At 40.7% G+C, this 72,089-nt stretch overlaps 3 protein-coding genes across 3 annotated transcripts; all 3 read right to left on the bottom strand.

Moving 5' to 3' along the window:
* Positions 1-2,568: 2,568 nt before the first annotated feature.
* Positions 2,569-4,557, bottom strand: LOC128735398 (ell-associated factor Eaf-like). The gene is made up of 2 exons (XM_053829883.1): positions 4,135-4,557; positions 2,569-3,990 (listed from the first exon to the last, which is right to left on the bottom strand). The coding sequence occupies exons 1-2, from the start codon at positions 4,555-4,557 to the stop codon at positions 2,569-2,571; spliced, it is 1,845 nt and encodes a 614-aa protein (XP_053685858.1).
* A 14,734-nt stretch (positions 4,558-19,291) lies between these two features.
* Positions 19,292-21,843, bottom strand: LOC128737272 (splicing factor YJU2). Its single transcript, XM_053831876.1, has 3 exons — positions 21,705-21,843; positions 21,064-21,632; positions 19,292-19,872 (listed from the first exon to the last, which is right to left on the bottom strand). Exons 1-3 carry the CDS (start codon positions 21,726-21,728, stop codon positions 19,356-19,358), a joined length of 1,110 nt encoding a protein of 369 aa, XP_053687851.1. The 5' UTR covers positions 21,729-21,843; the 3' UTR covers positions 19,292-19,355.
* Positions 21,844-31,452: 9,609 nt separating this feature from the next.
* On the bottom strand, positions 31,453-71,672 carry LOC128733635 (muscle LIM protein Mlp84B). The gene is made up of 9 exons (XM_053827361.1): positions 71,569-71,672; positions 54,642-54,870; positions 45,582-45,750; positions 42,004-42,115; positions 34,051-34,147; positions 33,887-33,974; positions 33,260-33,556; positions 32,874-33,197; positions 31,453-32,816 (listed from the first exon to the last, which is right to left on the bottom strand). Exons 2-9 carry the CDS (start codon positions 54,754-54,756, stop codon positions 32,540-32,542), a joined length of 1,479 nt encoding a protein of 492 aa, XP_053683336.1. The 5' UTR covers positions 54,757-54,870; positions 71,569-71,672; the 3' UTR covers positions 31,453-32,539.
* Between the last annotated feature and the right edge of the window lie 417 nt (positions 71,673-72,089).

Raw genomic sequence — 72,089 nt, 5'->3', positions numbered from 1 at the left:
AAATCAATCTATTAGGGTGACACAAATTTTTGTTTTTTTGAATGCGTCCAAAAAAGTACAGTGTCTCTACAAAAGTTGTAGAATACATTAAAATAAGCAACTTTACTGTACATAGTAACTATCTATCTCTTACTGTTTGCGAAATGTAACGATTTTTGACGCAGGACTACGTCTTACGGCAAGTTTTGAGATAGAGTGTCATTCCAAAAAATCGAAAAATGCGAGCGTTACGAAAAATGATAGGTTTTGAGCGCTAATAGCTTAGCGGTTTTCCGATCGATTTTCAATATTCTTACACCAATCGATCGGAAAATCTTCTAAGAATTGACCCAAATGAAGAAAAGTATGGATTCTTGATGTTGAATTATTGAAAAATTGAAAATAATGAACCTATGTTTTACCAGAAGCCTCACTTCGTGATTGGTTGTTGGAAATGACGTCATCTAAGTAGAAACGCGTTTTCACGCATCGGCTTATAATTCAGTCAATTTTCAACAGATTTACAAGATATTTACTCCAATTGATCGGAAAATCGATTTGGAAAATATTGAAAATATAGAAAACTATTGATTTTCAATGCGCGTCATTGAAAAATTGAAAATAACTCTAACTCGGTCGTACTAGAAATTGTCGCTTTGTGATTGTGATTGTGATAATTTCCAATTATTGTCGAACAAGTCTTGGTACAATTCAGGAATCACCGAGAAAGTTGATGGAAAGTTCCATTTAATTCTACTATAACAAAGTTACAAGAGAATTTAATAAAATCCTACCCTTTCTCATTGATTGCTACTTGGCTTGAAAATTCCTTATTGAGATGTACCACCAACGGCAATACGAGCGGTGACGCAGTCGTGCACGTCTGCAGTTCCCGGTCGGTCGTATTCATCGGCTGCTGAGGAAAGGAAAGTATGCTGAGCGTGCGTTGGAGCTGGAGCACTAGTTTCGCTGCCGTGATGGAATATCTGGTTACTGAAGTTCTGGAATTGGCAGGAAATATGCTGCACGCGACAAAAAAACGACCGGAAGCATCCTACGTCACTTGCAGCTGGCCACTTGAAGTGGTATTTCATCGTGATTCAAGACCTTACACAAACGGTTTCGTTGATCGTAGGACCACGTATGTCTTTTTGTAGCGATAGTAGGATACATCCTACTGATTTTTTTAAAAAGGCAACGAAAATTGAAAAATTGCGATATCGAAAAGCGGCCAAAGCGGCCACGTCACAATTTAGATAATTCATTTTACACGTCGACAAAAAAATTCAGCCAAATCGGTCCTATAGATACTGAGATACACACACGGCTTCAAAAATAGTGAGACGAAACCTGAAGACACAGCATAATAGTTACTTCATAAAAGTTTCTTCATTCAAAAAGCACTTTCTAGTGGTGAAAAAATATTCGGACATTAGGGTGATTAGGGATCAGATACAAAAAATATTTTCTCTATTTTAAGTCAAAAATGATTGCTACCTACAGAAAAGTTGTAGCTTAACTATTTTCGAGAAACTTTATTGAATACTGAAGATTTCTTTCTCTTACATGAAAGAAGTTATGGAGCCAAACTCTTAGGGACACCCTTCAAAACAGTTTTTTCGATCTAGCTCTTTAATGACGCTTCGCATGCTTCTCAAATGTTCTAAGAAATTACTAATCACATTAAATTGCACATTTTTGGCGAATACAGTAGAGCTCTATCTTTTTTCCTTTAGCAGCTATCACTGGTTTTTTTTTTTGAATTTTTACATGTATTCTTTAAGAGGGTGTAACTCGAGGGTGTAACTAAAATATTAGGGAATAACTAGTTTTGCATTGTGTGTCATGAAAATGCTGATATTTTTAATAATTTGTGTTGGATAGGACGGAAATAGGCAATTACGACGATGTAGCAACATACCCTACCTGTAATTCATGAAATTAAATAAAAAGAAAACTTATCCAATTTAATTTTGCTATGTATATTTTTTCGCGATCGATACGTATTTCACCTACGACAATACTTATGGTTGACATTTGCTTCAATTATTGTTTTAAAACCAAATTCTTTTGTTCCCCCGTAGGACTTGGAATCAGTATCGCATTATGTGGCAACCTATCAAATTGCCGATTTCGAACATCCACCCACCCACTGCTGAAATCATTGTTACCTGCACTACGCGTGTTGAAGTCTAGAAAAACATTTATTTAACGGCTTGCTAGGATCTAGCGTTACAGTCAGACCCAAGGAAACTATATATAGTAATAATAAATTTCAACTCAAATCGGCTTTTCCCATTCAAAGCATTTAATATTCATTTATGGATGTTTATCTATGTGTCAGATGAAGTAAAGCAATAAATAAATAAATTACCGATTAGCCAACGATTTTTAGGTAAAGGAATGAAAAACGTTTGGTTAGTTTGACTTATTTATTCGACTGTCAAGGGGAGCTTATTCTCATATCGTTTATATAAAAATACTTTTTTTATCAAATGAGGAAAGATATACTACACTATAATTATAAAATACATCAGTTGTGTATGACAAAACAAAATCACTTATTTTTCCGTCCATGATTGTCCGCCCTTAATCCGAATCCGTATCGGACTCGGATAGACATAGATCCTTCGCCAGCTGATTCTCAATAGCCATACTAGCATGGCTTACGATCTCTGACCAGCTTTGGTCTTTCATAGGAGAACTTTTTGCATCAGACGAGCTACTATCGGAACTGCTATCGGAGTCGGAACTGCTATCGGAGTCAGAACTGCTATCGGAGTCGGAACTACTATCGGAGTCAGAGCTGCTCTCGCTGTCACTGTCATCACTCGATTCCGACGAACTTATAGTACCTGTGACGAAAGTATTCCGCTGCGCAGAAGCTTGTACCATGGGTAAATTAACTGCTACGGCAGGCTCTGCATGGCGTATGGCTGTGGTCGAGCTGCTGTGCATTTGCGCCTGTGCCGTTGAGACTGACGACGAATCCTTATTCGGAATACTCGGCAATGTCTGTTGATGATGATAGACACTCCAGGCCGGGGCCTCCGAACTCTTGCTTGGGTGTTGCTGCATTTGAGTTTGTCTCGTTGGAACAGACAAAGATGGCACAGTCATAGAATCATTTCCGTCATTTATATCGATAAATGGAACACTCGGCAATGACGGTTGAGCATTGTTAGTCCCAAACGAGGCCTGTGGACTCTTGTTGGGATGGTAAGAGGGCGAGTTTGGTAATGGTGAAAGCATTGGAATGAGATTGACGGGACTGTTTTTGCGTGAACCTGTTGTGACCTTAGTTTTGGAGCTTCGCCGCAAAGTAGGATTCCCGATCGGGTCGTGTGAACTCTTATTAGGGTGGCAAGAAGAAGAGTTTGGCAGCGGTGAATGTTTTGGATCGAGATTCGTGGGACTGTTCTTGCGTGAATCTGTTGTGACCTTAGTCTTGGAGCTTCGCTGCGAAGTAGGATGCCCGACCGGGGCCTGTGAACTCTCGCTGTCACTGTCATCACTCGATTCCGACAAATTTATTGTACTAGTGACGAAAGTATTCCGCTGCGTAGAAGCTTGTACCATGGGTAACTTAACTGCTACGGCAGGCGCTGCATGGTTGTTGTTTGATTTGTGTCTCTTGTTTCCGTGGCGTATGGCTGTGGTCGAGCTGCTGTGCATTTGCGCCAGTGCCGTTGGGACTGACACAGAATCCTTATTCGGAATACTCGGCAATGTCTGTTGATGATTATAGACACTCCAGGCCGGGGCCTCCGAGGTCTTGTTTGGGTGTTGCTGCATTTGAGTTTGTCTCGGTGGTACAGACAAAGATGGCACAGTCATAGAATTTCCGTCATTTATATCGATAAATGGAACACTCGGCAATGACGGTTGAGCATTGTTAGTCCCGAACGAGGCCTGTGGACTCTTGTTGGGATGGTAGGTGGGCGAGTTTGGTAATGGTGAAAGCATTGGAATGAGATTGACGGGACTGTTCTTGCGTGAACCTGTTGTGAGCTTAGTTTTGGAACTTCGCCGCGAAGTAGGATTCCCGATCGGGTCGTGTGAACTCTTATTAGGGTGGCAGGAAGAAGAGTTTGGCAGCAGTGACTGTTTTGGACCGAGATTCGTGGGACTGTTCTTGCGTGAATCTGTTGTGACCTTAGTCTTGGAGCTTCGCCGCGAAGTAGACTTGTTCATCTTTGTCGAAGATGGTAGCACTGGGGGCTGAGCGACTTTGCATTCAGTTCTAATCTTTTTGACTTGCACGTTGCTGCACAGCCTTTCGAGCGTAATTTCCCCCGTAACATGGTCGATAATAAGCACACAATCCTTCATGCTGTCATCTCGTTGGTTTCCCTTGAACACCGTGTTGGAAACTCCGGAACTATCTATATGTGGTACGGTAACTGTTACTTCTTTGTTGGTTCCAACTTCTAGCGTTGCTGGCTTGTTGACGTCCACACTGGCTGGTTTGCAGTCATACTTTAAAGTATGATACGCGGTCTGAGCAGATGGATTGGTAAACGTGACTCCCAATTTCAACTCGCGGATCTCCGGTCCCAAGTTTAAGCGGCAGGCCATTTTCTAACTTCTTGAAATAGTACACCAATTATTTAAACTAAACGGCTGGCAATTTAACTATATTGCGATTACTGGTTTCAACACTTAAAATTTTAAGGCTTTAATGCGTGAAGCACAACCGAATACTAAATTCACCGAACAGCAATTCTAGAATATATATACAAATGGAGATGTAATTACCTACGAATGATCCAGATAGGTAAACAGTAACAGAAGTAAACTACCTTCACATGAGGTAGGTAGTAGCCTGCTTACCTACCGTGAAAGTACCTAATTCCGATCACCTAAGGCATGATTCATCTTTGAATCTTCACTAAAAATTAAAGCTTTGACATTTATTTACATGGTATGTGTCTTTAGCAAGGTCATTTTTCAAAGTTTTAAAACTGTATAATGATTTATCCTCGGAATGGCCATTCTGGAACAAGTTCCCATGGAACCTCCTGTGGTCACAGAACTGTTTGGATTGCAACACTGGCAATATGGCATGAAATTACTGCGACAGTTCGTTTTTCATTGTTTTGACTCTATTTGACGATTTTATCCCGGCGTGGCCATTCCGGAACATATTCCCATGGGGCTTCACAGTGGTCCACACCTAGCAGTAGCAACTCCCTTGGAATAAGGGATGGCGTTAGTAGTATCGTCCTTTGCTGTGTATATGCGAACCTTCTACTATGCCTAGTCTTGAGTTCTGGAGTCTTCGATTATACTTACGTTTCATCCGACAAAAAAACGTGACTATTTATAAATTTACTAAATCCAAGATCACTAATGTTGAGCTCGATTAAATTTTCTAGCTTTAAGTTATGCAAAAAAAATTGCTGGAGTATTCCGCATCGAAAACTAACGGAAAACGCAGCTTTGGCCATAACCGTCAGAACAGAAACTTTCAACGAACTAACTTGGGATACTAGCGACTAGAGAAAAATAGAGATTTTATAATGAGTTTATATATAGTTTCCTTGGGTCTGACTGTAACGCTAGATCCTAGCAAGCCGTTAAATAAATTTTTTTATAGACTTCAACACGCGTAGTGAAGGTAACAATGATTTCAGCAGTGGGTGGGTGGGTGTGGGTGAAATCGGCAATTTGATAGGTTGCCACATAATGCGATACTGATTCCAAGTCCTACGGGGGAACAAAAGAATTTGGTTTTAAAACAATAATTGAAGCAAATGTGAACCGTTTGAGAGTGATGAAGCATTCCTAACGTGTGATTTGGCAAATGTGATAATAAGGATAGCCTGCGATTTAATCAAGCTATAATTGATAATAAGAAGCTACCAAAGTGTAGCGCATACTCAATATAAAGCGCGAAGGCGCATACCCCTTGAGTATATTTATAACTACATTTACTTCTTTCGTAGTTCTTTTCGGAATGGTAGCTAAAACCCTTCCCGAGTCAGGTGTGGGATGATATCTGAATCACACAGAGGTGACGTAGCGTGTTTTCTTAAACAGTCAGATGTTTTATTAAGGACACATTCAAACTTTGGTTGTAAAAAAAACTAGAATTCATCAAAATGTGGTTTATGTGAAACGTGTTGTTCCATGATTTAGTTGCAAAGCTGATATACAAACTCGACCTGAAATATCGCAATATAAAGTAACATAAGTATTGAAGTCTGCAATATATGGTTTTATCAGTGTCTTAGGCTAGACACTTAGCCAAAGCAATTTTATAGTTTTTATAGGAGCTTAAGATTACGTAACCTATGGGTATTCAAAAATTAGTGTGGGTAAATCATTAATGTTTTATTTTTCTAGAAACAACGGTAAAAGCTCAGGATGCACAGTTGTTCTGCTGAAGTTCGATACATACATACCTCCCTATTTTTCGAGCGCAGAAAAATCGATGGTTGCTCCCGAAAAAAGTGAGTATAATCCACCGAACGTCAAACTTCGATTTAATGGCTTGTGATGTGTGAAACTTTTGTTAAAAATAGTTTCTTTTCATATCGAATTCCAGCGAAGTGGAAAATTCAATTTTACGCATTGCTAGCCAAAGGAAGCTATAGCTAGGAAGTTTGGGCTATGTGGCTTATGTTGTTGGGGTTTCGTCACTAGTTATTGACTTTTCGGTATTTTCGATTAGATGCAGCATTCTTCTTCAGTTTCAGAGTGCATAATTGTGGTGGGATAAAGCTTAACAAGTCGAGTTTAAAATTTGTTTATGGAAACTCAACGGTGCGCAAGATGCATGTGGTAAAGGTTTTTAACATACAATTTAGCAAGCATTTTATACCTTTGAGCATGTCTATGGGTAGGTTGACGACCTGTTTATCTCATTACATAAACCAGTTGCTTTCTGACGAACATATTTCAACACGATTGGTTATGCTGTGCCACGCCGAGACTGTTGTTGTGTTCATACGTACCTCTAAACTTAGGTACAAACTCAAACAATTGAATTTCGTCCTTTCAGCATCCACTCTGCAGACTGAGGGAAAATTGCCAACAGCAATACCCCCTATAACCACAAGCTAAAGTAGTTTCAACCATCAATCCAATCTGGCAATAACGTTTACTTTCTGCTGTGCTGCTGTGTTGTGGCAGTGCAGACGTAGCGACTAGAGAGGCCATCCCGGTCCGGTCGTTGGACGGCATCGTTTATTCTACCGAGTGCAAACCTAATCGGAACGGACTGTGTTAGGTCTGCATGCCTTCTAGCGCGTCGCTTCTTCGTGATACACACTCAGTAGGGCGGTTAATATTGCTATTTCGAAAAAAATAAAAAAAATCTTCCAAGCAAATTCTTAGCTAAATTTAACGGGCTTCTCTGTACAATGAATATATTTCAAATTTTGTGGTTATTTTTTAAAATTCGAAATGTCACTTTTACAATCCTTCTAACTTTATGCTAAACCTATGCTTATGCTTATGCCTCTGGGTGAGCCCGCACGGTCAGGTTTCTGATGTTCAGTGATCGTTCGTACAATTCACGTGTTGCACTTTCAACCTCCGAAGGTAGTGACGGGAGGATGGGTGATGGCGCAGGAAACGACGAACGTTATGAGGTATGAATATCCACAGGAGGTTAACCGTCGACCACAGGCTCGTATTTTACTATCAGGAAAACAGTCCGGAGTTGAACGACGGTAGTGGCATGATTACTGGGCCAAATAATAACATTCAGCTTTGGCTGGCCTGGAAGGATGGCTGCAGCATTTAGTGCAATGTGTGTTCCAGTGGATTACGACAGGCACTGGTGCAATGGAACAATGTTAACACGATTGATCACAGGGGAAAGCTGAAAGCCACCGATATAAATACCATGTTGGTAAATTATCCATGAATGAAATTTGTCCGTAAAATGTTTAACGTTCATTTCGGACAATTAAAACGTAACATTAAATCAAAACTGAAACCGTAATTCCACAGAAGGTAACTAGGCATAAAAATACTTCAGTGTAAACCCATTATCATTCAAAACAATAGCAGTCAGAGCGGAAATGGCAAAAATCCTAATACTTTCTTGTTTCTCTAGCAGGATCACAAATACGGAATGAAAGTTTCCTTCCGCATGAGATACTTACGTATTTAATCAGCCAGTGAGTGAAGTTTCTTTCTTGCGCTGCGCTGGTAAGATTACATTGCCCAGGGGGCAAAATCGGTTTCCCGAAGAAAACTTTTCCAATAAACAATGATGCTGAAACTAATCGACGCCTGGGATTTCGATTTGAAGCGAAAAAAGTGAATAAATATTTTATCGAAAATAAATGAAGATTAATCCTACAAGTAGCAAAGCGGTTTGGGATTTCGAAAATTTACCGAAACTTATAGTTATACTAGACAATTATGATAAAAACGGTATAATTGCTATCCCAATCGATTACACATGTTAAGGAGAACTTAATTTGTAATTATCTAATTGTTTGATTATATTTTGGTTTTAAAAAGCATCGAGGTTTATTTTGCTCCACTAATAACTTATGGAACCGACACGAAATTGCTCTACCAAACACGTGGCTTTATCTTTGTAACCTTGAACGTTAAACCAGAACAAATATGTGATACCACAATACGCAACCACAACAGTTCAACCACAGTTCGACCACACTATGATGTATTAATAGAATTTACAATTACCACCACTGCAATTAGTTTGAAATGTTTGCCAATCGCGAGACCAAACCACTAATTATGTTGCTATGCTAAATGGGGATGTTGCGATTACGTGCATACATGTAACCATATGAGTGGAAAATTTTGTTTTTGAAATATTTAAAAAAGATACAAAAGAATTCTGTGGGGAGTATAGAGACAGTCTTTCTCTGTGAAACTGTGAAGCTTAATAGATTATAATTGGATATTAAGCCCTCAGGCCACATCATCCCACCACACCAGGAACAGTTGTTAAAAACGCATAAAATTATTCAACCGTATATTGATTGTTTATTGTGAACTGAACTGCCAATTATATAATGCGATTCCAATTATTCCGTTGCACAACGTGCTTCCTGAATAATAGAGTTATTGTCAAATAAAAGGTATTGTACATGAATATTAATATTTCTGGACTGACTTAAATCTAGTGGTGCTGTCATATAATTCAGATATATTTTTCTTAAATAATGGAACATGAAAAAGCACTTCTAAACTGTTTTTCTTCTAATGTAATTTTATTGCCAATAAAACGCACTAGACTGACCTCAACAAAACTAAAACTTATTTTTCCTGGGAGAATATTACATTATTAGTATGTGTTGAATAAATGGCACTTTTCTTGTTCATTTTATCATCCATAAGATAATGTAAAAAACAAGATTTTGATATCTCCCACCCATCCAGCGAGGATTATTATCGCAAGGGACGCAACGAAAGCGAGTGATGGGATATTTTATTGCCCTCATCAAACGTTGCCCATTCATCAGTGGCGTTCAAGCGAATAGCACATAAAAAAATAAGGACGAGGTCACTCACTGTTATCACAATCAAGCGGTCAACAACATACAGCGGAAAGTGAATGAAGCGAGAAAAAGTCTTTCCGCGTCTCATCGCTGTATCCATGGCACGCGTGAAAGATAGCACAAACGCCAAAGTAGATATGCTACTGGGCGGCATTAATCTATCGGAATGTCATAATACAGTCAAATATTTACACCGTGGTTAAGGTGACCCAAGTAACAATTCTAAAGCCACTTGGTTTTACTTGAATTTCATAGAAGTTTTATTGCGGTGTTAATCATTACCTCTGGGTTTATTGTGGTATTGCGCAATACCAAGAGGATACGAGTCCATACACACTTATAGCTAGCTAGAAAATCATAATAAAACTGTTAAGCAAATTTATTGTGGTTGCTTTTATTTATTACCACGTTAAAACTTGTTGACTGCACCACGTCTCCTATAAACTTACCATAAGTGTGGCGTAGCAACACAAAATGGCGCACCAACCAAAATTGATCTTATCGTGGTTACTTGCCAAACCGCAACAAATCTCTTAGTTTTATAGAGCTATTAAAACGGTAACACCCTAAACAAACAGTTTTTTTGCTGCTATTATGAAGAACACCAAAGTTCAACACTAAAATTATTTTTTATGCGAAGCCATATTGCCATATTGTAGTATTTGGTTTAGCTCGCAAACAACAATTCATCAAAATAAATTATTTTGCAGAAAGAAGGTTATCATCAATCGGTTTTCCTGTCAGAGGAAGCAACTAAAATGATTTTACTAGAAATTGAGATTGACTTACTGAATATTTTCAATTTGGTAAAACAACCAGTTCTCGAAAATTGCAAAATTTCAGTGGCGCGCTTATTTTATCGACCTATCATATCAAAATGCACGATGAAATTAAATGCGCACATGGTGCAGACGAACGAAATTGCTTCAAATTTAATAAACCTATCGATGGGATATTTTATTCTGGTCGCTATAAACCAAATTGTTCAGAATGATCTGTCAGTAAAATTTAAACTTTTCTGATCACGGATATATTTTCTAGTTGACAAAGCTAGCGAACTTATCTGGCGTTTGCTAGAAAAGCGAAAAGCAAAAAGCGAAAAGCTTTTTTAAATTATGGCGATGGCTGTCAAGCAGCGAAAGCTTAATCGGTTTTATTGTTGCTTTTAGCAGAGCGTGATACGACTACTTGAGTTTATAACCTGATTCTTATAGCGGTTATGAAAACATTCTGAGGAGTGTGCCACTTGGTTAGAAAGCAGTTTTATAGCGGTCATCAGAAAGTTCTGGTGGAGCTCATAGTTTTATTAGCGATTTTATGAAATTGGTCATGAAAACCACTATACGAACGTAATAAAACTTGGAATTGTTACTTGGGGAAGGTCGTCAGAGTCTAGTTGCTTTTTTCCTGATTTCAGTACTTGCTGCCACTATCGTTTTGTTGAGAATAGAGTTGCTAGTAGTAGGTAATAATCTGATATGAACAATTATGAAACATAGAATCGCGAATCTATTTTTGCTGTTGAACTAGATCCGACAGAAATTCTATCACATAAATTGTTGTTTACGGTGAATTTTACTATCCGTAACTTTTATAAGCATATTATCGACACTCTACGACCTTTAATTTAATAGCGAAAATAATTGGTCAATTTCATGCTCAAATGTTTTCGTTGGCATCACTCCATATAAACGTCCGTTCCCTTGGCAACGTACAACAACGACGGTCGAGGATTCGAAATTGCAATCGAAACGAAGTAAAGTTTTTCCTATCAATTCAAGTGAAGAGTTTGGGCAAAATCATTATAATATGTTACTAAATAACTGTTCGGGTGGTAAATTAAAGTTTTCTGTGCCTCAAGTTAAGTTTCGTGAGTGATGTGACGAATGGAATCGTCGAATCGACGGCGAAAAAATGCAAATTTAGTGATAAATTTTAATTGGGGAGAAATCTCAGTATTTGATGTTATTTATGACCCAAAAAGTAATAGAACCTATAGAATGCAATGTTTAGTGCCTCGAGTTGCAAGATCTTATTACGGCTAGTAGGTTAGTTGAACTAATTTTACTTTTTTTTAATGGTTTCCCTAGTCTATGGGAGCGTGTTGGTACACTGAAGAAGGGAAAGGTCCGCTTTCAGTTTGTACTCCGCCAAATATCGTCCGCGCAGTACCTTTCGCTCTGAAACGGCGAAGAAGCGTATGTCCTCCGCGAGCCGCGAGGTGGCTTCAAGTCCATAAAGCACTAGGAGTACGGGGAGTAAGCAAATTTTGCTAATTCTTCTTTACAGAATCCGTGTGTTTTCTGTTTTCAATAAGATATGAGACTGTCAGTGCTTTTGATCGGCTATTTGACAAAATACGGTAAATTTTTGGAACAAACAAAAAAATGGTGTTCATGAAGCAGCGCGGGTGAAAGCTGGAAGTCATGCATCCAGGTTATTACTGACCAGATCCGAATAAGTTCCGTAAAACTCCGAGAAAGTGGCCAGTTTTCTGAATTGTTTATCGGGTAATAGCCATAAATACGGTACTGTAGCTATAATGAGGGTCTACCACAACATTGGATAACATTTTTTTTTCTATAACTGACTATAACAAGTTCAAGATGATTCAGAGCGAGAGGAACTCAGACTGAGAGTGGCCGGCGACCTGCAAGTATGCCTGTCTTTTTTATATTGTTTATGCAGGGAGAAAATCTTCACAAACAGCACCTTCACGGTGCCGAATAGGATTCGCAAGGTGCCAACATGCGCCTACCTACTAAAAACTCTCCTGTTCCCCATTTCCTGAACCCCTCCCGGAACTACCGTTAGGTTTTACTTCAGGACGCTATCTAAGCTATGGTCAAACGCAAACGTTCAAGCCGTTGCAACTCCGTTATCACTTCCGTTCCCGTCCTATCGACGGCACCCCATGCGCGCTGCTCAGCGCACATTCTCTGAACGATGTTGTCAGCGTTGGTGTCTTCTCCAACGACCGCAAACATCACCCGCCGAGTGGCCACGAAACGCGGGCAGTGAAACATCACATGCTCTGCCATTTCCTCGGCTACCATGTCCATGTCCCGACAGAAACTAGGTATGGAAAAAGTTTACCTCACCATATCTTCTACCGATCCAGGATGAGATGTTCTGGATCAGCCTATGAGTCCACCTGATCAGCGTGATCCCATTCCGCCTGCCAACGCCTGATAGAGTCCAGCCTAACTCTATCCCTAGCGCCCCTGACGTTCCTCTGCCTATGGCACTCGATGTCCTCACCTAGAAGTATGCATATGGGAATCATGGCTGCAATAACCCCGATCGCTGTTAGGACCATAGCCGTTCTTGGACTTGGATAATCTTGGACAACGCAGTAACCGCTGTTGACGCTTTACCACAAGCATAATCCACATGGTTGGTGAAGTTCAGCCTGTTGTCAGCCATAACACCCAGGTACTTCACACTTCGTTTGGAGACAATCACTTGTCCTCCAACGATGATTTTGGCCTCTAAGGCCGAGTTGCGGTTACTGATCATCACCGCTTCCGTCTTATGATGGGCCAATCGTAGATTGACGCCCGCTATCCAACCCTCTATTATGCTTATGGCGTCCGATGCCAGCATTTCCCCCTCCTCTAGAAACTCGCCTACCACTGCAAGGACGATATCATCGGCGAAGCCAGTGATCTCGACCCCAGTGGGTAGTTCGAGTCTCAGTACCCCATCGTACATGGCATTCCAGAGCGCGGGGCGAGAATCGAGCCTTGTGGAACACCCGCTGTCTCTTTGTACTTCTTCGCACCATCCGCTGTGTCGTACATTAGCGTCCGGTTCTCGAAGTAACTTTTAAGCAACCTGCATAGATGATCGGGTACCCTCATCCTATGCAGCGCTAGCACGATTGCACCCCAGCTAGCGCTGTTAAAGGCGTTTTTGACATCGTTTGTGACTATGGCACAATACCTGTCGCCTCATCTTTTCCGTCTCAAATGCTTCTCGGCCCTCTCTACGACGGACTTTATGGCGTCTGCAGTGGACTTCTCCTTACGGAAGCCAAACTGCGTGCTTGCCAGTTCGACATCAATCTCCACACAGGCGTCAGCCTGTTTAGAATTACCCGCTCTAGCGATTTGCCTAACGTGTCCAATAGGCAAATTGGCTTGTACGACGAGGGATTACCAGGTGGTTTCCCCGGCTTCGGCAGCAGTACCAATCTTTAGACTTTCCATTTGTCTGGAAATTCGCATACCTCTAGGCAGTGCTGTTAATATTCATCAGCATAACGTTCAAACTTCTGGATTATCAGTCTACCTTGCATTGAAAATCTGCTCGCTTTGATCAAGCGTACATAATAACTATATACAGCAAGCATGAACTTCATGCACGAGAATATAGAATATCAGCGCCCTGTGATATTGTAACAAACTGATATTCACGTTTGAGCAGTGAAAATCAATAAAAAAAAATTATGTTGTTATTTAGCATCTATTGCGTTCAGCTGTTGGACATAAGATTTTTCTTTTCATTTACTGCATTTAAAATTGTTTTTTTTCCTGAAGTGAATATCACCTTCTGGGTTTGAAAATCACTTTCTGCTGTTCTATTTTCACGATATATTGAACTTTTATGCTATGATGAAAATCACTGTGCAGTTGTACATACGAAACTCAGAGGCATAAAAAACAATGTATGTTAAGAAAAAAGATTTTCTGTTTTGTTTGAAATTCGGTGATAATTAAAGGCCCTGCCTCTAGGCAGTTCTGAAGCGTCTCTCTAAACATATCGGGATATGCTTGGATCGCCGCTTTGAGTACCTCGTTCGGAATCTTGTCAGGACCGGGCGCTTTCTTCGTTTTTAAACCCCCTGGCAATTACGATGAGTTCCTCATTCGTGACCGGAATGAGGACATCATTCGACTGACCGTACGGGGTCGGAGGCCACTAAACTGGATCGTGTTGCGGGAAGAACCCTTCCACGATGACTTTCAGCTTTTGGGGGCAGGTTTCCTGCGGAGCGGATGTACCCGTCATCTTTTTCATCACCACCTGGTATGCACCATCCCAGGGGTTCGAATCCGCATCGCGGCATAGCTCCTGAAAATAGGATTCCTTGTTACGCCTAACCTCCTTGTTGAGCGCCAGCCTGGCCGCTCTAAGTTCGACACCCCCGAGCTTCAGCATCTGCTACAGAGCGAGAAGGCCAGCGCAGAGGGCCCGGAGCGGAGCTGAGCAATGGTCTCGCTCCACCAGTAAACCGAGCGACGACCGTTCGTTGGCTGCCCCGTCCTGGGCCTAGTGGTATCACATGCTCGTATTAGGACGTTGGTCAGCTCACGGGCACTCAGGTTCGAGCGGTTGCTATCTGCGCTAAGTGCTTCATGGGGGGTCCTGTAGCCGCAAGGTTACCGAGTCTGCCTTGACAAGCGAGTGGTCGTGGGTTCGAATCTTAGTAGAATCAGGCCATTCGCTGTCAAGTGACTTTAGCATGGGTTTATTCTCAGGCCCCTCCACATCCTTCCTACTGCATTCTGCATAAACTAACAATGAAAGCCTCTTGCCAGGGCAAGTTATAAGAGTGGTACTTGCTTGAGGTGCGAATGAAGCCTCTTGTTCAAGGGCAAATTATAGCTTGTTCCACTTCCTGGTTCTAGGAACGAGATTGGTAATGCATAATAAGTAGTAGTAAGTAAGGAACACATACATACACACAAAACACACCCTCACTCTGTGCTGAACTCTGCTTTACCGACCATGAAGCCTTTAGCCGGGGCTGGTTATAAGAATGATACTTGCTCGAGGTGCGAATGAAGCCTCTTGTCCAAGGACAAATTATAACTAGTCTCCGCACTTCCCGGCTCTAGAGCTAGATTGGTTGAAAAGTAGTAAGAAGCGTAGAGGGAAAAAGGGGTGAAAAACACACCGAAAAGCACGGATAATAAGCAGTTCGCTCACTCTATAGCGATACTGCAATAACAACGAAGTGCGGAACAACAAACACCTGGATAAAATCACAATAGATCAAAATGCTGGTCGTAGTAATAATATCCACACACAAAAAAAAAGTGCTTCATCGAACAGGTCTTTATCGAAGGCCTTCACTTTCCACCTCCTCCCAGTCGACTTCAATCCGCGTGACGGTGGCATCCGTCGTTCAATCGTGTACCGTATAGCTTGGTGGTCGCTATGCGTGTACTCATCGGACACCCTCCAACCCATGTTGGCTAGCAGCGTTGAGCTACAAAAGGTGATATCGATGATCGATTGTTGAGCCCCTCCCCCCCTACGAAAGGTACTGACGGATCCCACGTTTGTCAGACTTACGTCCAACTTGGACAGAGCTTCCAGTAAGCTTCCCCTAGGGGTAGTGCACCTACTACCAAGGCCTTTGGCTTTGGTTTACGCCTAACCACTCGCCAGTCGTCCACGGTCCCGGCAGTACCATCTGAGACCGCCTCCGCGTGTTCGCTGGTAGAGGCGCGGTCCGAAGTCCGCTGCCTCTTGGCCACCAGCGTTGGTCCATGGTTAGGCGGAGCCGCTTTGCGCTAGGAGTTGATGAACGAGTACAACTCGTCCTCCAACCTTTTGGCTTCCTCCAGCTGGCTACTGGATTCGGGCCTTACCCTTCATGGGGGTAGGGACGTTAGCATCCGATCAGCATTAGTCAGGAATGTATCATCCGAGCCTACACAACCGCACTTTGACGTGAGTGACGAGCTTTGAACGTACCTATAGACCAGCCACGGTTTTAATGGGACGGAAAGCAGCTATACCATTAGCCTACTCGGCGTTTCGGGAAGGTATCACCCTTCCTTACCTAAGGTAGTAGAATAGCCCAGCCGTCAGCTCTATAGCGTCAAATCCAAACGTTTTTTCCCGCCCGTCCAGTACACCATAATTAGGATCTTCCTGGAACCGATCCTAATGTGCCCACGGCACTCCAGACTCGGCTTTTTTGTTTAAAGTCCTGAGCTCTAACGGACGACGTCTGCAGTTGGCTTATAGGAGTTGAGCTACGCTCACCTCTTTACACCACTGCACCATGCCACCCGCAAGCACAACGTGTCCCCTCTCCCTGTTAGCACACAACTGAGGGTGTAACCAAAGCCTGGTATTTGGTCGGCTTTAGGCCCAGTTGCGTCCCCGCAGGCACCGCGTGGAGGTAGGGATAAGAGTTCCCGCTCCCATCTTAATGGCTATATAGGGTCGACCCCCTGAAATATCTGCTCTAAGCTACCTAACACCCTGTATAGTAAATATTAAATAATAAACAGGATGGTAACACAATATTTGGGAGAGCTGCCTGTAGTGCGTAACTCAATATCACATACAAAACCAATTGTTTTCTGTGCGTATATCAATGATTGGTACATACTACTAGAAATACTACTAAATTGGTCGTGGTTCTGATGTAATTGGAGGATTGGAAACTTTGGACACGTAACTCATACTGTTTTTCTTGGTCCAAGAATGCAGCACATTCTTCGAGTACACCAAGCTAAGTTCGAGCAGAAAATCGTCAGAAGTTGTGTGATGCCAAACGCAGTCGCAGTCGTTCTGTTTGTGTATCTATCACGTTGTTGATACGCAAAAACGTAATTCTGTAGGCCTATTTTTACGATAGCACGACAGGAAGAATTTGGATTTTCGAGGGGTTTCGAGGAACTTTTGCGCACATACTGTTTTTAGACTCCACTGTGCTATCCTATAACTTATGTTAAACCGTCGAAGAAACTTACGCAGCGTAAACAATTCACTCTGAAATTATATTTCATCCGAGTTTTGAATAAATTTAATAATTGCATCCATGGTTTCCTTTCCTTGGTGTGACCGGTTCTCAAATAGGGAAATAAGTTTTTTACTAATTTTACTAGCTAACCATTTAAAATAGTTGATTCTGATTATTACCATTCTCATTAAATAATTCATTTCTTTCCTAGTTCGCTTGGTAGCGTAAATAATTGCATAAATAGGTTTTAATTTCCTTCCAACATCCAAAATAAGCCGAAAACAATGAAATTATTAATTGACGATTTTTATTTCGCTTTTCCCTTGCCAGAAAAAGCACTTGCGCTGGCTGGACGAAATAATGGCTGCACAAAATTTCACGCTGAACCGTCCGATCCAGAGCGGGGTGAGAAATAAATCGTACAATATGTGTGCAAAATTCATAATCCGCCATCCGCGCGCGTCAAGCTGCTTTTGGAGTCGAGCCGCACCGCGCGCGGAAATTGCATTTTTAATACCCTATATGTATAGGTATGTAGTTTGCGGTCTACCGTGGTTTCGCCGTGGTGAAACATGAAACAATTAGAGCAGGAAATTTAACAACCATGTCAATGCTGTGCTACTGGGGACGGGGAGTAAGTAAAAAATGCTGACTCAAAATCAGAGACCCATTTTCTGTAAGCTTCAAATGTATTTCGTTAAAGCTGCATGCTGCAGAAAGATTATCAGCAACCAAACAGCAATGACGATGTAGCCTTTGATACGCAATAACCCAATTAGCAGCTCGTTAAACAAACTTAAAGTTGTTTTTCCTATTCACATTGACGTTGACGGAATGGTGACATTCAATATGTTTACTTAGCCATACATTGAAAAAAAAAAAAAACAAACAATATTTACCAGTCAATACCTAAACGGTCATGAAAATCCGAGACCCGCACTATAACAAGTTTCCTCAATCGCTAAAAAAGGATTGTGAGGAAGCTGCGGCACTAGAAGCATTATTTTTTCCCGCTGATTGATGTATCAATTATTAAAATCTTAATGCATAGCTAAAACTTTCTCTAGCAGTACGGATCCGTTTCCGTTGTCGATTGCGGTGCTATACAGTTTTTCTAGCGCTGGAACTGGACCTCAAAGCGGAAAAAGTTATGAAGATTGTTTGTTTCGCACATTAAATTTTAGCCATTTTCGGCTTGCATTTTGTGATTTTGTACATTGAAAACTCCGGAAAAAGTTTTACAAAGATTTTGATGCAATGTTTGATTTTTTATTTCCATACACTGACTCGTTTTAGGTAAAACTTTTCCTGAAAATACCACTTTCATTTCAGTTGCTAAAACATTATCCGGCTGCTGCGAACCCCATTCTTGGCTTGATCTGTTTCATTGAATAACATCATTTAGTACCAAACAATCATGAATTAACCTCGAGGGAATTTCAATCGATTAGCGTAGCATTTCACTTACTAATCAGTAGAATTTATAATCATCGCCAATTACCGGTCAGCCCGCAACACAAAATGCTAATTGGGATAATGCTCCTGTCCTCTCATTAACAATTCCTATCAAAGCACCTCAAAAGCGATATCGTCAATCTCGTATCAGTTGTTTTGCTATCGGAATTAACTTGCACTGCAGTAAATCATCACATAAAGGATAATAAACTATCCGACATTTGCGCTGTTCATTTTCAGCCATTCCGAGTAGATTCTTATCTGCTTGCCAGCAAGTGCACAGAGAACTGATTTACTTTTAGCTAGTCATGTGGGCGGAAGAAAAACGCGCTGTTTCATCGGAATTACTACACTGAATCATATTACCTAGTTAGCAATAAATAAACTGTTTCGATTTCCTTTTGCGCTTGCTTTGGGATGGTGCAGAATTGACCTGATTATTTAAAGCCAATTAGCTGATTATTCATCTCTCCCCCCATCGGTAATAAATTTTGCTTTAATCTGCTATCCGGAAGGAGAATAAAGCGAATGGCGCTTTGAACTGGCTCTATATCCCTATAAATACTCCCGGATTATAAAAAACACATACATTAAAGAATGTATTACCAGTTTCTTTACTTCAAAGAAGAACATTACACGTTCAAAGTATGAAGTTTATTAGAAATTAATTCAGGGATAGTCTATCTTACTTATCATCATCTGCTATAGTACAACGCTGCCCGTCACTCGTTACTGCCATCCGATGAATTGTCACTGTCGGAATAGGTCCCCAGGAGACCCAAACCGCTGACTGCCTGACCACCGTCTGTCGTCGTCGTCGTCGTCGTCGATGTCACTGGGGAAACCACGGTCGATGCTTTACTCGTTACCACGTTGCTATTGCCGCATGTGGTGCTTGCCTGTGGCAGTGTTTGCCTTTCTGCTCCACCCTCTGTGGCAGTGATTGGTGTGCTAGCAGAAGACACAGCGACGGTTGTCGCTGTCGACTTTTTCTTCACCACCAAGTTACTCAACGAACTTTTCCTCACGCCAATACTTATGCTGGTATTGTCTAGTTTTTTCGCTTTGGGAATAGCAAACGATGGTCCAGAAGAAGCGGTCCCAGTCGTCGTCGGTTCCGCAATCATACTCCTGCCCGTCTCGGCTGACGGTTTCTGTTTGATGTCTTCGATTATTTCCTCGGTTGCAACACGCTTCAGACCACTGCCAGTGGCTACGCGAGAATGGAATTTAATCGATCTGGAAGCAGAAGGACCAAAGAAGGATAGTTTGTTATTGCGAAAGAAGATGCTAGCTATGAGCGAAAAGATATAGAAAAAAATTGTTCGGAAAAATCCTGGGTGATGCAAACATGTGAGATGGAATGTTTCTCTAACTTGTAGTTTGACGTTGATTCAATGTCGTTAAGATTGTTTGTGAGCACCAACTTCGAATAGTTTTATTTGCTTCGAATATTTTAAAATCAATTCTGTTTCATAGTAGCACAGATTACGAATATGAATACTTTTGTTAGGGAAGACGATCAAGATTTCAATGCAACCATTGGAAAAATTTCGATCAAGTTTTTATCAAAAACATCGGCAGATCCAATTTCAATAAGGCTTTACACTAAAGCTTTTAATCCTCATGTTTCCCTTACTAGATATAAAAAATCTATGGAAGTAAAAAATTGTAAGAATAGATAGGACAATCCTACTGCAACTGCAAATGTAGCTTTAGAGGCATGATTTAATTATTCTTTTTCAAGGAAGCATTATCCTGTTTTTTATTCTTATGGTTTCTTTACCAAAATCCCTAATCACGGTACGCAGCCATTTTTCCATTTCATTGACCGTTCACATTTTAGCTAACGAAAATCAAGCAGTTCGCAAATATAGCTAAGCATGCTCTACTATACCGACAAATCAGTTTCGTAACATTCTTTTATTCGTATGAAACACTAATTGCATGTAATTTGTAATATTCTTTTTATTTTATCCATACTTCGTTTCATTGACTCTCCTAACATAAGCGTAAACTCTTTTCTTCGTCGTGATAAAACGTCCTTTTATCATTAATGTCTCTGCTCAATGTTATCAGATCTAAATTAATAGCACTAGAGCTTGTTAAAACCAAAATCTGTTTTCGAAATTATGTGTAGCATAAAGCTAACATATTCGTTATTAAGCATTATGTTAGCAGCAAATGTATGATTGTAATATATTTAATTACAACAAAACGAGTCCATCGAATGTAAATTTGTTCCTTGACATGTATAAATGTTATATGTTTGACAAGCATAAATAAATGTTCTTCGTGGCAGTGTGAGTTAGTCTTTAAGACTGACTATTCGAAGTAACAATCATATTTAAACACAAGACTTTATAAAAGCTCTTGCTAAATATGGTATCCAAAAATCATACGAAAATGTAAATAAATCAATACACTCACTTGATATATTCCTCATCCTGCCGTTCCAGTCGTTCCTCGCGCTCACGAATCGTTTCCGTAGGGTCGTACTGCTGCAGCATCCGGTCGTAGTCCACCTCCTGTTGGCGCCGATTGAGATCCCGCAGCTCCTCGAGCGATTCCAGCAGCTCGATTTCGTTCCTCGATTGCTGCGTTCGGTTCTCCAGCAGCTTCATCGGATTGGTTGCTTCTTCCTCGCGGGCTTCCTCCTCTTCCCGGCGGGCTTGCTCTTCCGCTAGCTTCAGCGCCATAAAGTTCCGGGTGGCACCGGCTTCGATTTCGTAGTCCGTGTTGCGGGGATCCGTCTTGAAGGAGATTTCCTGCAAACAACGGGTGCACTTGATGTAGAAACGATAGATCCGAATGCCCAGATAGTCTTCATTTTCCACATCTTCCTTGCGGGCATTGAATTTTTTGCCTTTATAAATGTATTCACCACAGGTAACGCAGCGCATGTTAAACGGTGCCATCAATCGAACCGTATACTGTCGGTTTTTTGGGAGTTTGACTCGTGGGATTTTAGATGGATCGAAATCCGGAGGGTAGTATTTCTACATATGAATAAAAATAATAAAGTTGTGATTATGTAAATTAAGTAAATTGGTGTTGCATTTAGTACTTACGTTGAGGACTTTTCGTTCCGACATGCTTTATAGGGACAATCCACACGTATCAGTTTTAATATAAGCAATATTGTGTCTTATTTACACGAATTTCATCTAATTAAACATTTTAAAACGTAATCACGAACCCAAATGCACTAGCTCGACCGCGAATGAGTATGTTTTGACATTTGCGTTGCAGTACTAGTTTGCGTACAGTGTTAAAATGTTGACATGGACTGGTTGCGTACGCTTAATAATTTGACAGCATATCTCTGCGCGATGGTGCTGGCAGTTTAACAGCGACGTTTAAAGGGGCATATGCAGTACTTTCCGAGTTTTAAAAAATCGATTTTTTTTTATTGTTTAGGTAAATGATTTTGAATGGATCTAGTCGAATTCTGATCTTGAGTTGGCCTATTTTTAAACAAGAATTTTAGGATTTATCTATCAAGTCTTTGTACTGTATTTTATCTTTATGCTTATCTTTAATCATTTCTGAACGTAAATATGCCAAAATTAAATTAATTTATAGCCAAAACCACTTTATTGCCGCGTATTTAACCCTCTAACGGGTAAGGCCGTCTGTAGATGGCCTTCGCTTTTGAAGCTCCAGAGCCGCATACGAAATTTGTTTTGATTCGACAATATGCAAAATGTGTTCAGAACAGATTTCTTGACATTTTGATATTAAAATCACAACATTCTGACTATGCATTCAAAAGTTATCATTTTTCAAAAACAAAAATTCCGAAAAATTTCGAAAATAATTAATGCGCGAATATTTCCTTTTTTACTTTTGATGAAAAAGCACATCTAGAACAAAATGATTGACCTTAAAATTTTTCTATGAGTAAATTTCATGCTTTATATCAATTTTGTAAGGTATTTGAATTGAAAAAATATCTTGGTAGAGCGCTAGACATGAAAAACGAAAAAGAGAAATTGGATTTTTTCTAACCTGGCGCTCCTGCAGATAATTATATTTGCATGAAAGTCAGAACTTAAGGTTCTTTTGAGTGTACTTTCATGATAAAACAGTCATTAGCTTGATCGCATCGTTTTTACGATGTTGCCCGTTAGAGGGTTAAGAGTAGCTGTTTTTCAGCGTTTTGGCAGTCACCGTAGAGTATTTCGAAACTATTACTACCCGGAACCATTCTGGTTTGAAATAAAACAATGCTCTTAAAATGATGGTAAAATATGTGTAATTTCAATTTAGGTATTTAAAAATTCAGTAAACCTAGTAAAATCTTAAAATTCCTTGAAAATGTTAACCCTCTTTAGTGATCTTGAATGGACCTAGTATTGATTGGTTTTGCGGTTCGAGACATTTGCTATTTTTGCGTCATTCGCATTTGGCACAAAAGCAGTTACACTTATTTTTCAATTGGATTTTACGTATTTGTGTTGGTATTTTGGTCGCCCTGTGTAAAAAAATTCCCAAATTATGATAAACGAGAAAATTCTTGTACCGTTAAAAGTAGACACAAAAGAATGAAAGAAGTTATTTGAGAATACGATTCCGCATGGTCTAATTGTATTGGAATTTCAGAATAAGTTACAAAGCTAATATTCCAAACTCTATTTAAAGTGGTTATCCTTGCATAATTCTCTACGGGCTTAACGGGCAAAATTGTAAAAATTGTTGGAATCAAACGAATTTTGTCATGAACGAATAACCTGTATTTTCCATATAAATACAGCAATGAATACGCTTGAGTTTTGACAAAACTCAAATAAGAAATTGTTTAAACGCGTGCCCAACCGACCTACAAAATTACGAAGCGGAAGATTTCGAAATTAAGTAAAGGCCTGGATAATGATATGGTGCAAAATATATAAAATTTGCCAACAGAAATAATATTGTATTTGATAATTTTCTAAATAGTTAAAATGATTGTGAGGCGCTGAATAAAGTAAAATTATATTCTGCCTATAAGTAAGCAGGTTGACTTCACATTACGTTTTAGTCGATTGACAGATAGATTAAAAATCTCCACCTAAACTAACTACTTTCTATCTGATATAGTTCTTCATCGACTATTAAACCCTAGTTTCTTACCTAACCTATAAACATAGTAAAATTACCAAGTCTAATTTTATCAAGAATTCGACAACAAATGCGTGTCGCCTATGTTGCCAAAATCGAAACCGTGGCAAAATCATCTAGACCATTTTTAAACTGAAAAAACTACATATAAATGTGTCAAAAATTGAATAATTATCACTAATCAACGAATTTTTCACGATTGCAACGGTTTTGCCTTTCTACTATATAAATATATAGTATAAAGGTATAGAAATCACTTGGAAAACCGGAAATGGAAAGAAGGTCCTGCGGGCCGAATGTCATATACCATTCGACTCAGTTTTGAAAACTGAGTTTCTTTGTGTGTGTGTGTGTGTGGTGTGTGTGTGTGTGTGTGTGTGTGTGTGTGTGTGTGTGTGTGTGTGTGTGTGTGTGTGTGTGTGTGTGTGTGTGTGTGTGTGTGTGTGTGTGTGTGTGTGTGTGTGTGTGTGTGTGTGTGTGTGTGTGTGTGTGTGTGTGTGTGTGTGTGTGTGTGTGTGTGTGTGTGTGTGTGTGTGTGTGTGTGTGTGTGTGTGTGTCTGTGTGTGTGTGTGTGCAACGCTTTCAATCTCACTCACTTTTCTCGGAGATGGCTGGACCGATTTTAATGTTCTTAGTGTCAAATGAAAGGTCTAGGTGTCCCATAGGTCGCTATTGAATTTCATTTTGATCGGACTTTTAGTTCAAAAGTTATGTATAAAAATACGAAAAATATGGGACTTCATTATCTTATAGGTCCCTTAACCGATTTGAACAAAATTGATTGCATGTGAAAGAGGAGCCTTGCAAACCCTTAACTTTCAAATTTGCATTGAAATTCAAGAGAAGTGAGAAACATCCCAATTTCTAAGCGTATCTTAGGAAACGTCTAAGCGTATCCATCTAGGAAACGTTTGCAATTAACATGGTTTTCCGCGAAACAATATTTTCCACCAAATGGTTTTCCGCGAAATGTTTCTTTCCGCCAAACGGTTTTCCGAGGAATAGTCCTTTCCGCGAAAGGGTTTTCGGCGTATTGGTACTTTCCGCGAAAATGTTTTCCGCGAAACGGTTCTCTGCGATATGGTCTTCGGCGAAATGTTACACAACCGTACAAGAAAAGTAAAAAGCGAAGAAAAGCAGTTAATTGAAGCATGTAGGTATAGTGGTGTACAGAATTAAAAATACTAGTGAGTTGATTTTTCCAAATAAATTTATACAAATTTCAAACAAATTTTGTGCATCAATAGATGCTCTTTTCAGTCAATAGATACTAGAGCTTAGAAATGTTATATGAAAAATAAGAATTAAACGTTGCACGGTAGTAATTTTGTAATATTTGTTTTCGTTCGTGACATTTTAAAGGACAGATGTCTTAAGTCAGGATTCATGTTTTAATAAATAAATCAAAAATGATACGCACTGGAAATCATATCGATCATATTTCCCATTCTCAAGCATGTTTGTGGCGCAGTTTTTGCACTATTTTTCGACCTCGTCTTGTTTCCTAACCCACTAATATTGTAAAAACGATGATATCAAGCTAATGACTATCTTTTCATGAAAGTACATTCAAAAGAAGCTTAAGTTTTGATTTCCATGCAAAAATAGTTATCTGAAGGAGCGCCAGCTAAGAAAAAGTTCAATTTCTCTTTTTCATATTTAATGCTCTATTCAGTTATTTTTTCTGATCCAAATATATTGCACAATTGAAGCCAAGCAAACTAATAGTAAAATTTTAAGATGAATCATTTTGTTGTCGATATCCTTTTTCTTCAAAAGTGAAGTATATAATAATTTTTCTGAACTCTTGTTTTTCAAAGATGCTAACTTTGGTATTGATATCAAAATATCAAAAAATCTGCTATAAACACATATTTCATATTGTCAATTCAAAACAAATTTCGCATGTGGCTCTGAAGCCCAAAAGTTAAGGCCGACCGATTATAAAACTAAATAATCAAGTAACATAAATGACGCTTACAAGGAAGGAAAGAAAATATAATTATTCTACGCAATACGTTGTGAATTTTACCGGCAAATAAGGATTTTGAGGAATACGGAACGGATATTTAAAAATATAGTCAAGTTAATTATAGATGTTCCTGAGAAATTAAATAATGATTATTGTGGCAGTAGTAAGGCTAGGTCACGCCGCTAGGTGGATTAATTCGGGTTTTATGTTAAGTTACGGCTATTTGTATCGCTCAAGTAATTCACTTGCTTCTCTTTCTGTTTCAAAGCTTATACAATTTTTTTTATCCTTTATTCGATAGTGCAATTTATGTATATTTTAAAAACGTTTAATATAAAGTGACAAGATTTTTTTTGGATGAATGCAGGACATATTGAATGGCTTATTTACTAAATTGGTTCGACAATTTCAACGCAAAGATTGGCTCGAACAACGCGGACCTTTGTCTACAGAATTCTGTGGTAATAACAACATGGTCATTGGTGGATCGCTCTTCCCCCATAACCCAGTACATAAAGTCACGTGGGTTTCCCGCGACGGCCGAACAGAAAACCAAATCGACCACATCTGCTTCAGCCGAAAATGGCGACTGAGCCTTCTTGATGAACGCAACAAACGCAGCGCTGATATCGCACCCGACCATCATCTTGTTATCGTTGAAATACATTTGCGTGTCGCACGTTTCCCACGACATGTCGCGACAGGAGGAGAAAGTTGGGTGCCGCTACGACGTCCGACGATTGGAGGACCCTGAGGTGAAAAGGGCCTTTGTCGAACAAGTTGAATCCCAAGCATCGGAGTTGCCACCTGGTAGAACCGTCGAAGAGCGATGGACCGGCATCAAGAACGCCTTCATCACGACCAGTGATGAAACCCTCGGCCAAGAGCGCAGCGGGCGGAGGGAGTGGTTTTCGTATGAAACTTGGAGGAAGGTCAACGAGCGGAGAGAGGCGAAAGCCGGCATTGAGCGAGCGTGAAGCAGATCGGCAAAGACAGCTGCCCGTCAACGATACGCCAAACTGGAGAGGGCTGTTAAACGTGCTTGCAGGCGGGACAAGAGAGCCTGGACTAACTTTGTCAGCCCAGATGATCATCTGCTTTTCAGCAATATATGAGAAACCGCAACTTTTCCGGTGGACTGGATGCAGGGCATATTGGTCAAAGTCTCTAAGAAAGGAGACCTAACTGAATGCGATAACTGGCGTGGCATCACGTTGCTCTGTATTACTCTCAAAGTACTCTGTAAGGTAATCCTCAACCGGATCCAGGAGAAGATCGACGCTACTCTTCGGCGGCAGCAAGCTGGATTCCGTGCTGGCCGATCATGTGTAGACCATATCGCAACGCTCCGCATTATATTGGAGCAGATCAACGAATTCCGGGACTCTCTTCTGCTGGTGTTCGTTGACTTTGAAAAGGTGTTCGACCGCCTCAACCACGAAAACATCTGGAGCGCACTTAGGCGTAGAGGAGTTCCAGATAAGCTAGTCCATCTCATTGAGACTCAGTACGAGGCGTTCTCGTGGAAGGTTTTGCACAGCGGCGTCTTGTCCGACACTATAAGGGTTACTGCTGGCATGAGACAGGGCTGCATTTTATCACCGCTTCTGTTTTTCATTGGTATGGATGATATGGAGCAATTGACAATAGACCAAATCTTGGATTGCCTTGGAATCCTCTTACGATGGAGCAGCTAAATGACCCCGACCTAGTCGGGGACATTGTATTGCTCGCATAATGCCGAAACGATATACAAAGCAAATTAGATGACCTTTCCGAGAGCTCCCAGGCAGTAGGTCTCACATTCAATGTAGCAAAAACTAAGTCTATGATAGTGAACACTGACAATTCCACCAACTTCACAGTAGCGGAAGTTGTGTAGGACGCCTTTCAATATCTTGGTAGCTAGACAACGCCCGATGGTGGTACCAAGACTGATATAGCCACACGGATCAGGAAGGCCAGGGATGCCTTTGCAGGCTTGCGCAATATTTGGCGCTCAAACCAGATCACTCTGCGTACGAACGCAAAAACTGCAGGTATTCATTAACCGGTGCCTGCGATATATCATTCGTGCCTGGTAGCCTGACAACTGTATATCCAATGAGAAACTCTATCGTCGGCTGAAGACGAGAACCGATGATTTCATCCCTCTGTTCTACTGGACCGGCGGACATGGACACATAAGTAAGTAAGTAAGTACTGTACGGCGAATCGGTCTCGGAATGGCTACAAGTGTTATCGAAAAAATGGGAAGCCCAACAGAAGCCTCAAACAAAAAACAGAGGTTAGAATCCGGTGTCGTAGGGTGCGCGACCGGCTGGGGACGAAACGCGATGCATGTGTCAGACTCCGATTTGTCAGGCCGATTTCAGCTAAACCCAGGGGTTAAATTCTTCATGCTCTGGTTCGCGGTAGGGTTTGTAGCAGATTTGAGATTAGTTTTGGGGATGGGTTCGTGATAAAAAATCATGACTTGGAAGGGATCTGTTTCATTGGCATCCGTATGAAAACCAGTATTTTGTGACGGATAAGAATTCGGAGATACACAGAGGTGGATGCCTCACCAGGCGGATTTTGCCCTTCATTAGGTCTCATGATAGCCTGTCGCAGTTTCACCATGCATGCTACAATGAGCAATGGACTCCAGTTCATCTCAGAAGAGTATTGAAATACTGTGGGATAATGAAGCGAAAGCTGATGAAGTCACCAGTGCCATTGGCCAGATGAGGAATACGAGATGTCGGCTGGCCGGGCCGTGACTGGAGAGTAGGCCGTCCCTTATTTTTCAAAAATTGACCTAGCGATGAGCTCAACATCACAAAATGTTCGTTTTTTCATGCAGAATAAAATGACGTGTTGTTAAGGTCCCTGCGATAACGTTAAGTGGTCCCGCAACGGACTTTTAGATAAAATTATGTGAATGACTGGATCCTCCACATAACGACAACTACGCCACTATAATGCGTACGCTTGGTCATCCGTTATTCATTTTAGTGATGAGTTCAACATTACAAAATTTTCGGTTGGCCGTGCAGAAGAAGATTATATACTCTTAAGACCCCTATGATAACATTAGGTGGTCCCCCAACGCTCCGTAAGTATTTTAATGAGCGACCTCCAACGTAATGACAAGCTCTTTACTGCAGTGAGCGTTCTAAAGGGTCTAGCAAGCATGTGTCATTTTCAAATCAATTAGTTTTATTTCAAACGTAAGTCAATTATTTCATTTAACGATCCTACAAAGTTACGTAGGGATTCCTTCTGTTTGTTTGGAAGTTTCTTCCGAAAATCCTCAATATTTAGCAGCAAGTTCTGAAAAGCCTTTTCTTTTTGGGTAACATTTCTGTTCTAGTCTTGCATTAATTTTATTGGTTAATGTGATTTAGCAGCTGCTGGCAAGATTACTGGAGCAGAATCTGTGCTAACCTGTGCAGCGTCAAGAGCCTGTGCCAATTCAGGGGTCACAACATTCTGTGTTCCTCTGTGTCTTTGTGGAGATTCTGTCGATACACGATATTCGTCTCCATCGCTTGTATTCTCAGAGTCTTCATCTTCACTAGATGTGTAGAGAAGCACGGTATTGGCTGCAGTTTAAAAATGTTGTAATGTTGAATCTATTAAGATAGAGCGCTATTTTGGCAGTGGTCGATTTTCAGTTTATTTCCTTCGGCTTACCATGTGTTTCCAAAATGAATGCCGAAGAATATCTGCTGAAGAGAGCCAGTATCAAAATAGTCTGATACCCTAAATGTGCTTACGATGTTCTTCCAACAGCTTTTGTCTTTGTTTCTTACGCTCCTCTGCTTTCTGTTTCTCCTGGATTTTGCCAGCAAGAACTCCATCGACACCAGCAATAGTACATACACGACGACCTTCTTTCTGATCCTTCAGAAATTGTATATCCTCCAACAGAGCTTGCTTCACTATTGGATCCCTTTCCTTTTAACCCTCTCTGTCCCATGGTAGCACAGGTGCTCCATGACTTCCGATACTAAAATTGGCCGATAAAACTTTTGAGGCATTCAAATACTGATATTTTGATTTTATAACGTAGTAAAAACATTGTTTTACAAGCAGTATAGTTGCGTTTGATGAATTGCTAATTATTAGCTTTATTACATGATCAAAAACTGTAAACCACCAAAATACCCCTGGGACAGAGAGGGAGCTTTTTGCTGCATATCCGTTATCGCCGTGCGTTTGGATATATCGAAAAGATTGTCAAGCTTTTTGCAGAAGAGAGTCTCTCGATTATGTTGCGTTTTGCTCTCCTTTCGTGATATTTGCTTGCATAGTTCCGATAATCCAGCATGGAGGGATACGATTCTCGTAATGCAATGTGCTTCCTGGATTATTGGTATTTTCGTTTTCTGCCAGTAGCACAACACTTACTTAACGGCGTTCTTCGCACTCACTTTAAGTGAAAGTTTTGCCGATCGGAGCTGGTAATAAAACGCAGCTAATACTTGGTGTATCGTAGGAAGACGCGCACCAGTTATAAATTCGCATTCTTACTAAGAAGTGACAGCATTGTGAAATTTGTTGGACCTCAATGATAACTAATTGATATAAATAAAACTAATTGATTTGAAAATGACACATGCGATAACTGCCTCGATTTTTTGCTTGCTAGACCCTTTAGAACGCTCACTGCAGTAAAGAGCTTGTCATTACGTTGGAGGTCGCTCATTAAACTACTTACGGAGCGTTGGGGGACCACCTAATGTTATCATAGGGGTCTTAAGAGCATATAATCTTCTTCTGCACGGCCAACCGAAAATTTTGTAATGTTGAACTCATCACTAAAATGAATAACGGATGAACAAGCGTACGCATTATAGTGGCGTAGTTGTCATTATGTGGAGGATCCAGTCAGTCACATAATTTTATCTAAAAGTCCGTTGCGGGACCACTTAACGTTATCGCAGGGACCTTAACAACACGTCATTTTATTCTGCATGAAAAAACGAACATTTTGTGATGTTGAGCTCATCGCTAGGTCAATTTTTGAAAAATAAGGGACGGCCTACTGGAGAGGGTGTGTACCGGCTGTCAGCAATAGTTTTTTATGCAATGTAACATAATTTCCTATGTTTCATCCTTAGAAACTGTTTCGATTTAAAAATTAATCAATGCGGGACGCTTTTCGGGACGCTTAGTAATCCGGGACAAGCCATCCAAATCTGGGACAGTCCGGCATAATTCAGATCGTCTGGACAGCCTATTCTATTGCTAAAACGCATGATGTGCATTGAAGGGTTATATGTAGTTAGAATTTTCGAAAAATCGCTTTTCTTTTTATTTCATGATTGTAGTGATATTCCTCCTTAGTGACCTAACTGTATCTAAATCCAGTGGAGAACATCCTGGCATCCTGCGAAGGCACCATAAGTCGACTTCCACTTGGCCGAACCACGTTGTGCATTTCGACGCATCGTTCCACCCGGTTCATTACTGAAAACCATTTTCATGGGGCAGTCAAATAGTGAAATTTTTTGGAGTTTTGAGAGCGGAGTCATATTTTGTATGTAAGCGAACAAAATTCTTTGATAAAATGTAGCAAGAGTTGTTATCAAAATTATTATTATCGAAAAAATTGGTAACTAACAATCGATCAAACGTTTTCAGGTGGCAGTGATAACTATGGAGAGTTAAAACAATTTTTTTGATCTTTTATTGAATAAATAATTTTATATAGTTTACATACTTTCACGTTGTTACCAGCTAACTTAGCGATTTAATAAAAGGTTTATTAATTTGCAGAATTACAGTAATGATGATAATCAAATGTGACATGACTAATTGTTTTCTGTTCGTTTTATCTGGTTTCATTCTGTTCACCTAAACCTAGTAAATAGTAAAAATAAAACTAACTCGCTTGAGAACAAAGTTTCCACAAAAAAGTTTCGTGTTCGTCAGAAAATTCCTGTTGTTTTTCTCTACTATCTTCACTATCAAAGAAACGAAATTCTTTGGATTTGAAAACAAAGATCAAAGTATAATTTTGGACGAAATAGTAAAAAAATAAGGACGGGTGCTTCTTCGAATGCGATAGTTACTGTTTCTCTGTTTGCCAGAAGCTATCATTGGTTTTTCCTAACTCGATTGTACAGCACTAGCACAGTGTATAACGTATCAAAGCTAACGAAAATATTGTTGTTAAGTTAAGCGTTTTCAAATGATAACTAAGCTAAGATTACTGTTAAAGTTTTGAATGATTTCAGCAGGCAATCGCGTTCATTTCAAGCTTCATTTCAGCAATTTGTCGGACAATATCGCACAACAAAATCTAAACATTCAAACATTTTTGTCTCATATCAGGCAACGGCGTCACTATATGTTACAAGTCCTATATAAATCGTCGCTTTTATTATAGCAGAATTGTGCTTGACCTGTGTTAAATTGATGAGAAAATTTGCGTTTCTTAACACCTCCTCTGTAGATGATCGCAGGCTAGCGCAGCCTGGTCGTTCGCATGTTTGCAGCTTATGTTTTGAATTTAATTTGAACATTGGGCTTTAGCTTCGTTTTGCGGGGTTTGAACTAAATTTTTATGTTGTTTTATTTTTTTTTTATTTTTGCTTATCTAGGACTAGCGAAGCTCGACTTCTACTGGTTACATCTTACACACTCACTGGTTGGTTTGTCAGAGTTTTTCGGACGCGAAAAATAAATAGCTAATAAACACGACTAGCGGATAGGAAATCAGTAGCACTGCTGAAGTCTGTTTGCTTTCCTTCGGAAAGCGTTGAAAATACATTTACTTTTGTTTGTTGTTAATAGTTAAACTAAGCGAAAATTAAAACAAAATCTCGAATAAAAGGAAATTTACGTCATCGTCAGCGCTCCGGCGCCTATGCCAAAACCAACGCCACGTGGACCGTAGTTGCGACCGTAACAGCCTTTGCAGTAGATCTCTCCGTTCGGTGCATCGTTCAGATTCGTCGAATCGAGTGATTTGTGGCAATCGAAGCAACTGAAGCACCGTTTGTGCCAGACGAGATTCTTGCTGAGCATTTTTTCCGCCTCGTACACCGAGTAACCACAGCGGCGGCATCCTTTGCCGTCGGCGGCCTTCGGTCCGTTCATCGGTTTGAAGTCAGTACTGTGGGAAAGTATTTTTTTGCATTAATAGAATTATGGAATTATGGAAACTACTTACTACACTGGAGCGGTGGTCTGCACATCGGTCGACACCAACGTTGGGGTGTGTCCAAATCCGAAGCCCTTCGGTCCGAACAGTTTTCCGTAGCAGGCGCGGCAATGGATTTCTCTGTCCGGTCCATCGCAGGCAATCATCGAATCAAGCGGCCGGTGGCATTCGGCACAATTGAAACATTTCTTGTGCCACATGGTGCCCTTGGCCAGCTGTTGTTCGGCGGCAAATACCATTCCACCGCAACGTGGACAACCTTGTCCCTCTGGGGCTTTGATCGAGGTTGTGTCAATCGGGACGGAAGGTTTCTGCGCTGCCAGTTGATCCTCGCTAAAAATTTATGGAGTGTTAAATTGGTTACAAAATTAGTAGTAAAAAAGTAAACTACTCACGTCATGCAATCCGTCTGTAGGAAGCCGGATCCGCAGGCAAACCCATATCCATGCGGTCCCCACTTTTTGCCGTAGCAAGTCTTGCAGTACACATCGTGGTCCGGACCATCGCAGGCGATGATTGAATCCAGAGTTTTGGTGCAATCACGGCATTTGTAGCACTTGCGATGCCACTCGCGTCCTTTCGAGAGTACCATCTCAGCAGCGAATACCACACCGCCACAACGAGGACATCCCTGTCCAGGTGAGGCCTTGATGGCTGTTGTATCCACAGATGATGGTTTCGGTGTAAATTCACTATTCGTCGTACACAATAAAATGGTTAGAATTTTGAAAAAAACTAATTGCGGTCTAACGTGAATCGGTGGTAGTCACTAACTAAACGAAAAAAATACAACGGTTTTGTACCTCTGCAGTTCAATATCCCGAGCATCGCACATAAGACCCAGAAAAGATATACCTGAGTGGCCATACCCTCGAGAACCGAACCGACTGGCATAGCATCCTGTAGACGATAGTCAAATCATTTAATCGTTGTTCGGAAAATAACGAATAAAGCACATTTAAGGTTCGAAACTAGTTAGTGACGGTACCACTTAGGACTGACAGGAATCACCCAACACTTACCCAATCAGATCAGAGCTATCGGTTTGCAAGGCTCCTCCACCTTGACCGTAGCCATATCCCTTAGGACCGAACTTCTTACCGTAGCACACTACAAAGGTTAAACATAGAACATACAAGGATTACAAAGCTCCCAACGCATGAAGGTGGGTGACAAAACAACCAACCTCGACAGTAGATTTCTCGATCCGGACCCTCGCAACAGTTCACCGAATCGAGACCCTTCTTGCAGTCTCCACACTTGAAACATCCCTTATGGTAGGCCTGAAACGGGAACGAGACCGAAACACACGTATACAGAAATTACACTCGGGATGCTCTCCGCCGTTAGTAACCTTTCTATCAGACACACACGGTTTTTTAGTCATCAATCAGCGCACAAAACGGTTCTCAGTAAGCTTATTTACAACTACATCAACATCCTTAGTTTAAGTTCTTATTTGGCCGGACCAGTCCGGAACAAACCAGACAAACGGGAACGCCACATTAACACAAGATATGTATCTACCTCGGCAATAGATTTCTTTATCCGGACCATCGCAATGAATTGTGGAGTCAAGCGTGCGGTTGCAGACTAAACATTTGAAGCAGCGTCGGTGGTAACCCTGTGGGTTTGGGAGGTTAGTGTGCGGAAAAAAGCGATTAGTGATGCTGTGCGAGAGCAAGTTTCTTGGCTTAGACAGTAATGGTCGGTTTAATTTTCTTTTTAAAATGATGATCACTGGGACGTGTTCTGAGGAAAAAATGTTACTAAGAGTTGTAAAAAATTTCACGCTGTTTTTGAAAATAAGAACTGTACTTTGATATGATTGGAATGGTCTATGGCTGGGTGGCGCCCAAATTAGCATCTTTACAAATTCAGCGGTACTAAAACGTTAAGAATGTTACCAGATGTTGTCAGAACCTATTGAGTACATAACATATAAAAACGATATTCTTAGAGAAGCGAAAAAATATTTTTCGTTGGTGGCAATATAGTTGCCAGTGCCACTGCTTGGCAGTCCTGGGAAGTCTTAACATATATTTGACCAGGATTCAGAATTGAAATAAGTAGGTACAGAATTATTTTTGTCTACGGGAAATAATGTGGTCGGAATCCTTCAAGCTAAATGCACGCTGGAGCCAGTAATGCTGATATATGTCCGTTTAACGGCCAACCCTTCATGGGCGATAAAATCTAGTCCGTTAAATAGAACGACATAGATCGTTTTGCTGGGGCAATAAAATCGGTGTAATCGTAGTCTACGATTACTTGAACCGATCCTTTTTTGTACCGCAGTCACACCATTGCGCGTTTAGATTTAATCCGTCCGTTAAGCGGTTTAATTCGAACGCTATGCATAATACAACCAGTCCAGTGCACAGTGGTCCAAAAGGGCGAAAAGCGGAACTTTTTGGCTCGTGATGGTAAAGAAAAATAAAGGTTAAATAAGCGATAAATTTGTAAGGAAACGTCGTAGAAATTTGCAATCTTCTGCAAAAACATGTGTTTAGAGTCTTTCAATAATCGCCTAGAACCATATACTCTTGTAAAATTCAACCAACATACGCTAAATATAAAAAACTTATTTTTCAAGAATTTCCTAAGAAAATACCCTACTGCTCTGCACTCGATAGAGATAGAAATGTTATTTCTTTAGCAAAACTGTTTATCTTTATATTTTTTATAACTTTGTCGAAGAAACCATGTGTCTATCTACGAACACAAAAAAATAAACGTGAATCGAGCCTTTCGCGAATGCGAAACACATAAAACGTATGCTTGCCGTACTCTCATTTGGGCGGTTAGGGACAAGCAGAACCCGTACAAATTTATAGTACTCGACTTAAGCTTTAAGATGAAGTGCTGATTTCATAAATCCGCTTGCCCCATTTTACCCCATGGGCTCGTGAAGCTACGGAAATTTGAAGCTTGAATATGCGATAACTCAGCAAGTAAAGGCCCAAGACATTCGCGGTCTTCTGCAAAAAAGTGTATTTTGAGAGCTTCGATAATTGCCTAGAAAAATGTATTCTTGTAAAATGCAACTAACAAAAGCTAAGTATGAAAAGTATGAAAAAATTTTTAAAGAAGTTTTAAAGAATATGCCCTCTAGTTCAGCACTCGATAAAGATAGAAATTTTATTTCTTCAGCAAAGTTGCTTTTTTTTACAATATTTACAACTTTGCCGAAGAAACTATGTCTATATTTCCTAACACAAAAAAGCTATCTTTTTATTTTCATTATAGTAAGCGATGACTAACTTTTAACAGTTTTAGATTAAGGGGGATATTCATACAAACAATAGTGCAGAAGACCATAAATGATCAAATGAAAAAAAGAGACGCTAGGAAAACAGTTCCACTTTTCGCCCTTTTGGACTACTGTGCAGTGGTTGGCGCAGTCATACTTCCGATTGTACAGTAGAACGAACGCGTTCTGATCTTTTTTTGCATTCTTGTTTCAATCAAGTGAAGACCAACAATTGAAAAGGGCCCAAGTCCAACTGATTTCGTGAAACGGTTTAGCCGACGGCGTCGAAATTCCATCAAACCGTCCAAGTGGCACCAGGTTTCGAGGAAAAATAATTATTGGACTGAATCCGTCTGTTATGTTGTTACGCAACAGTAAGACTATTTGCACAAGAGTTGGTTGCTTGTCGCAAGTGCCACAGTGAAGGTTAAACATAGAACATACATGGTGAACATACAGTGTAACCACAGTGAAGAGCGTTACAAAGAGCACCGTCGATGTCCAAAACAACAATTACATTGCCGAAACCAGAGGATGACTCTCTCTCTCTCTCTCTGAACTTCTGAGCACTCCTGGAAGACTTTACCGAAAGTTTTAGGTGAAAACGTAACTATTCACACAATATGGTGAATTGCTTCACGAAAAATGGCAACGGAGCAACCAAGAGCGCGAAAAAACAGGCCAGCAATCAAAGCATATCCGTGCTAACCAATTTCCGGGCATCTACCATGTTTCCTGAAACCGCCATATTATTAGGTGGTGTTACAGGCGGCGTTTTGCTTTCAATAAGCAGCATTCATTCGGCACTGAAAGTGATGCGATCAAGCCAACAAAACCTAATTACGAATGTATCAATTATTAGATGTAGAAGTTTAGAATTGTTTAGGAATCTCAATAACAGTTAATTGACAATAATAATTTACATTCGGTTAACAGAAAACATCTCCTTCCGGGCGAGAAACAGAAGATAACGCAGCGAAAATTACGTCTGGCTCTGCAGAAATAGAGTGTGAATCGTTCTTTTACACACCCGCTAGCACAAAAGTGATCCAGTGATCAAGCTAATTTTGGCTTCATTTATTTTGTTCGCAAACGTCATAGTTCACCCGGTGGCAACTATGACGTTTGGTGGTAACCAAAGAAGCAAGGACAAGTAAAGGGTGACCGAAAGACGAAGGTCACGTTGCAGAATCACCAAATGCAATAAAGCTTATAAGTAAACATAGAAATCGAAAAGGAGAAATGGAAAAAACTAACAAGGGAAACGCAGAAATGAATGACCGGCTATATTGTGCTATCTGATTTTATCAGTCAACAGGAAAACGATGAAGAAACCAAGAACATTGCGCACAAAAATACTTTAAACTAGTGAACTCCGTTGGCGATGCAGAAACGAAAGCAATGTAATGTATAGTGACAGATATGAATTATTAAATCAGCCATACAGAGTAGCATGAAAAGTGCATAGAAATATGACGCAGAAAAATATTTAGTGCTGGTAGAGAACGTTTATTATCAAAAACGTTATGAATAAAGGAACTGATATAAGCATCTGCGAACTTATATATTCAAATGACTTATATATTCGTGACGATTTTGATGACTAAAACAGAATCCCGGAAGTTGTACATGTTGATGATGACGAAGTTCGATTGCATGACGATGAACAACAAAACCTAAGCAAGGCAGACTTCGAAACAGTTTCCTGAGAGTGAGTAGGAATTTTATATGCCACCGGGAGGTTGTATGATGACAGATATTTTCAAGCATATGAAGTTGCTTAAGAAACATCTAGTTAAGTAGGCTATCAATACCTGTGACCTGATAAGCAATATTTTCATTGCAACCGGGACCATCAATTAGGAAGGGTGGCTCCATAGCCGCAAGGTTACCGAGTCTGCTTTGACGAGCGAGTGGTTGCGGATTCCAATCAGAACATTCGATGTCAACTGACTTAACATGGGTTTATTCTCAGGCCCCTGAGATTAGCGAATATCCGATTAACCCCGACTCACACCATGCTGCTATATAATTCTGTTCTGAATATAGTATGTGCATCAGTTATTATCATATATACGATTGAAAATCAACTTGGGCGTTAAGTTAAGTTACGATTCCGAATTCTTTTTTTGTATTAGAGTAGTTTTAACCCAGAGGGCCATTCACCAAATTCCGAATTTGTTAAGAGTTATTTACGATAATTTTCGTGCTAGCAGGGAAGTGTACTGGCCAGAGGAACGCAATGAGTCTCGCCAGGGACTAGCTCAGAAAGAAAAAAGAGTATGTATGTATTAGCTCTTTTTGTCAATATTGTTTGTTTTGTTTATGCTTGCCCAGTTTTGCTTAAAATGGCGTCGAAACAAGAAGCATGTTGGGAGCGAGTTGTACACTTCTACGAACTGCCACAGAAATCTCGGCAAAAAGTATACGGAACAACAATTAAAAAGCGAATATGTTGCGGCTTCAACTGTTTACCGTATCCTAAGATGCCCAACAACTATTCGCAAGCAAGGTAGTGGAAGACTAGCTAAAATTGTGGACGCAGAAGAACAACGTTCTCTTTCTCATGCCTTTAATTACAAGCCCTCTGGTTTAGCTATCAATTAAGATGTGAACCAGACGAATGTTTGATGAAAATTTTGATCCCGTTTCTACAAAAACATCATCTTGGAAGTTAAATAAAAACAAAAGTTATCCAATTTAATTCTGTTATGTATATGTATTTTATTCTTTACAGATACGTATTTCGCCTACGACTTGCAGGCTTCCTCAGTGTCTGTTTCGAGCAAAAACGTCATGCAGATGGACAATACGTTCTATCCAGCCAAAACATCATCGAATTATGCCAAAAAAACACAATCTGAATACTCATTTGTATCCAATAATCACTATTCGAAAATTCTGTCTCAGTGTGCCCAATCGAAGATATCTTCGGGATTTTGAGTTCCTTGGCGTACAAAAATAACTGGAGAGCCACGAATTGCAAACAGTTGATTGGTAGAATCAAGTGATGCATTCGCAAAGTTGTTAATTTATTAATTAATTTTTATTAAAAGTTCATTAATGTTTCTTTCATTGAAAAAATATAAAGAGGTTAAAATGAAAATGCAACTTATTCGTTGATCACTTTGCTAATGCTTTCCATTCGCCTAGTTGATAATATTTTAGTTGATGTACTTCGTGATGTCTTGGATATTGACATTTTCCGATTTCCGCAATGAGACATCTTAATGGTAATAAAGAAAATCAAATCGTTTACTGCTGATAGGCCATTTCGTGTCTAATCCTAATAAAATGCGCCAAATTGCTGAGTATGCCATTCACTGTTATTTGCAACCGTTCTGTAGTCTACATTCTCTACACAGTGGAAAGAATCGTCTATGTTCTTTCTCTCTGCATAAAAAAGAATACAAACGTAAAGAGGGCAATTATCGCGGTATCAGATCGCTTTATGCTGGTTCCAAACTACTCGAGATTCAGGCTGGAGATGTTCTGTTTTGGGTTTCCAAATCATACATTTCACCGGATCCTTATGAATTCTTTTCTAGGCGATCTATTGGTACAATTCTAGCTCAATTTACGTCGCATCACCTGATAAATGTTGATTGACTGAATTTCATTTTTCCTCATACGTTCGATGATGTCATAACTGATTGATCGCAGTCTCTACGTCGAGTTTGCTACAGTGTAATCTGAGTTCTTGTGTACCTCAAGGATGTAACCTTAGTCCTCTATTATTCTCAAAAGAGTAAAGAGGGGCAAACGTTTCAAAGGGGCAAAGGCAAAGGCAAAGGCAAAGGGAGTCGATTTTAAGCTTTTCTGAAGAAATTTACACGATTTGCCCTTAGACTACTTCCGTGGAAAAACGTAGCCAACATGACATCCGGTGCAGATGGCTTGGAATGGTAACTCTACGCAGCAGACGTGTCTTCATTAGCTAGGCGTCGTTGATGCACCCAACATTCTGGACAAATTGAATTAGAACAAGCTATCAATTTGCTTGCACCGGACTATGATTGCTGGTGAGAGTAGAATTCCGGGGAATGGACGCAACGAATCGATAATCTGGGGTTTTTACGTGTTTGTATGCGAGGTCTATATATAAAGGTTTTTCCCCTTAGTTATCTCAGACAGTAACATCAGATAGAGTAAGGAGGGGTAAAAGTGCGATGCGGGTAAAAGTGCGATTCAACGATTTATCGGTGCAGATTCCGAGTAAATTTTCTACATTGGCATGGATGGGTGGCTACTATGACAGCTTGAATCTTACGTAAACTTTGGTTGCTTACGAAGTTGCTGAATTATGTGCAAATGTTATTTTAGGGCGGTTTTGATGTAATTTTTCGTAATACGGCAAATACGATATCAACAGGAGGATATTACTTGTTGAAAATTTGTAGCAGCGTTTTACATCACTCACATATCTGTTTTGAAAATACGGCGAAAATAATTTACAAAATATATTTCGCTTTTCCGTAATTTAATCTAACCCCGTCAAGCGCCTAGCGGGGTAAAAGTTCGATTCACGGACGGGGCAAAAGTGCGATTCATGGACGAGGCAAATATGTATAGCTAATTATATACAGCGTTAGGCACTATATTACAGATACTAGAAATGAAAATCTGCAGACAACTGTGTGCTCTACTGATGTTGGCCGAAGAAAAACAATGTGTTTCCGCTGATGAAACAAAAAACAAACGTTTGGAAAAGTTTCGATCTAACGGAGGCTGCAATATACCAGCGCGAAATTGAACAGGTGCAAATTGGGAATATTCCTTATCGAAACATAACGGAGATTGAAGATAATATGGTTTTGTTTGCTACTGCTGGGCTAATTTCATGGATTCTAGCTTCGAACTTTTGCCCCGCGGCATTCGCACCTTTGCCCCGCTAGTGGGGTAAAAGTGCGAATCTGCACTTGTTCAGAAGAAACAGGAATTTATTTTGCAAAACACTATTACCGCGGATGATTTATAGTTGAATGTGAAGGCATTGAGTTACTGCATCACTATAAAATATATTATGTTGTTGTCCTTCTTTATATCTCATGAAAATTGATGACAACTTCAAACATCGCACTTATGCCCCGCCCAACTCTAATACTAAAAAATAAACAACAAGTATCAATCGATGGAATGATCTACAAGTTATAAGTTGGATATGGATTTAAATTATCAGAAAGCAGACAAGTACACAAAGTTTGAACAAGCACATCAGAGCACTTTTTATCATCATTTTGAATCGCGATGCTGAGGCGGCACCCAAAGTTGACAGTTTTCCCATGGGTTTCTTGTCAAATCTCCGAAATGTACCGACGTTTGAACTTTAACGATCCAAAATTCATATTTTGTCTACATTTTTGTTTGACATGTTCTATAATAAATGATTGTATTTGCTCCATTTCGTTGAAATCAAGAGATGCACCCGGTTGATCAAGTGAGGGTAAAATCACCATGCGTTTCCAGTGTCGTTCAGTTTCGATGGAGGTGCATTGTTTCCTATTGTTGGGAATATTGATTGATCTAAAATGATTCAACATTTTAAACCATTCCAATCCATTCAGGAGAATGTTTTGTATTTATTCATTATTTTTGGCTGGAGTAGCTATGACGTGGTTAGCAGAACTTCAACCTTATCTAAGTTGACGCGATTCTCAAGTTATCTAAATTGTCACATAAAATTGCAACATTGAAGAGCACTGTTATAGCAGAGTGTATAAGTGCCAAGCAAAGCATCTTACGACTAAATGTTAGTTCGTGTTGAAGTTGCGAAGGGTCAGCGTGAGCGTGTGTGTGTTTTTTTGTCGTGCGACCCTGAGATGCAATACCTAGAATCTAGAACATCAAAATGGCGATAGAAAGTAGTAAAATCAATTATCAACTCACTCTTCCACGTGCCAACATTTGCTCGGCCATGTAAACATATCCACCACAACGAGGGCAACCTTCTCCTTCGGGTGCTTTCGGTATCGGTTTCGGCTCAATGTGTCCGTTAGTTCTGCGCGTTATGAGTGCAATGGTAAGGAACGGATCGCATCGGATCGGGTGGGCCGTAGGAGATGTTCGATCGCAGACGGATGTGTGGTGAATGATAGGGGAGGCAGGAGTTGATAGAAAAGTTTCGATGAAAGTTGCGATCGCACATTGGTGTTGGTGTGCGTAATGATAGGTGGGTGATGTTCGGAAGAGGAAAGTATGGTTGATTTCGATGCGAAATGGTGAAGGTATGAGAAAAACGAAAAAAAAAAAGAGAAAAAGAATTAGTGGATTTTTTTCTCATCTGGTTCGACTTAATCTATGGATCAGTGTTTACAACCACGATCGAATTAATAAAACAAGAGAAAAGTAGAGAAGAAATTAAGTACAACAGATCCAATATCAAACTGTTGCGGCAAGCCTTAGTTTGCTGTGATGAGTTTCCCGCGGCCAAATCGCGAATGTACTTAATTTAGTCTCGGGACAAGGTCAAGTCCCCCGTTTTGTTTTCCGTTCCGTCAATTCTTTAAGTAAAATTTGTTCGCTTGCTTGCTTGTTTGTTTTAAATACGAACTCTAACGAAATAACAATTTTTCGTAACTGAGTAATCATCGACTCCAGGGCACTTTCCTTATCCCTTTTTTCAAATTGGTTTACGAATTTGTAAGAAAAATGAGAGAAAGAGATAGAAATGTGTTGAGAAGAGAACAATCTTAATTTTCGTAGAATGTCAAAGTGATTGAGACTGAGGGAAAGTGGAAGTGTCGTTAGGTGGAAGGTGAAAGGTATGCTTCGTGTTTGACAGGTTAGCGATGATGATTGTGAAACATTTGCATGCGGTGTGACGGGTTGTTTATGTACATTTATGACGCATAAGCTCAAGCTCAAACTCATGGCGGTGGTGAGACACAAAAACAAACAAAAACACAAACTCGATATTGGTACACATCGGTCAGCGGCTACTTTCTGTCAGGAGGAAGGATTTGGTTAAACAAATTTTGTTCAAAAACACGGAAATGAAACAGTAAAAACAAACAAAGTCTGGATAGAACAATTAGAGACATCACAACAATTCAATAACACGACAAAAAACATCTAGGAACATAATATCTCACCGATCAAACGTCAAATTACACGTACACAAGAGAGACGAAACGCCAGATGTTTCAGCTAGTGGCTTGCTTTGTACACATTTCTCTAAATGTTTTGGTTTTTTTTTTGGGTTTCGTTCAATGACACATGAAAAGATCTGGCCCAGTGTACTTTGTTTGGATTCGTACACTTCGATTTCGGCACACGGGACGCATCCAAAACAGGGGGCTTGTTACACCCCCAACCACACGAACAACGAGGTAACTTGGATTTGGAGTCAAAACAAAATGGCGAGAGAGGTTTTTGAATGTTTCTGTGTTTTTGTTGAATCGAAATGCGTTTTGTTGTTTTTTTTCGTTTATACTGTCAAGCGTATTCATCCTGCTTTGAGGCGGCAAAAGCTGTTTGTGGTTACTTTGGAATGTGCCATCCAGCCGAAGTTTCTTGTGAATTCAGCGGCAAAGTGTTAATATTTTTTTATTCTGTTTTTCATCCGAACGAGTTGCCTTTTTCAGTTCAGTTACATCAGCAAAAACGACAAAAATATTCAAAATCCCTCAGCCCACGTTCACTGTACAGACGAATGAAGTTAGTCACAGCTGATTTACTAAAAATCGATTTTATTCAATGTAAATTTTGGTTGTTTTTTTTACATATTCGTCAAAAAAAATTATATTTTTGGGCAAATCAGAAAGCTTCCTACATGCTAGACTTTTCTGCTTCCTATAGTTTTTTTCTTCTTCTTTAGTTACATATGAATCAAAAATTTCCTTGTTGGTTGCTTACCAGAGAACACACTTTTCATTAACAATCAAGGAAAGACAATACTTTTCTTCATTTGAACACTACAATCATCTTAGGAAAATGAAATTGGCCTCTCTTTTTACTTAACTTGCCTTGGGTAACACTTCGGTTTTGCTACTAAGGTGCACTTATCAAAGAATTAGTACAGATACGGTTCAAGGGGAGAGCCTGGCTGAAGTTCAAAAAGTTAAACAACACTTAACGAACGCGGTTTGGTTTTGCTAAAAACTTATTTCCGGTAACGACGTTATTTTTTTTTCTATTGTAGCTAAAGTTGTTTGTTGTTTGTTTGTTTGTGTGTGTGCTGCGGTAATGACTTTTCAGAGAATTTACAACATAAAGCTACGTAGAGAACAAGGGGGATCCTTAGTTCCGATCCGTTGAAGGGGATCTTTTCTTTCTGATAGTGGGATTCATGAGTGTTGAATTAAAATGTTACGCTTGGACTCTTACACGTTTGTTTTTTTGTAAAATTAGAATTCTTACTTTCGACGGTTTGGGCTTTTACAAACTGGCAGTAACTGGTATTTGGTTTACTTGCTGGAATGGCAACGGTTCGTTTTTTTTTGTTTTCAATTTATTTTATTTGTTGATTGTTGGTGATGGTCAGTGGATGTTAAAATTATTGTAGCATTTGCGGTGGTGGTGGTGGTGGTTGTGGTGGTGGTAGTTGTAGGTGTCGCATTTTTTTATGAAACAAGAGAAATGGAAAACAGAAAAAATGGAAAATCAGCATGCAACGAAGAGTTTACATATATAAATATTTATATAGTTGAGGGGCGTTTGTTCCTTAAAGATGTACGTTAGATGTTGGTCTTGGGCCAACAATTTATATAAATTATACTGAAGTAACTGATTTTATAACCAAACACAACTATCCAACTAACAGTTTCTTCAAATAGTAACTTATTCAATTATTATATAGCTATTATCAAGAAAACTAGCGCTTGATGAGGAGTTATCTGATAATTTTAATTCAAATAAATCGTCTCAAAGATTCAGTTACTTCACTTAATTTATAACAAACAGGCATCCTCGTATAGGAAACCATTTTGGAACTCGCTGCATGAAGAATGGAATTATATTGCACATTTTTTTAACAAAACATAACAGGGAGCTATTCAAACAGGATTATAAATCTGTTCACCAGATTTTGGTTCTGGAAAAAAAAACTGCAAGTAAATGAAACTAACAAATCAACCTGAAACAAAACACATAATGACATGGCGTTGTTTGTGTTCACCCTGTGTAATCGGGAGGGTTCGAATTGAGATGTGGCCATTTTGTTTATTATTTTGTATTATAATAGAAAAAATCGCCACATTTCCCTATGGTCAGTGGAAAGAAACATAACCCACTTCGAGGTCTGTGGAAGTGTTTGAAGTTCGACTAGTATCTAAGGAAAGGCCCTGAATAAATCCAATCCACGGATCATTGCGAATTAAGTATCAAAATAAATTCGAACGAAAAAGAAAACGGGACTTTTCCGCTTAGCCACCCATCAAGGAAGGGCCAACGGACTGACACGTTAGCTGAAAATGCAGAGAGCGAAAAACAGAAGAAAAAAAAAACGATCCGACGGAAACACTTACCCATCGCCCGCTTCCTGGAATTGGGCACCGGTGTCCATCGATAGGCAGCCGGCGCCGCCACCGAATCCGTAACCCTTCGGTCCGTACTTGCGTCCGTGGCAATTTTTGCAGTACAGCTCGTTCTCGTGCTCTGCACAGTTGGTGGAGTCGAGCATCTTGCCGCACATTCCTAAAAAGCGAAAATTTAGCAAGAGAAAGAAAACCGTATTTTAAAAATAAAATTCTTCAACCGGTCATGTGCAAGCACGCAGCAACAGATTATTTACTATGGGAAAAATTGACGTTTGGCCAAAGTTTGGACTTGCAGTTCACGTCTTGTTTGCGCATCGATCGCGGTGCGAGGACAGGCAGGGGGACTGCTGCTCTAATGAGCCAAGCTGCAGCCAACGGTGTGGGGCTGGGAAACCCGAACGACGAAAAATAAAAAAAAACAGTTTTAATTAACATTTTGGTCGAGCATTTTGGGGTCAGGCAATCGTCTGCCTGCCGGCGTTACGTCGTATTGACTTGAAACGGCCGGCTGCCAAGAATTTTTCAATTAGAGACATTTATTTCGCGCCATCATGTGGCTCCATTGGGCGGACTCCGTCTCGGTGCTGTTCGAATTATACGTATGCAAAAAATAGGAAGGTTGATGTCCTGCCGAAATTATGACAGCACCTATTTCTCATCGTTAACGTGAAGTGATTTCCGAGAATTCCAGCGCAAACGACCGGGCACGTTTCCGAAGTGTCCACGGCACGGCCGTCACCGTTCGTTATGCACTATAAATCAGTAAATTCAAAATGACAGTTTGTCCAGGAATAGAATTTCTGATCCGTATTCCCAGCGGAATCGGACGTCCTACCTACATTGTATTACAGTGTTTACATGTTGGCGGAAAACGCCATCACATGATACGGAAGAAGGTGGGCGCCTCTGGCGTGGCGACACGGCAAGATGCAAACATGTAATGTAAATTTCGACCCGTAAGCCATTTGTTCTACATACACAGATAAACACCTACGCGCCACTAGTTTTCTGAGGAAGTCTATTTTCGGCGTCGGGCAGTTAATCGATTAGACGAGTAACGTCTGAGCGCAATCGAGGTTGACTGTGAAATATGGGCAGATTGTTATTATTGCCTCGTTTTATTAAATTTTCGGCTTTCATTAAACAGATGCATTGCACTTCCGAGAAATTAGGATTAAAAATTATTTTACAGGCAAGCAGTTCTGAAGTGCAGTCTTATTAAAGAAAATAAGGAGATAGCTCGCATAGGCATAACTTTTCAACAAGACTTAAATAACATTGTGCGGCTCACTTCGGTGCCCCTCTTTTTCAATTATCACGGGGACATAAATGCATTTCAATGCAAGATTAATTAAATAATGACGCCAGCAACTCATGCAATGCAAATGTGTACTTGGGTCATTTTGAAAATTTCACGAAAAAGGTGTTTTCACCTCGAAATCTGGAGAAGATTAGTTTAGCTTATATCTTTTTTGCACGGTAAGTAACGAGGACGAATTCTGTTCGATATGTTTGAAGTTAGCTAGGAACTGCACTGCAGAAATGCCATGTTTTTCTAAATAATGCCTGCAAGACTGCTCGAAACTCGAATAATAAGATCGTAGTATTTGAAATAGTTTGCAAAATCCCCAATAGATCTGCAGATGATATTAGTACATTTCTTGAAATTTGCACGAGGCCTCTAAAAATCTGCTAATCAGGCTTAATTTGCTCTTTCTGCTTTATTTTAGATTTTTAGACTACAGCGCCTCAGCCCTCAGTCAAACAGAATTCGGAAAAGTAAAGTATAGAGCAATTGTAGAGTTGAATGTTATCTACAATATTGTTGAAAAAAGTTTAGTATTATCTTTTATATTTTATATTTTATATTTTATATTTTATATTTTATATTTATGGCGCTATTGGGTTTCTACTCTGCTTGTAGCCAAAAGAGCACTCTTTACAAATACAAAACATTAAACTGTACACTACCTTATTGAATTCTATTTAACTAAGGCGCTGTAGTCAAAACGAACCGAAAAGAGCAAATAAATCCTGCCTGTCGCCCTGTTAATCGGGAATTCCTCCGATCGCTCTTAAAGCGTGATATCTGATTCAAAATTGAACAAATAATTATTCGGAAGAAAAGATGTTTGTCTTAGAGAAGTCTGTCAGAATGATCATGATTGCAGTACCCCAGATAACACAACATCGTAATAGAAAGTTCACATTAAATGCACACATCAAATGTATGCATGTCAATTTTACATTGGAATTGCATAATGATTAGAGTATGTCAAAACAAAGTGAACAATGTGTTGTTTTGCAATCGAGCGTGTTCTCATATACAACTCATGTCTGTGAATTATAAAGCAGTATAGACGATTGCAATATTAAGTTATATCTTAATCATATATCCAGGAGTATTAAGTTGCGTGCTGTAAAAACCACGCAAAATAGAATTACAAATGGTTGTCAAAATTGTCGCACGTATATTGCCTCCACTTTGGTACTTATGTTCTTATGTGGTGTGAAACATAACTTTTTCGTTCAGATATGATTTTGTATTTCTCAGTTGCAATCGAGATATGCAAACCAAATTGTTTACTGAGACGAGTGTGAAGAGGAATCTGTTAGTGTCGCGGTATTAGAATAAAACGGCAGTCAGCATTTGGGGAACGATACAGGAACAAAATTCTTTTTGATTGTCTTATCTCATAGACATTGGTGTGAAAAACAATGTTGGGAATCGACGAAGTTGCGAAGTCAACCATGCCTACTAACACGTGAAAAAGTATGAGAAACATAGCATTCAACGCTTATGCCGCACACGCAGGCGTAAAAGAAACTGCCGCCGGTGCTGTGTGCAGACATTCTGCTACCCACACACTCGCGCACGCACATGCTCAATTCGTCTTCCTGCATAGCTTTTTCCCGAGTCGAAAAACTCGTGGTAAAGCAGTTGCCTGTGAGGCTGGTGGTGCACTGGGATACAAATTTTGCATTACTTTTTGTTCTTCTTCTTCATCTTCACCCTCGATTCTACTCACGGGCGGGAGTACGAGCCGTCGTGAGTAATCGGTATCAGCAGATCGGGCTGCAACGACGAACGACGAGCGACGACTGTAGCTGTTAGCTAAACACACAGTGGCAAAAATTCGTTGCAGTGCATGAAGAAATAAGAGCGGGAGTTTTAAAGGGATGCTTATACTGGCGTGTTCGTTAGTTCGTAGTTAGTTAGTTGGTGGTGTGTCACTCAAGGCTAGCCAGACAACCCAACGGCAATCCCATAGTGGCAGAAAACCAATGACAGCTGACCTGGTGCAGACCAGGAAGGTGTTGAGTGTGTTCAAGTGTCGTTCAAATGGAACTTTCGATTCGCGATGCGACGAAGAAGGTGAATATTTCCATCTGGTTTATTAAAAAAACAGTGCAATGTACTGCTTCCCGTTTTCTAGGGCCGGAAGGCACCGACCGGGAACGACAAATAAAACACGTTGGACTAAACACGCACCAAGAAGCTGCACCGAGAGGGACTGACGAAGCCGAGGTTCGTTGGATCAGTGAACAGGTGATGGGTTTCAAGTTTAATAAGTCGGTTTTAGACCAACCTCGTGTTTTGTGCTGACCTGTGAGGTCAGAGGTCAGGCATATAATTAACTTTTTATAACGGTAATTTTTTACAATCGATGAAGGGACGGTGGTAGAAAGAAATGAAACAAAGAAATTAGTAACAAATAGTGTTTCAAATAGAACAGAAACAAGGCGTGAAAAGGTAAGAGCGGAAAATTTGGTAAGGGAGGGTCATTGAAGCAACGCTGTCCAAGCTGGGGGATCCGTGGATCGAACCAAGTTGTACTCGGAACAGTACAGCCGGTTTCGAACCAACTACTCCTTCCCAGGCCCTGTGGCTTGCCAGTATTTCCCTTCCAAGGATAAATATGATGTTTCATAGAAGATCCGAAAATAGAAGATGTCGAATTTAGCCAAGAAATTCTTAATTTGGCAAGAAATTTGTTCATGCGGAAAGCGGAATTACACTTTTCGTGACCACAAATACCATGAATGAGGTGTATTGGAAAGAGAGTCTCAAAAGCGACCTATTCCTCTTCTTCTTCCAGAGGTGACAGCCAAAGGTGCCAAGTGTTTTTTTCAGAAAGTGTTTTTTTCAGGATGCAAAGGGAATACAAATCAAGATAACTCAGGATTGTTGCGGGAAAAGGCAATTTCTTGTAATAGAAGTAAATTTATACATTGAATACTTTCATATTCCTCGTTATGCTTTAACTGTCTACCACACTCGCAGTCACATAGAATTTTATGAAAAAGAAGTTTGAAGTAGTGAAGTAAAGCAAGGTAAAAATTTATAGAAAAATAGCAATAGAACTACTTCAGTTTTTTAGTTCAGATGCTTACAAATCAGGAAAATTAGGATTTTTCTCCCAATTCAGGATGAAAAAGCGGCTTGTCAGTATATCAGGAAACACACTAAGATGTCTGGAAAATCTTGACAAATCAAGAACATTGGCATCTCTGTGTAAGCTGTGAGCTGTGCAAGAGGCGTACACGTATCTTAAGGAGGAAGCTGCGTGGGTAGGACTTATTATAAAGTCTACCAAAACGAAGCATGTGGTAGCTGGTAGAGAACGTTGCAGCTCTTACCGGGTACGTTAGTGACATGTGACACCAATGTTAGCCGTAAACGCAACCAATAGGTCCTTCTACGGATTACGTAGCCAGCTGAGGTCCCGTAGCCTGCAACTTCGTATCAAATTCGTGTAACAATTCCAAGAGAAGATAATGGACTAAACTATAACTAGCCTAGTAGCCACCTCGACCGATGTATCTTCAAATCCGGATCACTGGAAATGGAGGCAAGGTAAATGTGAACAGAGTCAGTTATGACAAGCCGAAATCACAGATCCCGTTTCCATTCTAGCCTATATCAAACCCACCGTCCATCAATCAAGCCTCATCCCTTTCAACAACTGCTGATTTGATGATCTCTGTGAGATTTTCACAAAACAGCATAACCACATACGTCAGTTGACGGTTTAAAGAAATTTCCCGCCATACTAAGGAGACTTAAAGGACGCTATCGCCAGGATTTTAATTCTTAAGTGAGCTGTGAGCGAGTCAACACGCACCCGAAGTACGGAAATAAGTCTGTCTGTAATTTTTATACAAGTTACCGCGGAGGCCAAAGTGCCAAAGGAACGCTAGACTGGTCCAGCCACCCAGAAGAACCCGTGGGGGAAAAGCCACAGATAACCACCAAAGAACCGCGTTACCCAGGAACCGGAGTAGCGTCCATCGCGAAGTGTCCTGAGCCATCGGGGTTGGTGGAGAAGGTGAGTCTGACGTCCGTTCTGCGATCCGAGCCTTTGCCTTTCCGGAAGGTGAGAAATGTGGCCGGATATACCCCTTAGGGTTGCGTTATTGGATGAACATAGTTTCACCTATTCCTCTTTTGTTTCGTTACAGATCCACCCTAACCTCATAGCTTTGCCGACGCTTTCGACTGCTAAACAAAAGAGGGGCGTTTCAAAATAGACCCTAATAAAACGAAAGCTACTGGTCTTAAACGTTGTTTTATCCCCGTAAGCAGGCCAATTTACAAAAACCCAGTTACATTCACCAATTCTCCCGGTGGTACTCTACGCCCAAGTAGTGTGAACGTTGAAAGAGAGTGATCGACTAGTTCTTGGGGTTTTTGAGCGTAAGATTGTGCGATCAATTCTTGGCGCCATATTAGAAGTAGGAGGGATATTGTGACGCAAAGTGGGGTGGCCACGTGGCAAGCATGCCAGATGAGAGACTAGCGAAATCAATATTCAGCAGAGAAACCGTCAGAGGCCGCCGACTTCGAGGCAGATCCCGTACCCATTGAACAGCGGGTGTTATGAAACACATTCCAGCGTTACGGGACACTATAGCCCTATTATGCAGATCGGTTCCTGTTTCATCAAATACCTGGCATTCTAGTGGAAAATGAGGTACTCTTTAAGCAACTATTTTAAAAGGTATTTGCCAAAAAATTGGTGAAACAGAAGACGATTCACAGAGTAAAAATGGGTGCTAATTATGTCCCGCAACGCTGGAATGTGTCATGAGCGATTAGAGAGTGGCAGTCTAACACCGACAAGCGTATCGAAGACTTTTAATATCGGCCCAGATTTGATAAGTGGATTGTTGCCGAAAAAGTGAAGTAAGTAAGACCCTGCCTTACCTAATTTTCCGCTCTTTCTCTTCTCGCCTTATCCCATTCTGTTTGGATACTATCAACACCCTTGTTTCAGTACTTTCTTCTACCGTTCCCTTCCAGTTAGCTCCGGGGTGCGATGCTGCCCTAACAAGCCAGTGGTTGTATGTTTGAATCTCGACTGAGCGATGCCGCTATAGAGTCAAAAGGACCTTTGCGCTAGCCCCGTAATTTTCCTGTACTCTAACAACCGGTTGCGAAGTCTGCCGATAAAGAAGGATCAAGTTCTTCAAGGGTTAAGGATCCGTCCCCTCCGACGATTATGAAAAACTATCGTTATAATAAATAAATGGAGTGATCATGGATCATGTACTTGCACTGTCAGAGGCCTTAATTTTTCGCGGTCAGTGAAAGTTGGTGTAGTTCTATAGCCGCACTTCATTTTAATAAGTAATAACGATTTATAGGATGACATAAATTTTCGCAATCTCTCAGGATTAGCGCAACATACGTCGAATTAAGGTGAAGGTCATCAGAGTCCAGTTGCATTTATTACTGATTTCAGTACTTTCACGACGAGAACAGAGTTGCTAGTAGTAGGTAATAATCTGTTATAAACAATTATGAAACGTAGAATCGCGTATCTATTTTTGCTGATGAACGGGATCCGACAGTAATTCTATCACATAAAATGCTGTTTACGGTGAATTTTGTTATCAGTGAATTTTATAAGTATATTTTCGACACTCTACGACCGTTAATTTAATTGCAAAAATTGTTGGTCAATTTCATGCTCAACGTAAATATGACATCACTCTACATATACACCCGTTTCCTTGGTAACGTACAACAACGACGGCCGCGGACTCGGAATTGCAATCGAAACGAAGTAAAGTTTTTCATATCAATTCAAGTGAACAGTTTGGGCAAAATCAGTATAATATCTTACCAACTAACTGATCGGGTGGTAAATTAATGTTTTCTGTGTCTCAAGTTAAGTTTCGCGAGTGATGTGACTGGAACGGCCAAAAAAAAATAATGAAAAATCGACGGCTAAAAAGTAAAAATATAGTGATGAATTTTAATTAGGCAGAAATCTCAGTATTTAGTGTAATTTATGCCTAAAAAAGTAATAGAATCTATAGAATGCAATGTTTAGTGTTTCGAGCTGCAAGATCTTATTGCGGCTAGCAGGTTAGTTGAAATAATTTTATTTTTTTGTGATGGTTTCCCGAGTCTATGGGAGCATGTTGGTACACTGAAGAAGGGAAGGAAAGGGTGATATTCGGTGCCATACTGACTGCCATAAATGGACTCTGACGACCTAGTCGTTAATCATTGTTTATTCGAGGCATCGTGCGTTTTTCATGGGTTACTGTGGTTCATTGAGATATATCCAGGCTGGTAGGGTAGTATAATAAATAACGGAAGCCTGATAGGAGGTAAGTATCATCATCATCATTATTTGACCGATTCAGAATATGTTTTGATGCTTTGAATCTTTTTACAGCTTCACAAAGATTAAAAGCTATTCAACTTTTTGCTTTAGCACAGCCCAAAAATGAATGTATTCTATAACTAATCATTTTTCAACGGTAGAAGAAAGTAACGAAACAAAGGTGTGAATAGTATCTTATTAGAGACAAGGTTTGAAGGGCAAAGAGCAGAAATCCGCGGAGGATCCGCGGATCGAACCAAGCTATAATATAACTGGATTCGAACTCAACTTTTTCCGCCTTAAAATTTGGTAAAATTTTATGCAATTTTGAAAATTAATTTAAAACTGTCATGCTAGGTATAGACTGAAGTTTTTGAAGCGTCCTAGTAGAATACGAAACCTGAAAATTAAATAAAAAGAAAACTTATACAATTTAATTCTACTGTGTATATTTATTCTTGACAGATACGTATTTCGCCTTCGACTTGCAAGCTTCCTCAGTGTCTGTTTTCGAACTTCGAAATATGCCTAGTAGAATTAAATTGGATAAATTTTCCGTTTATTTGATTTCCATGCCAGGTATAACTTCCAAGTTTTTTTAAAACTGCAAGAGAATGGAAATTGTTATCAATTTTCAGCATTTTGGAAGAGATATTGCATGAGAAAGGCTTCACCCTCTTAAAATGGAGGAAACATTTCGTTCAGTTTTCGTATTTAGATTGATTTTTCGTATTTGAATGCTGTCTCTTTGTCAGAATGATGCCTTACATGCCTTTCTAAACAAACTTTTGCTATCCTCAGCAAAGGAAAATTATAATGAAACCTGCACGTGAACAAACCAATTAATACTGATAGGTGCCATGTTCATTACCGTTATACTGACTTTAGATCGCGTCTCAAATGAAATGTTTTAATTAATTGTGCTCTTAATTCGGTGTTTAATTATGAAAAATGCATCATGCTCCGTTCGACATTTGGGGCTGATCTTCACGGAAAAAAGCCTACCGAAATGATTTGTAATAATACCTGATGTAACCAATTATATTAAATAGCAAAACTTTCTTCCGTAGTTGTTTTGCTTTTCTTTTCCTTCACTGTGTAATACCAGCTGATAAATGGCGCGTACAGCGACTACCGACGTCACAAGTACTATTTTTGGGCCCGACATGGTGCGACAACCGTTACGTTACCGTTTTGGACGCACTGTCTGCAACGTAATGTCAACAATAAATTCACGCACTCGTGCGGCTGTTGACGGCGTTCAAAGTACGGTCTCGACCGCGCACCGCACGATCGTTTCACGACTTGGATGAGCGAGTTTACAAAATTAGACCGTGTACTTCTGCTGGTGCTGGTGCCAGCCAGCTACAGCCAGCAGAACGAATTAGAAATTGCGTAACGCCATTCAGGTAGGAGGATGATTACTTACCGCATTTGAAGCATCCCTTGTGCCATTTGTGTCCACCGGCGACTCGTTCCTCGGCGGCGTACACCGATTTGTTGCACTTGGGGCACTTTGGGTTTTCCGCTGGCTTGAAAGGCATCTTGCTGGTTCTGGTTGATTGGTTGTACGGTTTGTGGTTCTTCTAAGGATGGGACGTATTTGTCGTCGAAATTTCACTCACACGCACTCTTTCGGGAGCTCGATGCACTTTGACCTAGATTGTGGGTGTAGTTTTTTTTTGCAATATCCGTACAATCACGCACGTATCCGCCGATTACGTAGTCAATATGGTGGGTTGGGAAAGAAAAGGGTGAAATTATTTTTAAGTACAAAAAACACTGTAGCACTTCCGGTTCGACTCTTGTTCCGTTTTGAATCCTGATGGCAAAAACTATTCTTCTGGAGGAACTAATCTTTTTGCGTGGAGGTTCGTGGCTTAATTTCTTCCCATGGAATAGTATATGATGTCGAGGCGAGACAGAAAGCGAGCCGGCGGAACGTTCGAGTGCACTTTTCACATTGCATCAACTATCGGAGAGCACCGCGATGTAAGTACTAAGGAAAGTCTACGATCACTCGAATAGAAGTGCAGTTTCAATAAAGGCGAGTCGTAACGAGTGAATTAGACGAGCAGTTAGATAATATGGTAGTTCGGTTTCGACCAGCTGCAAATCGTCATGGGTGAAGTCTAGTCGGCGGGTTTATGGGAACGATTCCAATGTGAGAAACTGGTTAACGAGAGCAACCCTTTAGGAGGCGCAAATTTTTTGCGGACATGCGCATCCCTCCGTATTGCGGTACATGTCAACAATGGACTGTTACACGCAGATTACATGCCGCTTTGAGATAAAAATAAAACAAAGTGCTAGCCGGCTCGATGTGCTGTGGATGCTTAGCCAGAGTGGTCTGCAGATAAATGAATGTAAGTCACGCGTTACTTACAATTAACTTAGCTACAATGTTGTTGCTACCTAATTGACCCCCAGTCGAAAGCCCCATTTCATCGTTTTTCTCTGTAAATATTTGTGAAGCAAGTAATAAATTGTCAAAGTACGTTTGTGACAAGCTTCTTGTACCATTACTTTATTCGTAGTGAGTGACATTAATTTTACCAACAAGCCCAGTTGACAGATAATGTCTTGTTTTATTAGACAATCCATATTTTTCAAGTAATTATCTGTCAACATCAAGAAGTATTCAAATATTTGCACATAAAAATTTGCACGTGCCAAAATGCCAGAAATAAATCTACCGTTCTCGTACGACGCTATTTTTTTCTTTCACCAACCGCTTTTGAAACTTTCAACTCACGAGATCCCGGTGTCGCCCACAACACCAGCAGCAGTAGTGGAAGGTTGGGAAATGCTCCGAATTCTTCCTTCACCCGTTTCGACTCGAGCGGTCGAGCTAGGTGTGATCAAGTTGGATCGCCGATAGGCACACTGTAGTGCGGTGGGCAAAAGCAGACCATTCCAAAAAGAAAATGCGCGCTTTTCTTTCCCCCGGTACTCTTGTTGGTTCTGGTCGAGCTTCGTGGGGTTTTCTGGCAGCTGCTCAATGTGGACATCATGCCTTGCCGCTCTGTGATGTCGCACGCATGTCGAGATATTTTTTTAATTACCTAGGAATGTTTGCTGAGTTCTAGTTTTATAATTTGCTGCAACAGATCAAAGGGTAGTTTGGCTTGAATAGCATATTTTCATAATTAACTCGGGTTCTGTTCGGGATCGTACGTTCCTTTGGTTTTACCGTGAACGTGCGGAAACAAAGCGTGCGATGTATTACTGAAATGTCAAAAATTATGGCTCGTAAAAAGCTGGATTGAGAAAACATATCCACATAGCCTAGCCCAAATCAGGTTATTGGATGACGAGTGAAATGTAGCGGTAAAATGCTTTTTCATTTCTGCACAGTTGGTTGCCAACAGGACGAATGAATTCGATTAAAACTGAGTCCTAATCTGAATAAGCTAGCTCAATTTATGAATTTGCTATCGGAGTCCTTTCGAATACAATTTGAATTTGAATATTATAGTTGTCCCTGGCGAGGACGCATTACGTTCCTCTGACCAGTACACTTGAACTATAAGATCGACTTTTGCACTGTCCAGAAGCTTAATCGGGGAAATATGGAATTCAACGTGAAGGAAGGGCAATGAGGGGCTTGAGAATTAATCCATGATATCGAATGGCCCGACCACTCGCTTGTCAAAGCAATCTTGCGGGTACGGAGCTCCCTTGCGGTCATGTTAATAGTTATGTTTTTGACGTCTAAGGTGATCTGTCTTCGGTCAGGTTTGCCGTTTCGTCCCGAATAGTAATCAAATAGTTAATATGCAAGAATAAAAACTTTTATAATACCGTTTCACGCCGACATTTTGCGCCGTCAGATTTCTGATTAACAGAAACTGACGCTTTTTTCATATAAAAATCAATCATGATCAATTTCGGTCTTAAATGCCATCGTAAGAGTGTAATAAAACCCAAATTGTTACTTGGGATTGATTACATTACACCATGAAAAACTAATGGTTTGGTGTGGTCATAGGTCTGTACCTTAAGCACGATTATGGTCAACGATCACCGGTATTGCGACAAATTAACCAAGTTTCTCTTTCCAAAAGTTTGTGAGATTGATGGCGATGACCTTTTTCTCAACAAGATGGGGCAACATGCCATACAGCGTCTGTTACAATGGACTTGTTGTGTGTAAAGTTCTAAAAATCGATGATTTTTGAAAATTTCAGACCTTTTAATCGTTGAGGCAATCGTATTATCTAACACCGTCAAACTATTTTCTATGACCATATGTTAAATCTAAAGTCCCCATTTAAAAATAAGTTTTTCATACTTAGCGTATGTCGGTTGCATTTTACAAGAATATATGGTTCTAGGCGATTGTTGAAGAACTCAAAACACATGTTTTTGCAGAAGGTTGCAAATCTCTAGGACCTTTCCTTTCAAAGCAATCTTCTGCAAAAATGTGTATTTTGGGTTCTTAAATAAGCGCCTAGAACTATATGTTCTTGTAAAATGCAACCAACATAAGCGAAGCATGAAAAACTAATTTTTAAAGAATTTCCCAGGAAAATGCTCTATAGCTCCGCACTCGATAGAGATAGAAATGTCATTTCCTTAGCAACGTTGTTTCCCTTCATATTTTACATAACTTTGCCGGAGAAACCATGTGTCTATCTACTAACGCAAAAATAGCCGTGTATCGAGCCTATAGCGAACGCGAAACATATAAAACCTATGCTTGCCGTACTCACATTTGGGTGGTTGGGGACAAGCGGAACCCATGTAAGTTTATAGTACTCGACTTAAGCTTTAAGATTTAAGTTTTCATAAATCCACTTGCCCCATTTTACCCCATGGGCTCGTGAAGTTATGAAAATTTAAAGCTTGAATATGCGATAACTTAGAAAGTAAAAGTTCCAGAGACTTACGGTCTTCTACAAAAACGTGTATTTTGAGTGCTTCGATAATTGCGTAAAACAATGTGTTCTTGTAAAATACAACTAACAAAAGCTAAGAATGAAAAACTAATCTTTAAAGAAATTTTAAAGAATATGCCCTCTAGTTCAGCACTCGATGAAGATAGAAATTTTATTTTTTCAACAAAGTTGCTTGTTTTTACGTTATTTACAATTTTGCCGAAGAAACTACGTCTATATTTCCTAACACAAAAAAGTAATTTTTTTATTTTCATTATAGTAAGCAATGACTAACTTTTGACAGTTTTAGATTAAGGGGGATATTCATACGAAAAAAAGTGCTGAAGACCATAAATGATAAAATGAAAGCAAAAGACACTAGGAAAAACCCGAATTAATCCACCTAGCGGCGTGATCTAGCCTTTCTACTGCCACAATAATCATTATTTAATTTCGCAGGAACATCTATAATTAACTTGTCTATATTTTTACATATCCGTTCCGTATTCCTCAAAATCCTTATTTGCCAGTAAAATTCACAACGTATTGCGTAGAATAATTATATTTTCTTTCCTTGGGTGCGTAAATACTTGTAAGCGTCATTTATGTTACTTGATGAACACCTTGTTTAGTTTTTTATAATCGGTTGGCCTTAACTTTCGGGCTTCAGAGCCACATACGAAACTTGTTTTGAATTGACAATATGAAATATGTGTTCATAGCAGATTTTTTGATATTTTGATATTAATACCATACGTTCAAAAGTTAGCATCTTTGAAAAACAAGAGTTCAGAAAAATTATTATTATACTTCGCTTTTGAAGAAAAAGGATATCGACAACAAAATGATTAATCTCAAAATTTTACTATTAGTTTGCTTGGCTTGAATTTTTCAATATATCTGAATTAGAAAAAAATAACTGAATAGAGCATTAGATATGAAAAAGAGAAATTGAACTTTTTCTTAGCTGGCGCTCCTTCAAATAATTATTTTTGCATGAAAATCAAAACTTAAGCTTCTTTTGAATGTACTTTCATGAAAAGATAGTCTTGATTAACTTAATCGCATCGTTTTTACAATGTTAGAGGGTTAGGAAAACAAGATGAGGTCGAAAAATAGTGCAAAAGCTGCGCCATAAACATGCTTGAGAATGGGAAATATGATCGATATGATGTCCAGTGCTTGTCATTTTTGATTTATTTATTAAAACATGATACATGACATAAGACATCTGTCCTTTAAAATGTTACTAACGAAAACAAATGTTACAAAATTACTACAGTGCAACGTTTACTTCCTATTTTTCATGTAACATTTCTAAGCTCTAGTATCTATTGATTGAAAAGAGTATCTATTGATGCGCAAAATTTGTTTGAAATTTGTATAAATTTATTTGGAAAAATCAACTCACTAGTATTTTTAATCCAATATACCACTATATCTACATGCTTAAATTAACTTCTGTTCTTTGCTTTTTGCTTTTCTTGTACAACTGTGAATAACAGCAAGTGAAGAAAATGACAATTGAAATCTGAAATCAAAGAAAAGAAAACACTTTTCAATTGAATCCCACTATTTAATATTTATTTGCAACAGATACGTAGTTCGCCTACGACGTGCAGGCTTCATCAGTATCGAAGTTTTTTTTTCTTTTCTTTGATTTCAGAGTTCGTATTCCACAAAGAGGCTTCAAAAACTTCAGACAATTGACATGTTTCTCACTTTTCTTGAATTTCATTGCAAATTTAAAAAATGCAAATTGTCATCACATACACACACATACATACTACATACATACATACATACATACATACATACTACATACATACATACATACATGGCCGGTTAAGGCCCTAACTCAGCGAGGTTAAGGCGCCGAACAAAGTCGCATTCGACTTTGCGCGACTCCGAATAGCCATTACGATGGGAGCGGGAACTCTTATCCCTACCTCCACGCGGTACCGGCCGGGACGCAACTGGGCCTAGGGTCAACCAAATACCAGTCTTTGGTTGCACCCTCAGTTGTGTGCTAACAGGGAAAGGGGGGCACTTTGTGCCTGAGGGTAGCGTGGCGTAGTGGTGTAAAGAGGCGAGCGGGGCTCAACTCCTATAAGCCAGCTGCGGACGTAGTAGCGTCCTGTTAGAGCTCAGGACTTTAAGCAAAAAAGCCAGGTCAGGAGTGCCATGGGCACATTAGGATCGGTTCCAGGAAGATCCTAATTACGGTGTACTGGACGGGCGGGAATAATCGTTTGGATTTGGCGCTACAGGGCTGACGGCTGTGCTATTCTACTACCTTATGTAAGGAAGGGTGATACCTTCCCGAAACGGCGAGTAGGCTAATGGTACAGCTGCCTTCCGTCCCGTTAAAACCGTGGCTGGTCTCTAGGTACGTTCAAAGCTCGTCACTCACGTCAAAGTGCGGTGGTGTAGGTTCAGATGATACATTCCTGACTAACGCCGATCGGATGCTGACATCCCTGCCCCCATGAAGGGTAGGGGGGAGTGTCCCTAGCCATGGCCTCCCTGCTTGCACAGATCACCATGGGATCGTTAAGGCGACTACACAATTACGAGTGGAGATAGCGGCCTAGAGTTGGGACCCTTTCGAATGGACAAATTTTTAAATTTCAAAGAGGGATCGAATACGGGTGCTACTAGTGGCAAAGATGATATCTTTGCCAAAAGTAGTAAGTTGGCTAGGTCACCAACAGCAAAGACAGGTAGCCCCCCGTTATCGGGGGCGCGACCCAAGAAGGGAAGCCCGCCGAAGTCGGGGGCACAGCCCATACAGGGAAGCCCCCCGAAAACGGGAGCGATACCGAAGAGGAAGTTGACACCACCTAGGACTAACACCCCAGTTAGAACGCCGGTGGCCATCGCTGCCAGCTCAGCCAAGAAGGCGAGCGACAGCGGTAGGCAAATGTCAACGGAGGGCATGGTGCACCCTCCTGAGGGCGAAGTCGGGCTTCCTCCAGCCAGTAGCAAGCTGGAGGAAGCCAAAAAGTTGGTGGACGAGTTGTACTCGTTCATCAACTCTAGGTCAAATGTCCACCTCGACATTAAAAAGCTGGCGGTGAGCCTCCGCTCTACCGTCATAGGTGCCGAGGTGGAGAGGCAAGAGCTTCTGCAGCGATGCGAAATCGCCGAAGCTCAGGTCATAGCCGCTAAGGCTGTGGCCATGCCTAGTCAGGCGCGTACGCCGCTTGCCAAGCGCAAGGCGGCTACGCCCGACCATGGACCAACGCTGGTAGCCAAGAGGCAGCGGACTTCGGCTCGCGCCTCTACCAGCGAACGTGCGGAGGCGGTCCCGGATGGTGCTTCCGGGACCGGGGAAGAGGATTGGTAGGTGGTTAGGCGTAAACCGCCTAAACCGCCGAGGCCGAAACCGAGCGAGGCTGCGGCTGCAAAGCCAAAGCCAAGGCGCGTCCATAAGGGCGACGCCTTAGTAGTGAAGCTGACAGGCAAGCTGTCGTATGCTGATCTACTGCGCAAGGTTCGTGTGGACCCCAAGTTGCAGGAGCTTGGGGCCAACGTTGTAAAGACCCGCCGAACCCAGGCAGGGGATATGCTTTTCGAACTTAGAAAGGACCCAACGGTCCAGAGTTCGAATTACCAGAAACTGGTTGAGCAGTCCCTGGGCGAAGCGGGCCAGGTCAAGGCGCTGTCGCAGCGTGTTCTGGTCGAGTGTAAAAACCTCGACGAGATTACGACGACAGTTGACCTGAGTGACGCTCTGCGGGATCAGCTTAAGGTTGATGTGGCACCCGCAGACATCCGCTTGCGGAAGGCATATGGAGATATGCAAACCGCGACCTTAAACGTGCCAGAGGCAATCGCCAACAAGATGTTGGCGTCTGGCAAGATTAAGGTAGGATGGTCAGTATGTACACTGACGGTGAAACGGCGCATAGAACGCTGTTTCAAGTGTATGGGCTTCGGCCATCGGGCGGCCAAGTGTAAGGCCCCCGATCGGTCCAAGCTGTGCAGGCGGTGCGGTGAAGAGGGCCACTTCGCCAGGGGATGTAGCAAACCCCCCAGGTGCTTGCTCTGCACAGCCGTAGAGGGAAATAAGCATGCCACAGGCGGCCCACTGTGTGCAGCTTATAGACGCGCCTTGCAACGATAATGGTGCAGGTTATACAGATTAATCTAAACCACTGTGAAACGGCACAGGAGTTGCTTTGGCAAACGGCAGCCGAAACGGGGTGCGATATTGCCATTATCGCGGATCCCTACCGGGTCCCCCGTGGAGGCACAAACTGGGTTATCGACAAGGATCGGATGGCAGCGATCGCCGTGATGGGTAGATACCCGATCCAGGAGGTGGTGTCGTCCGACCAAGAGGGGTTCGTGATCGCGGTAGTCGATGGCGTCTGCATCTGTAGCTGCTACGCTCCACCTAGGTGGTCGCCGGAGCAGTTTGACCGGATGCTAGACGTGCTCACCGACGAACTCACGGGCCGCAAGCCCGTTGTCATTGGAGGGGACTTCAATGCTTGGGCTGTCGAATGGGGTAGCAGGTGCACTACCCCGAGGGGGCAAAGCTTGCTGGAAGCTCTGTCCAAGCTGGATGTAAGTCTGGCTAACGTGGGATCCGTCAGTACCTTTTGTAGGGGGGTACAACAATCGATCATCGACGTCACCTTCTGCAGCCCAACGTTGCTTGCCAACATGGGCTGGAGGGTGTCAGATGAGTACACGCATAGTGACCACCAAGCTATACGGTACACGATTGAACGACGGGCGCTACGGCCACGCGGGGCGAAGTCGACAGGGAGGAGGTGGAAAGTGAAGGCCTTCGACAAAGACCTGTTCGTTGAAGCACTCAGTGCAGAGAGCACCCGCTCGAACCTGAGTGCTCGTGAGCTGACCAACGTCCTAGTACGGGCATGTGATACCACTATGCCTAGGACGGGGCAGCCAATGAACGGTCGTCGCTCGGTATACTGGTGGAGTGATACCATTGCCCAGCTCCGCTCCAGGTGCCACAGAGCGAGAAGGCTAGCGCAGAGGGCCCGGACCGATGTAGATGCTGAAGCTCGGGGAGCCGAACTTAGAGCGGCAAGGTCGGCGCTTAAGAAGGAGGTTAGGCGTAGCAAGAAATCCTGTTTCCAGGAGCTATGTCGCGATGCGGATTCAAACCCCTGGGGAGGTGCATACCAGGTGGTAATGAAAAAGATGAAGGGTACATCTGCGCCGCAGGAAACCTGCCCCCAAAAGCTGAAAGTCATCGTGGAAGGGCTCTTTCCGCAACACGATCCAGTTTGGTGGCCTCCAACCCCGTACGGTCAATCGAATGATGTCCTCACTCCGGTCACGAATGAGGAACTCATCGTAATTGCCAGGGGTTTGAAATCGAAGAAAGCGCCCGGTCCAGACGGGATTCCGAACGAGGCACTCAAGGCGGCGATCCAAGCATATCCCGATATGTTTAGAGAGACGCTTCAGAGTTGCCTGGAGGTATGCGAATTTCCAGACAAATGGAAAGTCCAAAGATTGGTACTGCTGCCAAAGCCGGGGAAACCGCCTGGTGATCCCTCATCGTACAGGCCAATTTGCCTATTGGACACGCTAGGCAAATTGCTAGAGCGGGTAATCCTAAACAGGCTAACACCTGTGACGGAAAGTGATGTCGGACTGGCAAACACGCAGTTTGGCTTCCGTAAGGGGAAGTCCACTGTAGATGCCATAAAGTCCGTGGTAGAGAGGGCCGAGAAGCCTATGAAACGGAAAAGGCGAGGCGACAGGTATTGTGCTATAGTCACAATCGATGTCAAAAACGCCTTTAACAGCGCTAACTGGGGTGCAATTGCGTTAGCGCTGCATAGGATGAGGGTACCGGATCATCTATGCAGGTTGCTTAAGAGTTACTTCGAGAACCGGACGCTAGTGTACGACACGGCGGATGGGGCGAAGAGGTACAAAGTGACAGCGGGTGTTCCACAGGGTTCGATTCTCGGCCCCACGCTTTGGAATGCCATGTACGATGGGGTGCTGAGGCTTGAACTACCCACTGGGGTCGATATTACTGGCTTCGCCGATGATATCGTCCTTACGGTGGTAGGCGAGTTTCTAGAAGAGGTGGAAATGCTGGCATCAGACGCCATAAGCATAATAGAGGGTTGGATGGCGGGCGTCAATCTGCGATTGGCCCACCATAAGACTGAAGCGGTGATGGTTAGTAACCGCAAGTCGGCCCTAGAGGGCAAAATAATCGTTGGGGGACAGGTGATTGTCTCAAAACGAAGTGTGAAGTACCTGGGTGTCATGACAGACAACAGGCTGAACTTCACCAGCCATGTGGATTATGCTTGTGGTAAAGCGTCAACGGCGGTTACTGCGCTGTCAAAGGTCATGCCGAACGGCTATGGTCCTAGCAGCAGTAAGAGACGCCTGATGGCCAGCGTTGCCATGTCGGTGCTACGATACGGTGCACCGGCGTGGGCCCCGGCTTTGGAGAGTAAGCGCAATCAGGCATGCCTGAACAAGGTGTTCAGGCTGTTAGCATTGCGCGTTGCGTGCGGCTACCGTACCATATCGTTGGATGCGATTGGGGTTATTGCAGCCATGATTCCAATATGCATACTCCTAGGTGAGGATATCGAGTGCCATAGGCAGAGGAACGTCAGGGGCGCTAGGGACAGAGTTAGGCTGGACTCTATTAGGCGTTGGCAGGCGGAATGGGATCGCACCGACCATGGTAGGTGGACCCATAGGCTGATCCAGAACATATCGTCCTGGATCGGCAGAGGTCATGGTGAGGTAAACTTTTTCCTTACCCAGTTTCTGTCGGGTCATGGATGCTTTAAGAAGTATCTACATACGCGCGGGCGGGCAGATTCACCCTTTTGCCCCGTTTGCACGGTAGCCGAGGAAACGGCGGAGCATGTGATTTTTCACTGCCCGCGGTTTGCGTCCACTCGGCAGGTGATGCTTGCGGTCGTTGGAGAAGACACCAGCGCCGACAACATCGTGCAGAGAATGTGCGCTGAGCAGCGTGCATGGGGTGCCGTCGATAGGGCGGTAACCGCGGTGATAACGGAGTTGCAACGGCTAGAACGTTTGCAACGACAGGGCCGACATAGCTTGCTAGGGTCAGTAACGGGCTGATTGGGCAGCCCAGGCCCTAGGTGAAGGGTAGTGGCGGTATGAAATGGCAAGGGTGTTGTGTGGACCCACACACGCAACGGACAAGTCGGAGTGCTTCGGCACGTCCTCCCTCCTGAAGTAAAACCTAACGGTAGTTCCGGGAGGGGTTCAGGAACGGGCAGCAGGAGAGTTTTTAGTAGGTAGGCGCATGTTGGCACCATGTGAATCCTATTCGGCACCGCGAAGGTGCTGTCTATGAAGATTTTCTCCCTGCATAAACAATACAAAAAAAAAAAAAATACATACATACATACATACATACATACACACATACATACATACATACATACATACATACATACATACATACATACATACATACATACATACATACATACATACATACATACATACATACATACATACATACATACATACATACATACATACATACATACATACATACATACATACATACATACATACATACATACATACATACATACATACATACATACATACATACATACATACATACATACATACATACATACATACATACATACATACATACATACACACATACATCACACACATGTCATACATTGAATACAATCAACATTTGATTGATATGTTTTGATTTCAAACGTTTTAACGGTTTAATATACGGTGCTTAAGTGTTAAAGTTTGAATAACTTTTGAATGAACCGTCCGATTTTAAATAACTCGGTTTCGTTTGATAGATCTCAGCAGTAATTTTCAAATAATCATAAAATGTGTGATGTTTTTCATTAAATTAATGCTTATATGTTACATAAATATGTTTTAAATACTATTTTTTCACATTTCTTTATGTAACTTTCAAACTACAAGTCCAATCGTCATGAAATTTGGAAGTTAAGGGTTTGCAAGGCTCCTCTTTCATATGCAATCAATTTTGTTCAAATCGGTTAAGAGACCTATGAGATAATGAAGTCCCATATTTTTCGTATTTTTATACATAACTTTTGAACTAAAAGTCCGATCAGTATGAAATTCAATAGCGACCAATGGGACACCTAGACCTTTCATTTGACACTAAGAACATTAAAATCGGTCCAGCCATCTCCGAGAAAAGTGAGTGAGATTAAAAGCGTCACATACACACACACACACACACACATACACACACACACACATACATACACACACACAGAAAATGCTCAGTTTTTGAAACTGAGTCGAATGGTATATGACATTCGGCCCGCAGGACCTTCTTTCCATTTCCGGTTTTCCAAGTGATTTCTATACCTTTATACTATATATTTATATAGTAGAAAGGCAATATATATTTATATAGTAGAAAGGCAAAAAAGTGCCGCTTTTCGCCCTTTTGGACCACTGTGCAATGTGCACCTGAAATTGGGTTATTAGAATGCACTAGCGTAAAAAAGTCAAGACGCTCCCTTGAACGGAATCCTACTCAAAATTTAAATGGCATAATATTTTCCACCAGTTATTTCCGAGCACGAATAGCGAACAAATTTTTTATGGTTTATTTAAATATCAAAATGTATCGTCCTAATTGGTAAACTCCTTATATTAGAGAAAATTTACAGACAAGTGGCGGTGCCGACTTGGTTTCGAAAGCAAAGATTCTGTATTTTCTTGTTGTTCGAAAAATTTGCCGGATTTTGTTACTGCCGAGATAATAGCCATCAAATCGTTTCAACAATCATTTACGGCTGGTCAAAAGTAGCACAAATAGGCACAAAGTTCGGGTTTCACCTTCGCTTAGTCAATATTTTTAGTCTAATATCAAGATTTTTCACTTCATCTAATTTTTCGTCTTGCATATTAAGCATTTACTCTTCCGAAAAAAAAAATAAAATCGCGTGTCGATAACAAAGAATTATGAGAACAACATTTTAATATTCCAATCTCTTTTACACATATTAAGCTTAAATGCCGCACATACTATAGATCCTCTAATAAGGAAGCGGTAAATTCTCAAAGTCAAAATATTTGTAAAAAGCGTGAAAAAAGTCCCGCACAACAGTACTTGAAATTAAATTACATTTCGTTTGGATAAAAAAGCATGAAGGTCTGAGCCTAGAGAAACGAACGAGGTGTTCACGTAGGACTACGAATGTGGGTGCAATTCAACAATGCTTGACAATTTGAAAATGTTCAGCAGTTTGTTACGCAAATTTATGATTTACTGTATTGTAATAAATGAACTAAAACATTTACATGGATTTGTTCCACAATGATATTAAGTTGAAATATCCCAAATGTCTATACTCTGTATATAAGTTTCTTAGAGTTTATAGTTCCACTAAGAGTTAAACCATCAGACCATCAGGCGATAATTTAACAATTTGACAATTTTTGCATGACTTGTAGCACTAGTTACGGTTAAACCGTAAAAATGACTATTCATTGTTATCATTTACAACACTGATTTGCATTCGTCAATTTCCACGAAATTGTTACCAGCACCATTCATTGTAATAGATTGATTTAAGGTATAATTGTCTTACAACTAACATGTGAATAGCCAATTAGCTAGCGTGCTCTACATATTACTAGTTTCTATCGACACTCTACTTTACAGCTATTCGCATAGTTGACAGAAATACGATTGAAACTATGAAAAGACGTGCAAGCAACCGCTTAGTTGGTTTCGAAGTACGATGCTGGTCTAACAAGCCAGTCGTCGTATGTTCGAATCTTGGTTATGCGGTGCTGCTAGATAGAGTCAGTAGGATTGTTGCACTAGCCACGTAACTGTCCTGTACTCTAATAGCCGGCTTTGAAGTCTATCGATAAAGAAGGGTCAAGTCTTAAGAAAGACGTTCTAAGCCTAACGCTTTGCTTCGTTTTGCGAGTAATTAACTGACGCAAAGGAGCAAATGAAACGCTCAAAAACTATTCTTGGACAGTCGCTGATTTTCCTCGTTTTGAGAATTGCTGCATCACGTCACATGCACAAATATCCCTTCAGCCCTCTTTCCGTGCAAGACAACAGTTCCGAACAAATTCTTGCAGTATATCGATGCAATCTGGCAAAAGGAAAGAGTGATCGCTTACTTTTCTGTGAAGTTTCAATTTCAGGACATCACATTGGATTTCATTGAATGTTTACAGTTAAAATCGGTTGAAGAAAAGGGACTTGACCTTATGTTTTTTTATACCACAGACTTCGCAGCCAGCTGTTAGAGTGCAGGACAATTGCAGGGCAAGTTGCTACGATCCTATTGACTATTGATTTCCCAAGCACAGATATCAAATTGGTATAGGTTTAAACGTCGTGAAGAATCTTCGTCCTGTTGGGGGTGGGGGGATTTGTTACTTTTTTTGCAAAAGGAAACCACACTTAACAGATGGTGTGTTTAACCGTCATCCCTGCCTGTGAAATGTGAAGTAAGAAGAAAATTTATGGAAAAATTTGACCTTGAAACTTTTTGTTAATTTTCACTATTTTGCGATTAAAAATGAAACTTATAATAAAAACCACATAATTGTTACATCTATTATATATCGGTTGGTATTCAAACCATCAATATCCATTCATAATTGGCAGAGTTATTAACGTTCAAAATCTTTTATTTTTTTATGCCGCTCGCATTTTTTGATTTTTGAAATTACCTCCTGTACTAACTATCTTCCTGAGAGACGTAATCCTACGTCAAACCCCTTCCAGGGTAAATTATAAGAGCGATACTGACTTGAGTAACCGAAGAAGGCTTTATGCCCGAGGCCAAATTATAGCTTGTTTCTACTCTTTGGGTCTAAAGGCGGGATTGCAAAGTAGTCAATTTCAATGAAGAAGGAATAAAAACGATAACTTTATAGTAGCGTGAATGGTATTGCAAAACAGCAGGCAAAAAGTGTGAAAAAACTGTTCCTGAATAGTAGTACTGCAAAGAATAAAAACGAAGTGCGGAATACAGAAAACACCACCGTGATGCTAGTGGACTTTCAAATTCTGGTCGCAGTGATGTCTGGACTGGCTTATTAAACCAGCGTCATACCTTGAAGCCAACTAGAAGGGTTCAGAACGTTTAGGGATGCAGAAAGCAATAATAGTTCTGCGGTAATTACATGTGTAAGACTTTTGGGTTTTTCCAAATCAAGTTTACCCGTTTTATGGGACAAAGAACAATTAAAATATTGGAGTGATAACAAAGGTTTTCCAAAAGTGCTGGTTGACACTGTTCGCAAATTTTCCAGTAAATGGAATGTGCATTTTGTTTATGAACTTCCCTTTTTTTGGTCATTGTATTAAGGAAGCTTTTTCAAATTGTCAAGTTTGGCCGTTAATAGCTTAATAGTAATGTAAATTCAGTACCAACATAAACATTTAATTTAATTGATTAGAGTTTAATAAGTGGAAATGAATTTGGATAAGTAGAAATGAATTTATCAAGACTGCTTACCATCATAAATGTTCTTGCGGTTCTTGTTTGGTAATTTGTAAAACATCAATTGAAGTACCGGTATTTTTTATTCGCCTTAAAAAATTATTGGTTAATTTCTTTTACTTAACGTATGTTTGACATTTGTTGAAAATTAATAATAATATTTTGAATAGAATAGAATGTTTTGTATAGAATTGTATGGAATTGAATTTTCGTATTCACAGTTGTCATGTACAAACAAAAAGCACGATCCAATGAATATTACACGATCCAATGAATATTAGGTTATAAAAATCATTTAATAATAGCCAACTTTTGGAACGATAATTTGATTGAAACTCTAAAATAAAATGCAAATTTTTCATTTTCTGTAATAACTGGGTAAAGTGCTCTTATTCCCAGTTTCCAGAATGATGTACATCTTATGATGATTCGAATTTCTACGTGAGTTCGTACATCGTTTGTTGTTCAGATAGTCCGGTTGGGAATTTGCAACGCAGCGAAAGATTTTTTTTTGAAAATTGCAGTAAGGATATAAAAGTCTGTAGTAAATCAAACGCCATCATACTTTTTTGTAGAATAAATGTAGTGTTTCACATGTGTTTTACCTATTATATTATTTATCTTTTAAATACGAGCATTGAATTATGAACTGAATTATATGAATTATGAATTGTAAATTTTAACTGACTTTTGAGTGAAAATTTGTGGAAATGTTCAATGCAAAGCTATAAAAGAATACCTAGTTTGTTGGTGTAGATTTTTTTAAATTCTCAGTGTTACGTTTAATTTGATCAATAATTGGAGAACTCTTTTATGCTCCATAGAAAAGAATGTGCATTGCAAGGTGAATCCGCACACTGGATATTACCTATTACTGGATAAATTGTAACCGTTTTTGCTGTAGGAGCCTTTAATTACTGCTGCTATTAGTTAGATCTATTGTGGTATAAATTTTCAACCTTCATGATTATTTTTAGAATAAAAAGCATCTCTGTTTCTGAATTTTAGACAGAACTCCAAACTATTTACAAATTGCGACTAAAGGTCATCCCTAATGATAATTAATAGTGCAATTGCACAATATACCTGTATTTCCGTTCCACTTTCACCCCTATAAATAACCTCGGTTTCGAGCGTAATACTCTTTCTCTCTCTCGTCAATATTTGTTCGAGAAAAAAAACCTTCCACCTCACGTTGCTAAAAATAGCCTCTCTCCGGTCCGGTCGGATTATTAAACCATACAGTCCCGGTTCGCAACCGTGCGCCGGGTGTCTGCGTGAGAAAAATCAACCCCACCAGCGCAAGAAACACTGTGTTGCATAAGAATTCCATCTTTTTTTTGGAAAATTTGGAACTCTTTTCACTTCGTTCGCACTCTGTTCGCAGGATGCTCGCACATCGTACCATCGTAGATCGTAGATTAATCATCTAACATTTTCCACCTCGGTGCACTCCGGCAATACAATGGGTTTGACCTTTCGCTCCATCATGCTTCGCCCTTTGGCTCACACACTCGTATAGTTAAAAATAGAAACTCTCATCGTTGACTTTTGGACACAATTAGAGAGTGGTAAGCGCGGTATTTTATTCTGTTTTCTAGGCCACAAGCGTTTCGCAACAATAATTCTGAATCTCTTCTTTTAGTTGTGGCTGCCACTTTTGGAATCGCCTCGACACTTTTTGTCCGAGTCTAGATTTGCCAGAAAATAGTTTTCACTTTCAGGATATTCCAATGGAATCGACTTCCGGTATCACAGTTCACTTCAGTCCTTCGATAGGAAATTAACCTTTCTAATCGTTTTAGGTTCAATGTTTGTCACAGATATCACTTGGAAGGTCTTAATAAATGCAGCTTTCAGCGGCTAGCTCAGCAGAAGATGATATCGGAACGAGAGATCCTTGCAGACTGACTGGGCCCTTTGGCGCGTGCCAAGCAAAACCACTAAAATCCCGCAAAACAAAACCCCGAACGCTTACACTATTGCTATTTAGCGGGCACTAGAGTTTCCACTATCGTCCGGCGGGACCTCGTTACTGATTGGTCGGTTTTTGGGGTCGAAACTTACTCGCTACCACGGAATAACTCTGACTAGCAACCGTCGTATTTCGAATGGTTCAATGGGGTAGCGTGCACTCGGTAGTCTATGTATCGGGCTGCACACGGCACGCTATTTCTTTTTACGGCCAAAACAACTCGCACAGCAGCCGCCCGGCCTGACCGTCCCGCGAGGTGGAGTTGAGCACCAACACCAACGCGTCGGGATCACGGCACGGCACGGCACCTTTCGGGACGAATTGCTGCCCTCACATTATGACAGTTTTTTTTCTCGGCTGTGTGGCTTTCTCTAATGTGCTAGGGTAAGCTCGCCCATAGTGTAAACGCTAGTCACGAAATTAATCCGGGATTTGCAACGAGGCTTTCTAACAAACCATTAGAGCAATCGGTTGGATGGATTATCTCTATGGATGGATCTTTTAATTTTTCGGTACTATGTCCT

This window comes from Sabethes cyaneus, chromosome 2, assembly GCF_943734655.1.
Source record: "Sabethes cyaneus chromosome 2, idSabCyanKW18_F2, whole genome shotgun sequence".
Classification (NCBI taxonomy): domain Eukaryota; kingdom Metazoa; phylum Arthropoda; class Insecta; order Diptera; family Culicidae; genus Sabethes; species Sabethes cyaneus.
Note: the sequence above shows the minus strand (reverse complement) of the source record. Positions and strands in the feature narration are given on the sequence as shown.

Bases quoted from the DNA above. Each gene is read 5' to 3' on its own strand.
- LOC128735398 (XM_053829883.1), bottom strand. From the start codon at position 4,557: ATGGCCTGCCGCTTAAACTTGGGACCGGAGATCCGCGAGTTGAAATTG. The intron at 3,991-4,134 runs GTCACAACAGAT...TCCAAAACTAAG, and splicing joins GGCGAAGCTCCAAGACTAAG to CTCACAACAGGTTCACGCAA.
- LOC128737272 (XM_053831876.1), bottom strand. From the start codon at position 21,728: ATGTCGGAACGAAAAGTCCTCAAC. The intron at 21,633-21,704 runs GTAAGTACTAAA...ATTCATATGTAG, and splicing joins CGGAACGAAAAGTCCTCAAC to AAATACTACCCTCCGGATTT. The intron at 19,873-21,063 runs GTGAGTGTATTG...TTCTGCTTCCAG, and splicing joins CAGGATGAGGAATATATCAA to ATCGATTAAATTCCATTCTC.
- LOC128733635 (XM_053827361.1), bottom strand. From the start codon at position 54,756: ATGCCTTTCAAGCCAGCGGAAAACCCAAAGTGCCCCAAGTGCAACAAA. The intron at 33,975-34,050 runs GTTGGTTGTTTT...TAACCTTTGTAG, and splicing joins TCGAGAAATCTACTGTCGAG to TGTGCTACGGTAAGAAGTTC. The intron at 32,817-32,873 runs GTAAGTAGTTTC...ACTTTCCCACAG, and splicing joins CAGACCACCGCTCCAGTGTA to TACTGACTTCAAACCGATGA.